Raw genomic sequence first — 65,851 nt, 5'->3', positions numbered from 1 at the left:
CAACCCTAAGCCCCAAAAAAGAGACCCCCTTAACCCCCACCCCTAAAGAGCCCCCCTCAGCCCCCTCCCCAAAAAAGGAGCCCCCATCTCCCAAAAAAGACCTCCTCTTGCCCCCCAAAAAGTCCCCCCTCACACACACCCCAAAGAGTCCCCCTCAACCCTAAGCCCCCAAAAACAGCCCTCCTCACCCCCCTCCCCAAAAATGAGCCCCCCAATGCTCCCCCCCAAAAAAATAGCCCCCCTCACCCCCCCCAAAAAAAACAAGAGCCCCCCTCCCAGCCCCCTAAAAAGAGGCCCCCTCAACCCCCTTCCCCAAAAAGAGGCCCCCACACCCCCCTTTTTCCCCCAAAGCCCCCCCAGGCCCACAGGGGGTCCCCTCCCGACCCCCCCCTCACCGCCGCCGCCTCCCCTCAGGCCGCGCAGCCGCCGTTGCTATGACGACGACGCGGGCGGAAGAAGGGGGCGGAGCCTAATCATCGCCCCGCCCCCTCCGCTGAAGGCGCATGCGCACTGTGCTGAAAGGGAGTTGGATCTTCGCTGGCCACGCCCCCTAACTGAAGCCACGCCCATTGCGTGCGCCGGGCGGGGCGTTGCGTCATCGCCCCGCCCCCCGAGGCAGTGGGCGGGGGCTGTGGGCCCCGCCCCCGTCGTGACGACAACAGCAGCCCCGCCTGGGCGCGGCTCTCCCTCAGTGCGCATGCGCTAGATGGCAGAGGGGCGGGTCCGCGGCCACACCCGTTGGTGGGGCTGAGGGGCGTGTCCGGAACTGCGCATGCGCATTAACGTCCCGGGTGGAGGGGGCGCTGGTGGGCGGTGTATGGTTGAGGTAAGGGCGGGTCCTCGTGCGCATGCGCAGTGCCCGCGCTCGCTGCTCTTTGCCCGCGCATGCGCACACACGGGGTGGGCGCCGGGAGACAGCGCGCATGCGCGGCGTGGCGCGGGGGGGGAGGAGTGGGGGGAGGATCCCAGTCTGGAGCCCTCCTGCACCAGTGGAGGGGGCACCTGTCCCAGTATGAGCCCTGCCCAGCCAGTATAGGGGCACCCGGCCCAGTATGGAGCCCCCTGCACCAGTATGGGGGCACTGAGCCCAGTACAGAGCCCCCTGCACCAGTATGGGGGTATCCATCCCAGTATGGAGCCCCTCTGCTCCAGTATGTGGGCACCCATCCCAGCATAGAGCCCCCCTGCACCAGTATGGGGGCATGCATCCCAGTACAAAGCTCTCCCTCCACCAGTATGGGGACACCTGTCCCAGTATGGAGCCCCTCTGCACCAGTATGGGGGCACACATCCCAGTACAAAGCTCTCCCTCCACCAGTATGGGGGCACCCATCCCAGTACGGAGCCCCTCTGCACCAGTATGGGGACACAAACCCCAGTGCAGAGTCCCCCTGCACCAGTATGGGGGGCACCCATCCTAGTATGACCCCTCCCCAGCAGCAAGTATAGGGGCACACATCCCAGTATGAGGGCACCAGTCCCAGTATGAACCCCTGTGCACCGATATGGGATCACCCATCCCAGTATGAACCCTCCTCCATCAATATGGGGACACCCATCCCAGTATGAGGGTCCCCACACCAGTACTGGGGAATCAATCTCAGTACGGAGCCTCCCTGCACCAGTATGGGTACACACCCCCCAGTATGAAACCATCAGCACCACTATGGGGGCACACCCCCCCAGTATGAGGCTGTGTGAAGCCACGTGTGCTTGTGCAAACCCCACGAGGCTGCGCATACTTGTGCAAGGCCCTGGGTGCTGCTGTGGGGCCATGTGAAGCCCTGGGTGCTGGTGTGGGGTCGTGCAAGGCCCTGGGTGCTGGTGTGGGGCCGTGTGAGGCCCTGGGTGCTTGTGCAAGGCCATATGAGACCCTGGGTGCTGGTGTAAGGCCGTGTGAGACCACGGGTGCTGGTGCCAGGCCCTGGGTGCTGGTGCAGGGCCATACGAGACCATGGGTGCTGGTGTGGGGCCATATGAGACCCTGGGTGCTGGTGTAGGGCAGTGTGAGACCATGGGTGCTGGTGCAAGGCCCTGGGTGCTGGTGCAAGGGTACAAGGCCGTGCAAGACCCTGGGTGCTGGTGCAAGGCCATATCAAGCCCTGGGTGCTGGTGTAGGGCCGTTTGAGACCATGGGTGCTGGTGCCAGGCCCTGGGTGCTGGTGCAGGACCATATGAAGCCCTGGGTGCTGGTATGAGGCCATATGAGACCATGGGTGCTGGTGTAAGGCCCTGGGTGCTGGTGTGAGGCCCTGGGTGCTGGTGTGAGGCCATATGAGACCATGGGTGCTGGTGTAGGGCCATGTAAGGCCCTGGGTGCTGGTACGGGGCTGTGCACGCCCGGCAGGCTCCATCCTTCACTGCAGCCTCACTAGATGTCGCCTCAGCCGGCGAGGAGCAGCAGCAGCAGCTCACCAGCACCCGGTGCACCCCGCTGCTAAACCCCAAATCCAGGCTTTTTTCCCCCACAGCGCTCAGAGGCGCCGGCTGCAAGCGTGGGGCTTCGCTGCGGGGACTCGCTGCCGCCGGGTTCGGCTGAGGAAAAGTGAACCTGGCTGTGCTGCTGCAGACAAATTACCCCAAAACGCGGTGTTTAAGGGGGAAATTGCCTCTCATTTGCAGTCGCTGGGTTCACAGGGTTTTTCCTGGCACCGGAGAAATTCGGCTTTTCCTTCTCCTTCATTTTCCCCAAGGATTTCCGTGCTGCTGGGGGTGCCGGTCCTTTTGCACCGATTTATCGGGGTTTTAGGGGCTCTGCACCCCAGATGCACAAAATAATAATAAAAAAAAAACATAGCAGAAAAAAACATCCTGCCCCAGTTCCCAAGTTCCAAAAAAAAACATTTTTTAATGGGGAAAAAAAAAAAATCAAACCAGCTAATTCTTCTCATCCCCTCCAGCCCCGATAGCTCTGGGACAGAAGCAGGTAAAAAATGATCCTTTTGGGTCAGTGGATGCTCATAAACTTGCAGAGCCTCCTATGCAATCACTTTTTTTTTTTTTTTTTTTTTTTTTTTTTTTTCCTGCCACAATAAACGTGAGAGCTCAGTGGAAAAACAAATTCCTTCCCCTCATAATCGCCCAAACCATAAAAATTAAGTTTACGGCAAGAAAATATTTCCATCGACCTGTGCTGCCGATGGAAACTTAATGGATCATTTGTTCTCTTCTTCCCGGGAGTGAAATGCCAGCAAGAGGGAGGCTCCCCGGCTCGCTGTCCACGCTAATTGCTCCCCTTAATTGGATGGGCTGCGCATCCCCCAGTGCCCCCCAGATGAGCTGGGGACCCGCTTGCTGCATGCCCTGGGTGCAGACGTGCACCACGCAGACAGACACCCACACGGACAGGCTGCAAACAGCATTTTGGGAGGGGTGTGGAGAGGGAGGCTTTCACCAAGCTCCCTGAAGGGCGAGCTCAACCCTATAGTAGAAAACAGAGAATCCCGGGGGGGGGGGGGGGGGGCAGAAGCTGCGCCAAAGCCATGAGTGCTGTGCTGTCCTGTCCTGGGGATGCTGCAAAGACATTTTAGGGGATGTGTGTCCTGGGTCAATACCCCCCCTTTTTTTTTTCTTTTTCCCCAGTTTTAAACTAATTTTCCCTCCTAAGCCAGCCCAGACAGGCAGAAAGTGGGGACGGGGCTCCCCCAGCCCCACACACCCACATTGTGCGGGGTGTTGTGGTTGCTTCCTGAGAGCCCTGCGCTCACCAGGGGATGGAGCAAGTGTGGAAGTCACCCTGGGAGAGCCATCCCTGTCCCCGTCCCCATCCCCATCCCTGTCCCTATCCCCATCCTCATCCTCATTCTCATCCTTATCCCCATTCCCATCCCATCTCCATCCCCATTCCCATCCCACCCTCATCCCTGTCCCCATCCCCATCTCCATCCTCATTCTCATCTTTATCCCATTTCCATCTCCATCCTTATCCCCATTCCCATCCCATCCTTATCCCTATCCCCATCCCAGCCCCAACCCCATCCCATCCCACTTCTGCCTGCATCCAGCCCTGAAATTCCCTTTCCTGAGCTGCAACGGGGTGGGAAAGAGCATGCAAAAAGGGGTTCAGCTGGGAGCAGGATTTCTGGGGTCAAAAGGAACATCACGCCAGCCTGGTTCAGGCAAGGACAGGGAGAAGCATGCGGTGTCGAGCCTTAGGATGGATTTTAAGCAGGGAAATGGCTGAGGTTTAAACTCAGCAGCGGTGGGCTGGGGATGGGCACCCTTCTGCACAAAATCCCCCACCCTTCATCTCCCTGTTCCCTGAGAAAGTTCTGCGTGACCAAATTGTCTCTAATGAACTCCCGTTTCTTCCCAGACTTTTTTTTATTTTTTTCTCTCTCTCTCTGATTGGCCTCATTAAACCAATTTGAAAACATTTAGCAAAGCACTTTCCCCACGTGAATTAAAGCTGTTGAACTCAGTGATCACGGCTGCGGGGTGCTGATTGCCGTCTGCCATGACGGCGGCGCGGCCACCCGCGCTCATCGGCACGGCGGCTCATTTTCTCCGAGGATTTTGGGTTTAGGGACCCTTAGTAAACCCTGGAAGATCACAAAGGGGCTTTCTCGAAGCATTCCGTGCTGCTTTATAAAACATTGCTGATGTCTGCACCCTGGACAGGTTTTGGAGGATGGAAAGGGAGGAATTGCTAAATATCCTGAGTTTTTCAGCCTGGGGGTGTAACGTGCCCTGAAGATTGAGTGGCTTTGGGCTGGAGCTGCAGCACCAGCTGAAACAGCTCAGCTTGAATCCGCATCCTCCAGGTTTCCTTCCATCCCCAGCGAGGGGATTTTGGGTGGCTGAGCTCAGCACTTGGACCTGGCCGGTTGCACGGTCCCAAACACCCCCAGGACCTGCAGGAGCAGCCAAACTCCGGAGTCCTGCAGGCCCCTGCTCCCGAGACGTGCCAAGGGCTTCGCACGGGGTCCGTTTATGCAGGACGTGAAGTCCCGGCCACACCGAGGTGAGCGAGGGGCCGGAGCAGCTTGGAGGCTGCAAACATTGCAGGAACCTGCCCCCCCCCTTGGTTTTACTTGTCTCTAGTGCTTGGAGCTGTGCCTGGGCCCTTGCAGATGCTGCTATCTCTAGTCTAGAGGCCAGGGATGAATCAGCTCTCCTTCTGCCCTTAATCTGATCTAAGCATCAGAAAAATCCACGAGCTCTCCAAGAGCTGTAACCAGAGAGGGGATTTGCAGTCTGCGGTGGCAGGTCTCTTGGGTGGCATCCCAAAAATGGGAGAGGAAGGAGACGAGCCCGGCAGATGCTGCAGCTGCAGAGACGAGACGGAGTCCGCTTGCCAGGTGATAAATGCGGCGAGTGCTCCTGGTACAGGGTGGCTCGTTGCTTAGAAATCCGGAAGGGAAGGAGACTCTGACCCACGGCCAGCCCCGTGGACGCCTGAACTTCCAGAAGGCACCAGAGCAAAGGTGAGACACTGCAAGGACACCTAAACATGATCAGGACCCGGTGCTGCCAGGAAAATGTTTGCCCCGGGCTGCTGGGGGGACACCGTTGTACTGGTGGTCTTTGCCCTGTCCCAGTAAAGGGCTGACCAAGAGCCAGGTGGAAAGGAGGACGCAGAACTGCATGCCCATGCACGCAGAGCCCGCTGAACTTTCTGGAATGGCTGTGAAGCCATTCAAGCAGCAGCAATCCCAAAGCCCCCAAGCAGCAGCAGCACCCCAAAAGCCACAAACAGCAGCAGCAGCACCCCAGAAAGCCCAAGAAGCGGCACCCCAACTCCCCCAAGCAGCCCCGCTCCAAAAGCCCCAAGCAGAGCACCCCAAAGCCCCCAAGCAGAAACATGTCAAAGTCCCAAGCAGCAGCACCCTAATTGCAGCAGCAGCACCCCAAAGCCCCACAAAGCAGCACCCCAAAGCTGCACAAAACAGCAGCACCCTGAACTCCCCAAGCACCAGCTCCCCAAAGCCCCGAGCAGCAGCAGCAGCAGCCCAATTGCAGCACCAGCACCCCAAAGCCCCAAGATGCAGCAGTACCCCAAAAGCCCCAAGCCGAGCACCCCAAAGCCCCCAAGCAGAAACACCCCAAAGCCCCAAGCAGCAGCACCCCAAAGCCCTAAGTAGAGCACCTCAAAACCCCATGCAGCATCACCCCAAAGCCCCAAGCAGCAGCAGCACCCCAACTGCAGCACCAGCACCCCAAAACCCCCACCAGGTGAATCTCAACCCCCCCATGCAGCAGCACCCCAATTGCAGCAGCACCCCAAAGCCCCCAAGCAGCAGCAGCAGCACCCCAAAGCACTGAATTGTGTCAGCAGCACCCCAAAACCCCAAACAGCTGCACCCCAATTGCAGCAGCAGCACCCAAAGCACCGGGGGGGGCCTGAGCACCCCCCCCGCCGGGCTCCCCAGGCCGGGCCGCCACGTGCAATCTCCCGCCAGCCCACACCACGCCCCCAGAGGGCGTGGCCTCACCCGTTCATTACCTTATACGGGCATGGGAGGCGGGGTCAGGGCGGGCCCGCCCGCGAGGGGGCGGTGCCGAGGCGGTGCCGCGCTGGCATTGGCGGGGGCAGGACGGGGCGGGGGCGGGGAGAGGGGCGTGTCCTCGCGCGAAGGGGGCGTGTCCGTAGGGAAAGTGGGCGTGGTTTAGCGGAGGGGGGCGTGTCCCCGGGGAGGGGCGGGGCGCGCGGCCGGCGGGTTCCCGTCAAAAGGCGGCTCCGGGGCGGGGGGGGAAGGGAGGGGGAGGCAGCGCCGGGAGCGCAGGTACCGGGGGGGGTACCGGGGGTAGGGAGGGGGCACGGGGGGGGATGGTGGCATTTTGGGGACCCCCCCACTCGGTGCCCGCCGCTGTGGTTGCTGTGGGGTGAGGGGTGCGTGGTGATGGGGGTATCGGGGTCCCCCCCCAGTGGTTTAGAGGGTGCTGGGGGGGTCACCGGGACCCCCCCCCCATAGGCTCTGGGGGGTGCTGGGGGGGTGACCTCCCGGTTTGGGGGTCCTGCATGGGCTCGGGGCTCCCCGGTGCTCAGCGTGTCCCGGTACTCGTTTGGGGTGTTGGGGGTGTGTGGGTCCCCGGGTGCTTTGTGCCCCCCCCCAAAATTTGGGGTCTCCCCCGCGTGACCCCATACTGGGAGTCCCCAGCCCAAAAGGGATGCTAACGGATTCCACCCCAAAAATGGGCTCTCTTAGGAACAGGAGGGGTGAAATGGGGGGAGCAGGGGGACTACCTTAGGGTGGGGGGGTCCCTGACCCTCCCGACCCCCCTGTGGGGGTGACTCCTGGTTTGGGGATGGGGATGGGGGGTCAGGGTCCACATCCAGACCCCCCCCCCATTGCTGGGTTTGGGGTTTGAGGGTTTGGCCGGAACCAGGGGGTGCTGGGGGGGCTGTGTTGGGCCCCCCATGTGTGCCCCATGCTGCCCTGAAGCCCCTTCCCCAGCTCCGTGCCCCCCCCATGTCCCCCAGCTCCCCGGGGTGGGACGTCGCCTGTCCCCCTGCCCCAGCCACGTGCGCCCCTTTCCGGGCACCTCTCTGGTGTTTTGGGGTTTCCATCCCATTTTGAGTTAATGAATCAGGTGAGCGCCTCATTAACGACCAGCTTTAAGCAGTGTCCTTAATTGGATTACCCCATTAGTGCTTTTGGGGGGCTGGGGGAGCTGTCAGCCCCCCCCCCGGCACCCACCGCGCTCGCTGTAATCCCCCCATGGGTTTGGGCTGCCCGTGAGCGATCCCACAGCAGCCGGGACCTCTCAGCCACCAGCTCCCAGCACGAGGAGAATTGGGGGTACTGGGAATCTACTGGGGACCTTCCCGCGTCCCCCACCCGAGGAAGGGGCGCTCCTTTCCCTGGACCTAGCCGAGCACCCAAGGGTGCTGCAGGAGGCTGCCGTAGGGTGTCAGAGGCGCCGTTCCCCGGTTTGCTGAGCCTTCCTCTTCCTCCTCCTCCTCTGGCTGACCGAGGCTGGAGCCTTCAGCGCTGAAAGTTTCTTCGGAAACGGCTTTTCTCAAGAAGCCGGCCCCGGCGTTCTGCGGCGCTCTCCTCCCACGCGAGCTGGGCACTGACTCATCTTCCTCCCAGGGCTCGGCGAAGGGAGCGCCGGCAGCGGGGCCGCGTGCGTCCCCTCCCGAAGGGGGGACATCCCCCCACGGACCCCCTCGGTTCCTCCTCCGTGCCGGCCACGCTGCCCCCGTGGTGCCTCCGTGCGCTCAGCCCGCTGGGGGAGGACGTTGGGGCTGTAATTACTCATTTAGCTAAAACCTCTTCTTCCTCCTCTGAAGTCTTCCTCCTCCGAAGCAGCCGCTTTGCTGGGGCGAATCGGATCGAGTTTGTAGCTTTCGGATGGGGTCTCGGGATGGTGTACCCAACCGGGTGAAAATAGTGGGGTGGGCTGAGATTTTGGGGGATTTGCGTAGCCGAGGAGCTGGGAAAACCCAAAGCTGTCAGGTGCAGGGGGCGGCGCGGATGTCTGCCCGAGATCCCGTCTGCGAACGCATCAGGTGCAAGATCTCGCAGCAGCACTTCAAGTAACAAAGGCACAAAAAGGTTTTTCATGAGTCAAGAATTCGCCTCGGGTGAGTTAGCTTTTCACTAGGTGTTTTCTTCCCCAATCCCGGTGTACTTAATCCGAAATAATCCAAGCTCTTTTTTCTCTTAATGACTAACTTCGGAGGAGCGGCTCTCCTTCCCGAGTGCACCTCTAGCCAGAGAGAATAATTTTTAACCTGCTGTCACTGAGCCGGAGCGCAGTCAGTCTGGCCCAAACTTCCTGTGGCTTTTCAGAGGGGAAATACAGAAATGTCAAGTCACTGGGAGATAAATAATCCTCCTCGAGTGGCTGGAGGTGGGTCTGTGTCTGCCATGCAGCGTCTGAGCGTAGGGTTCCGCGAGTGTTTATGGTCATAGACACTTCATATGTTTTTTTTTTAATATATATTTATATATATAAATAAAAACAAGGTGAGGACAGGGACTGGGTTCTGCTGAAAGGGGCTTTCCCAGGACTGCGTGGCGTTTTGGAGCTCAAACCCCACTTCTGTGGAAGCTGGTGCTGAGCACGGGGTGTCGTGATTTGGAACCACGTTGCAGTTGCCTGTTTTTGCGTGCCGCCCGTCAGTATCTGAGCGTGACGCGGCAGTAGATGCAAACAGCCTCTAAATATTGACGTGGGGGCTGCCCACGTGCCGGGCAGGGTCCGTGCCCGTCCCTACGGGGCCGTCTGCGTCACGTTTCCTCCTTGCGGCCGGAGGTGCTGGGAACCCGCAATTTGGGCAAGCGCCTGCCCCGGCCTCTGTGGGCTGGCGAGCTTCTAACCACGGCTACGGGGGGCAGGTTGCCCCTTCGGGCAGCCTCCTGGCCATGTCCCTGGGGTAGGAAGTGGCAGCAGAGCATTTCGGCGCTGGGGATGGCGTAACTGATGCGAAACGGCTTGTGCTCACCATCCGGGCTGAAAGATCTGGGGCAAAGCAGCTGCCGCATCTCCGGGCGGCGGGGGAAAGCTGTGAGAGGTGGCTCCTCATCTTGCAGCCCAAGGAGGGCAGGACCTGGCTTTTCCTGGTGGTTTTCTCACATGAGCCTGCTCTCGAGTGGGTCTCGAGAGGTGGCAGCTTCTCCACGAGTTTCCCAGTCGCCCTCCGTGTTGCTTTTCCAGCCGTGATCTCCCTGGCATGGCAGCAAACGTGGTGCTCATCCTGACCTGTGGGCACCCACTGCTATCCAGCAGCACCCTGTGGGGGCATGGGGGGCAGTGGCATCAATTCTTTGCAAGGGTAGAGGTTAAAAGATAACCCCCAAATGAGAGAAAAGCAAGAATTGTGTCTTCAAATAGAGGCACTGAGACCTCTGAGGGAGACCTGCGGCTTGTAGCTGGGTGTTAATGCTGCCGTCGTGGAAGGCGTCCCTCTGATCGGGGCTGTTGGTGTTAAGTTTTGTCTCAGGTTGTAAGTGCTGGGGCAGAGGGGGACACCGAAGAACCAGGTGGAAATGAAAAGTAGTGTGTTTTTAATGTGAGAAACCACAGGTCTTGGTTAAAGGCAACCAAATAAGACACCCGAACGCTAGACAGACGTTGCAGCAGGTTAACAAGTCTGAGCGCAGAGTTGTGAATGCATGAAAGCCCTGAGCAGGCACCGTGGAAGAACCTGGTGCTGTCCTGCATCATTTTCCCCTCTTCCTGCTCAGCTCTCGAGAGTGTATTCTCTCCCGATATTGCTCATGAGAAGGGTGAAATGCCCTTGGTGAGTGTAAATGGAGCCTGGGGACTTGGGAACCCTGCTTTAACAACCCCCCTTTTTCCAGATTTGGGAGATTAGCGGGCTCTCAGTGCTGTAATCCCTTCCCTAGGGAAGGGAAGCCCAAACTGCAGGTGATAACACGGCAGCAGGATGGTGCCATGGGAAGTGAAGCCCACCGGGGAGCTTGAGGAGCACCGGGACAGGCGTGGAGCTGCCCGCAGAGCATCTGGCACCGGCACAGCCCGTGGGGCCGGGAGGGGGAAGAACGGTTAAACCAGGGCGTGAGGAATATAAATGACAAGGAGAGCAAAAGTCCAGGGAGATAAGGAAGGTCAATGACTCTGCAGGCTTTAAAACAGGGCTTCTCAGCAGTGACCTGAAGAAGCAGATGCTTTGTGGTGGGGGAACGGGTCTCCTGGGGCAGTCGGGAGACCTCGTCGTGACTTCTGAAGAACCGAGGCAGCTTGGTAACCTCTGGTGCTGCTCCTGCATGCGTCTGCCTTCCCTTCAGGTGCTTGCTGAATCAGCCACAATTCACAGGCAGTTTCCTTATCTGTGGCTTTTAGTGGTGGTTAAACCACCTCGCGCATGCAAGTGACTTTTGGCTACTAATAATTGGAAATGGGGTGTAAAAGCAATTAAAAACAATACCTGGAACGTTTATCTGTATATCTCAAAGCCCTTCCTTCATTGCCAGGAATTTGTGCTGCCTGCCCTGGTTGCTGGGACCTGCTGCCCTGACTTCTGACCTGCGATCCCAAACCGCCTGGCTCTGCTGCGTGCCTCCTGTCCTAACCCAAAGCCCCACTTGTGGCTTGGTTCCAGCCCCCCGAGGTTTTTGGTGAGCCTGCGTGTTGAACAAGGTGAGTTTGGTTGACAGAGGTGCTCTTAACCAGGCTGCCTTTGTATTCCTGACAAACCCACGGCTTTTTGTAGGGGTCTGCCCAGCAGGAGCCTGCTCTCCCCTTTGCTTTGGGCTATCCCATCCCGTCGGTGCAGGCTGGGTGTCCAGCTCCTATGGGTGCACTTTGGTTTCCCAACCTAGGGCTGCAATTCCATCAGCAGCTTTATCACTTCTCCCACCTCCTCCTGCCCTCTCAAGGCAATCGGTGGTGCCGAGGGGCACCCATTCCCTCACCCACTGGGTGGGCTCGTGCCCCATGCCCCCCGTCACTGCCAGGCGAGGGACGGGACCCTGGGGACTGCAATCACGTCCAGGCCCAGGAGGGTTTCTCCTCCCCTCCCCGCATGGGTAGCGCTGACACAGACGGTTCCTCATAAACATTTATCGCCTCGTCAATACGCCCGTTTAACAGCAAGCAGATAAGATACGAGCACCGGCTATATTTAGACTTGCTTAGCCCTGCGGAACAGTGTGGTGCCCTCGCTCAGGCCTGCGGGCGTTAGCGGGCTCCTTGGCCTCAGGGTGGGCCAAGCGCCGGCAGCACTCGCTCCCGAGCCCTGGAAAACACCTCTTGGGACAGGATGGCCTTCCCTCTGTCCCCATTGTCCCCTAATCCCTGTGTGCTTGTAGGGAAAAAGCTTGGCTTGGTCCCGTTTCCCCAACTTTAAGGGATTCTTAGTACGTGAGCAGCCATCCATTCTGTGCTTATCTACTCCCTAAAACTGGAATATTTGGGCCTTGCAGTTCCCCCAGCAAAAATGTTGACTTTCACTCTGTTTTGAGGATGATGAGAGAAAAACAGGAAGGATTCAGTAACGTAAGCAAGCTCATGTGCAGAGGAAGGTTGATGTGACCCCAGCTGTAATTTCTAGGAGGTGCTTAGGGACATGGTTTAGTGGGTGACACCGGTGGTAGGGGGATGCTTGGAGCAGATGACCGCAGAGGCCTTTTCCAGTCTTAACGAATCCATGATTTTTACTTCTGAAGTCACTATGATTTGATAGCTTCAGTTACCCTGAAGGGGGAGATGGCGCTGAGCTTAAATCTCTTCTTTGGGGGCTCTTTCATACAGAGGGGAACTTCTCAGCCTGGCAGTCCTGTGCCCTGCTTTCCTCTAGCCTTTTGCCCCAGGGTCTGGGTGCAGGAAGCTCCCATACGTGTCTGCGTAAAAGCAGCCTGATAACTGGAGTTTCAAGTTGTGCTCTGGCTGGCACGCTTGAAGGAGAGGCAATTGTTTTCCGAGCATCTCGGCTTCGTGCTCAGACACTCGAGTAATCCTGTGGTCTGCTCAGTGCTGGACAGAGGAGAAACCTGTTTTTCTGTGCCGGGCTGCTGCCCTGCTCCTGGTGGTGCCTCCCACGCTGTCCTTGTTGACACTGACTTCAAATTACTGTTAGAGGGTGCAAAAACTGGCGTGGTTGGGCTGCCTGCTCTTCAAATATAAATTATTGCTCACTATAGCAGGGTAGGAGACCCTGTATTTGTACCAGAGCTGCTGGATGTGCACTGCGAGAGGCCCTTCCTTCAGTTTTTTTTTAACTTTGCATGCATGACAGAATTTCAAACCAGTGAAGCGTGTTGTGACAAAACCTGTCTGTGGCCCTGGTTGGGATCTCTGCTGTGAAAACTTAGCAGGGACGATAAGGATGAGGCTGGACCTGAGGTGGTGCCGAAATCCGTGGGTAACCTGGGCCTGCTGGTGGGAGCAGCGGTGTTTAATTCCTGGCAGGTCGGAGCAGTGTTTAACCACGGTGGTTAAAAGCACAGAGACTTTGTGCAGCCCAGACCTACCTGGTCAGAGCACTCGGCTCGGGGCAAGCTGAACCGAAACCGGCTGCTGTGGGGTAACGGGATTCCTACAGCTCATCTCTGGGAAGAAGAAATCTGCGGGTAATTCTGCTTTTCTGAGTAGAGGGGAACAATTTTAACCCTGCTCACCCACTCACTTCCTTAAGTAGCAGTAAAATTGCTGGAGAAGGAACTGCCTGTCGAGGGCAGGGCATGACTCTGCCTCGACGTCACGTGCTGCAGCTGTGCTGAGCCCTGAATTTGCCCATCGGCTCGTCCAGACAGGCACGAGAAGCAGCGACCTAGGAGCCAGCTCCTTGTAGCCTTGCTCCCTGGGCACCTATTGCAGGTAAAAAAATAAAAATAAATAAAAAAAAAACATCCTGGAGGACCAAGGGCTCCACTGAGCTCATGGGTCTGCTGCCTTCTTTAGGGTCCCTGATCTGCTGTGATTTTGAGAAACTTTTTCAAGAAAAATTGCAGTTAATTTTAAGGTTTCACAGTCCCTTTGTTTTATCTTCTCTCCTCGGTGAGATGGCCTCTTTGTTCCGTGTCTCTTGTTTTGCTTCTTGCTCTGATGTCCCCGTCCTCCCCCTTCTGGCTTGGTGCTGTTGTCTGTTTGCTTTAACCTGTGGCTGCTGCATTTCTGGTTGTCCTTTACGCAGCCGATAGAGATCTGCTGAGGAATCGCTGCTCTGCTCGTGGCTCGCAAGGAAATTAAGGTTTGTTGGGAATGCTTGGGCTCCAAAGGTGCAAGCAAGCAGGCTGGGCTTCAGCGTGGATGAAAAGTGGGATGACCCGAAGGTAGAGAATTAATGCAAGTCGTGAGTCAATGAGGAGACAGCACGACAGCAAGCCGAGCCTCGGGAGCCTGTGTGCAAGGCAGGGCTCTCCCCTGAGGGACTGGAGCTGGAGAGTTTGGTCCCAGAGGTGCTCCCTTGCAGCTCCTGTCCCCTGGCATTTGCATGCATGCAAATGTTGCTGACTGTGGGGTGGCCTCGGAGGTGGCGTGCTCCGGTCTGTTGCTCCCACAAACTGGAAATAGCCCCCAGGGATGCACCAGCCCAGGTCGAGGGATGCGCTGATGCCAGGTCCCATCATACCTAAAAGCTGGCAGCTGCCGTGGCTGTGCTGTAACTTCCTGCCTGATTGCACAGGTGAGGCTTTTGGTCCTGTTATGCTGTGTTTTGGAAGCTGTTTTTTTTTTTTTTCCTCTTTTCAGCAGTAAGACTCATGGTGGCACTTGCTCTCTGCCGTAATGCCAAATTCCTGGGAAATGTGCTTGGTGGTGAAGCTGGAGCTCTTTTAAATCAGTGGGGAAGCCTGCGGGGTTTACCTGCCTCTTGTAACGAGGGCTGGTCAAGGCTTGTGTTTCTATGGTGTTGGTTTAAGGTGACTAATCCATCACAAATCAGCTCCTGTCACTTGCTGCTTCTCCAAATGTGGCTTCCTCCACGTCAGTGTCTTTCCCCACCCTAATGAATGTCTGAAAGCAGCGTAGGAAATAACGCAGCAGGGTAGAAAGTCTGCCATCAGAGCAGCTTGACGCATCTAGGTTGATGCAAAAGGCTTACATTTTGCTGTTTTTTCACAAGGTGTTATTTTTTTTGGTCACAAGGTAGGTCTGTGAGTGTGGCTGGGTGTTCTCGGCACCTCGCGGTGAGCGCCTACCATCTGCTCCCAGCACGAATCGACCAGAGCTGCCGGCTCTCCGCTTCTGGGAGCGACTTCAGATGTTGCTCTCTATCTACTGGAATCTTAGTCAATTAGTTTATTATTTCAAAGGCCACTGGAGCAGATCGGCAGCCTCAGAAGGGCCCTATCTTTTCTGCATATGATATGATTTTGTGAATCCCAAGACCTTGAATTCTGGACTCGTTCTGCAGAGCTCCAGGTTGGCACCTTGCAAAGAGGAGCTGTTTTCCCGGAGCTTTGATATCCGAGTGCTTGCCTGTTTTTAACCCCCTTGTTTTTAGCGGTGCAGGAGCCTGAGGAATGTCTGTTGTAACACCTGACCTGGTTTTGTCAGGTCTGGCTGTGGCTGCAGCCGCTGGCACCGAGCTCGGGTGGCTCTCCAGCCCTCCCACCCTCTCCTGGTGGTCTGGAGCAAGCTGTGAGTTGTTTCTGCTGGGGGGTGGCCGGGCACCTCCTGGCACTTGCTCTGTGTCAGGGGGCAAAGGCTCCAATTCCCCAGGTCACGTCTTCAGGTCGTTACCTCTAGGCTGAGCGAGCTGCAGAATACTATTGCTTGTCCTCCATCTCCAGCAGAAAACAAAAAAAAAAAACAGCATAGACTTGATCTGAGAAGAGATTTTCAATATCAAACTTCCTGGGGGGTTGTATATTCTTGGTGTGATCTGTTTTGTTTTTTTTTTCCTTCTGGAGAAGGATAGAGCAGTTTGCATTCTTCACGAGAACCTGTTTGCATACGTTTCGAAATAGGGGAGAAGCCCTTAAGCAGTGTGGTATTTGCCACATGCAGGGACAGCTCCTTTCCGTTGGTCCTTCCTGAATTTTTGGTGTATGAGAGCGAGGATTCTTCGGCTGCTCTCACCGAGGTATTAGTGCTTGGGAAACGAAGGCACAGCCAAGGCATGCAAGCAATTTGGGGCAACAGAAACGGGTGACTGAAACCCAGGGAGGCTTCAGGGGACACAAAGTGTCACGGGGAAGGATCTGTGGAAATAATTGCTCTTGTGATTTTGTTAGGACCAAGCATTCCCTTTGCCCTGTCCTTGCCGTGCCCTGCAATTAGCTGGGTGCAGATGTGCTGCTGTTACTCCGAGGCACAACGGCGCGGGCAGAACAACAGAGATATCAGCGTGGAAATCATGTTGACTAAGCTGAAGGCAGAGTTTCCATTGGAAACATTGGCTTGGAGAAATAACTCCTCCAGATAAGAAGTGGAAATGTGGAAGAAGGAAATGGCTGTTGCACGCTGCTCCTGTCTGCAGTTAAAACGACGAGCCAAAAGGTTAGGAAAGGCAGACATCTGCTGCTGATAATTTGTGAATGGGCTAGGGTTACAGCACCTTAATGCCAAGCGCTACGCGGTGCAGCTGGTGGAGATTTAATTTCGGAGCCCTCCCCGCTGTTGTGAGGACTTTGTGCTCAGCCAGCTCTGCAAACCTGCCGGATTCCCACCTGGGAGCTCGGGGGGAGCGAATGCCTGGCTCCTGCGTCCCCTGATGGTGGTAAATTTTGGTGAAGCCGTAGCGGGTGACATAAGTACCAGCTGCGGTGCTGTTTGGAGAGAGGCCGTGCCAGTAAACATGTATTTGTTCACTGTGTCCATCTGAAAAGCAAACACGGCTCAGCAGCGACAGCCTGCAGCGCTCCCAGCCTCAGTGCATCCCCAGGCGCCTTCGGGAGCTCTGATCTTGACTGTTTATTCTGATTTTTTGTGAGTTGCTTCCTCTAGCTGGCTTTATTCTGTAGCCCTTGACCACCTTAGGACAGCCAAGCAGGACTTTGTGCAGCTGGGATCAGGCTGAGATGGCTTCTTCCTCAGCTTCCACAGCCTGCAGTAAGTCATAGACATATGGGGGGGGTGTGAAATATAGCAGGAATGACTTTTTTTTGGTACTTTGTCCCTCTTTTTCCCCGTGAACCAATGAATATTTGAGGCAGGGACGGTGCTGGCTGTTAAACAGCTGTCTTGCCTTAAGCAGCTTCCCCCAGAGGCAAGTGAGCAGCAATCCCACTGCTGCACCTTCACAGGGACCAGCGCTCGGAGCACCTCGTGCGGGGGCCAGCTCAATGTGATTGAGGCACGGCCAGGATCAGGCCCTTCCACCAAACCTAGAGCAGCTTGCAGGCTGTTTTGGTGAGCCACGAGGGGCCAAATCCTTCCTGCAAACTGGTGCTCGTGCACCTGCCTTCCTGCTGACCTCGGGGCTGAAGGTGTCGTGTGGCACCTCCAGCCCCAAGCTCAGGAGGGATGAGGTTGGGCTCCCACGCTGCTGTCACGCTGCCTGCGGTGTTTTTAGCCCTGGTTTGCAGTGGGAAGGGATCCTGGCAGCAGCTTGGCCAACGTGCAGGCATGAACATGCCACGTGTGTTTGCTCTGGACTGGTTTTGACAGACCAGGATTCCCGTTTAGAGACTAAAGTGCACAGAACAAACCCCTCGGATGTGGCTGAAGGGCTGCACCGGTGGTGACCATCTCCATGCCCTGCAGGTTTTGGGGTGGCAAGGGCACAAGTGCTCTGTAAAGAGCAGCATCAGTGACCAGAACTGCCCCTGGAGCAGCGTGTCACCCTGGCTGCTGCTCCCCAGGGTGCTCAGCACCAGCAGAGCTGCTCCTGGATGCAGGAAGGGCCGGGAAGATTTTGGTCTAAACCAGCTCGTTCTGTGCTGGAGCCAAAAAGTGCTTTTCTGTCAGACTTACCTGAGCCCAGCTGAGGAAGCACCGTGGGTTTTGGCTGCTGAGCTGGGTGTGGAAGGGCTGGGTGCCCTGTCAGAGCAGTGTGGGGCTGGTGGTGAGCGTGGAAATGCAGTGTTCTGTGTTTCCTCCCAGCAGATTGGGAGGAATAAATGGTTTTCTGGATGCTGTGTAGCTGGGTTTGGGCATAACCAAGGCACCGTGTTTTCGGCAGAGCAGGCTGGCAGCTGTGCCTGAATTTTAAATCACTTTGCTGTGAGTGCAGCACATAAACCATTTTGGAGATAATCCAGTTTAACATCCACCAGCTGCCTTTCTCCTGAAACAAATCACAAACACATGCAACAGCTTCTGGGCCAAGGGAAACCAACACAACTTTCATTGCATGGATCTGATGGTTTTTTTTTTTTTTTTTTTTTTTTTGGTCATCTTACCACTTCTCATTCATGACTAACATCCTCCTGTGGCTCTGCGCAGGAAGCGAGGCAGCCTGCAGCTCGCCCTGCTGCCGTGGGCGCTCTCCCCTCGGTGCTGTGCTGTTTGCTAAGTTGTCCCTTGACCCTCAGGCTGCGTGGCCAGGTTTTTTTTTTTGCTCTCTGCAAGCCTTGGTCCTTGCAAGGCTGTGAAATAAACTCGGTGTCTGCGGGTGATGCTCATGGGGAGGGCAGGCATCCCTCCCAAAGCACCCGTGTGCCCTCCTGAAATGTGCAGAGGCAGTGGTTGGTGGCATTGCTTCTCCTTCATGGTGCAGGGAACGTCCGTGGCCGTGCTTTATTAACGTGCACCAGTTGTGGATGTGCACCATCATGTGCTGCTGCACCTTAAATGCGGCCACTTTGGAGGGGGAGCTTTGAGGAGGGATGGAGCAAACGGGGAGTATCGCTCGTGAGGTGGGGTAATGGGGTCGAGTGCTGGGGGCTGACGTCTTGGCACCAGGGCTCAAAGCCACTGCCTCGTTCCTGGGGTGAGCTGCCCCAGCACGGGTGTGTTTGATCTGCCTTGCGTGCATGTTATCAGTTGGCAAACCTTCACCCTTCCCTCTCCTCTCCTTTTTTTTTTTTTTTTTTTCCTGGTTTTTGTATGGGTGGTGGCTGGAGCTGGTGCCAGCTGCATCTCCCCCCACGCTTGGGGCATTCTTCCTGCTAAAACCCCGCGTTTCTGCTCTGGGGCTCTCAGCCCGTGGGGTTTGGTGCCAGACAAGGAAAAAGGACTCAGACAGGGCTGGGAGAGGCGTCTCCTGCCTTCCTGTTCCCCTTTAAAGCACGTGGTGGTCGTCTCCTGTCACCTCCCGTGAGGGGAAATGGGAATTGTTCACCCCATTGCTGGAAACCAGTCTCTGTTTGGCAGGGCACTGGTGGGGGCTGAGCTGGTTGCTTCACCCTCAAACCCGTGTGGGGTCCCAGTGCTGCTGGACCCTGCTTTTGGGGATGCCCCAGGCTGGGGCTGCTCAAGACTGCAAAGAGAAGAGCAATTTTGGTGGTTACCCACTCAGACTGAAGGCACTGGGGTTGGGACTGGCTTCTACTGTAGGAATATTTTGGGTCTGCACAGGACAAAGGGCCAAAATTACCCAGGACACTGAAGCTCATAAAGAGGCAGTGATGTCTATGTGGACTCGAGGTGTGTGAGACTTTTTTGCACGGTGTCGGTGCTGAATCATTGCTCGACGTCTTCTGTGAAATCAGAGTCTATGAGAACAAGGCTTTGCCGAAACGTTGCTCCCATCTGAAAGCTTTTATGACTGCTCTTGCTCTAGAAATGTTTTGGGGCTCTGAATCTCTAAATGAATCACGGATACGTGATGCTAAAACGCAACAGCTCCTTCACCCCAGGGTGGTGCTCTGAGCGATTTTGGGCATCGCTTCTGGGTGAGGGTCCCCAAGACAGACCCTCCCCATGCTGGTGGGCATCAGGAGCTGGTCAGAGGTAGGAAAGGGGCTTGGCAAGCTCCAAAGCCTGGGGGGAGCCCAGAGCAGCCCCCGTGTGGCTCAGTGCTCGCCGTGAGCTCTGCCACTGTGGTGGCTCCTCCAGGCGGAGACGGGGGCTCCGTGGGCGCTCCGGCGATGCCGTAACCGAGCGCTCGTCTCTGTTAATTGCCTTTATTAATTACCCTTATCGGCAGCCGATGGGCAGGTGGGGTGTGCCGCGCTTGCTCATCCCAGTTGGCAGCCGGTCCTGAGAGCTGGCTCTGTCTGCAAGCTCTTACATCAAGAGAGAGTGCGTGGCTTGGAGAGGGTCGTGGCTGGGAACACGGGCAGAGCCTGGGCTGGGTGGGCTCAAACGAGACCTCCTCCATCCCCCCTTGTACCTACAACCAACCGAGGTGATACCAACAGGTACTGGCTTGTGCCACGAAGCCACAATACAAGCTAAAAATGAGGAAAAAAAAAAAAAAAAAAAAAAGGACAATCCACCAGCTATTGCAGTTGCGGCCACGTGAAGCTGCTTTGTTGAAGGTGAGGTTGAGGAAGGACCCGCTGCTCACAAAAATCCCATATTAGTGATATTATTTCTGCTAATCTGGTGCTGGGGGTGTCCTCGGCTCGCGGATCCAGCGGGGTTTCTGCACTGTGGGCTCTGGCTACCTCTTCGTGGCCTCAATGACAAAGCGCCGTGCCAGCGAGGAGTCAGGTTGGAGGTATTTTTGATGCTGTGCCCGAGCGGTAATCTGGAAATCTGTTTACTTCATTCCTCCCCGTCAGGGGAATGGCGCTCAGAAATATTTTCTGCTTTTACCTGCACATGTAAGGATTTGTTGCCTAATTGCGATGTGAGATCCCATAAAGATACTTGGCTGATGTGGTAAAAGAGCTTGTGTATGGCCAGATGTTTTTCTCCTGTCTGTCCAAGCTAGGAAAGCTGTTGAGGGCTTGCATCACGATGCTCGTCTGGCCACGGTGTCCCCTGCTCCTTCTCCTGCCTCTTGGTGCCGTTTGTGCCCGGACTCCAGCCCCAGATTCCAGCCTGCAGTGGGGCAAGAGGAAACACATCCCCGGCCCTTGGACCTGCCCCGTGCATGTGCTTGCTTGAGGCTGTGTCGCTGCACCAAGGGGTGAGGGACAGATTTTGGAGGGTTGCACGCTTCTGTGTGCCTGTGAGGTCTCCTGGAGCTGTTCTGTGGGGTTTGGGTTTCTCTTATGCCCTCAGAAAGCTGTCACCCTCAACCAAGGAGCCAGGAAGGGCGGTATCAGCACGATGGCCATGGAAACCCAAAGAAACCCACACATCCCCTCTTCCCCCCTCCTGCTTCCCCATTCACCCCATCAGAGTTGTGGACACAGCAGCAAGGACACCCCATCCTGCGGGGTCCCCACCAGCCCCAGTGGGTGGGAAGGGCCCCGCAGGGCTGAGAACGGACCCAATCCCCCTCCATCAACGCTGATTTATTTGCGTTTTGCCACCAAGGCACCGCTGTCTGCTCCCAGCTGCGTCACCAGGATGCGTTGGGGTGCCTGTGATCGAGTTTCCCGTGTCCCTGGGCTTGCTCTGTCCAACACCACGAAGCGTTTGGATGGCCCCGATTAGCAGGATTAGCATCCTTCGAGCGGGGTTTTCGGGTCCCTTTGCCCTCTTCGGGGCTGATGGCGTTGGCTCCTCCAGCTGCCCCGCAGCTGTCTGACTGCAGCGACACGCTGCTTGCAGACGGGGAGTGTCTGGCCTCTGCGGGGTAGGAATTGTCATGCTTACGTGTTCCTGGCACGGAGGCGCCTCCAGCCCCGGTCTGGGGGCGTTGGTAGCGCTCCAGGAGGGTTTTAACATCTGATCAGGTTAATGGGGCAAGGGGTGGCAGGAGCTGGCTTGCAGCAGGTGAGGAAGAGCTGCCGGTCTCCCGACTCTGCCACCCTCAACAGCCTCCTTGCCCAGCTCCCCAGATGTTGCAGCCACTCTGGGTGTTGCAAAAAAGAAATGACAGCGTGCTTCTAACCTAGAAACAGAGGGGAACGTGGTGCAGGGGGCTTCACCTGCTCCATCCATCCAACCACCGTCCCCGCACGGAGCGGTGCTGGGCTCCAGATGCGCCCGTGGAAGCAGCGCTTCGTCCTCCCGGGAGGCTGTCAGTCAGCTCCCTAATAAATCTCACGGAGAGCAGCAGCAGGGCTCCCTGGAGCTACGGAGGGAAATGATTTAATTGCCTTTTTAATAGAGAAAGGGGTTGCCTGCGTGCCGTGACTGGATGCTTTGAATAGGCTGATTTGTACTGGAATATCTTCAAGATGCAAGTGCGTTGCCAGCGGCTCTGGGGATGCTCCACGGAGCAGCATCGCTTTGTTTTGGCGTGTCAGCAGTGGTGTGAATTGAGTGTGAGAGCCAGGGAAATAGTAAAAAACCTCTGTGTGAACGAATGGGCCTCTCCAAAACGAAGCAGAGTCCTCAGCAGCAAGTCGAAGCGGCGCTGGGGTGAGGATTTGTCAGGAGCCAGCCTGCTCTTTTCAGCCTGTGTGGGTAAAGCTTTTGTTTTGCTTGGCAAAGAAGCGAACCCAAAAATGCGTTTCGATGGGGGAACAAAGATATTGAGAACTTGACAAATATTTTCCTGCTATTGTAACGGTATTTTCGGCGTCCTGAGAAGGTTTCAGGTTGTCAGTCTCCAAAACACTGAAGGCTTCACAGCCTCTTCAAGGAGGTGCCACCCGCGCTGTCCGGGGAAGGCTCAGCTGTTCCTTAAAAGGCTCGCTTTCTCCCCAAAACTTTAGCATGATGGTGAAGCCGGAGCCTCCTGGGCACGGGAGGCTGGATACAGGCTCCTCGTATTTGCACCCTCAGCCAGACAAAGCCTTGGTCTTGATTCCAGCTGTAAACTTGCCTGTTGTTTTCAGCAAGCTGGGTTTTCCTTGCGCACACAGCCCCAAACAGACTCTTTAAAGGCTTTTCCTATCCCGGGAGCTGATGTCAAAATCAAAATGCATTCCTGGGAAAGTGGGGGGCACCTGAAGCCGAGCCTGGCGAGCTGGGGTTTGTGCAGCAGCTGTCCTGGCTGGATTCGTGCTAGCATTTGCTCCGGTCGCTGCTGATGCCAGCAGGGGAATGTGCTGTCAGAGGGCAGCGTTTCAGCGCCCTGGTGCTGGGGAGGAAGCAGACGCTGGGAGCGGGTGAGTAAGGCTTCCAGCAGGAGCCGTCATCCTCCGGAGCCTTCTCCCTCCTGCCAAGCCTTGAAGAGCCGCGAGCGCGGGGTTTTGCAACTGCAAGCTGGCAGGAGAAAAAGGAAAGTGATAAAGCATGAGAAAACGCTGCAGAAAAATGCTTCCTACCGGGGGGGACTCGGACATAAATACGGGCTTAAAAGCAGAGAATGCTGCCTCCCTTGGGCTCAGCAGCAGGTACAAGCAGGTAACTTCCCACACTCAGTTCTTGCTCAAATTTTCCCTCGTACCTCTGCCTGCTGTCCCAGCATATGGCCAGCAGGTTGTGGGTTTGGTGGCTGTTATGGCTCAAAGGGTATTATGCCCATCTTCAGGATGATTTTACCCCAATTTGAAGGAAAATGGGCACACCTGGGGAATGTCAGCCCCCTCCCCAGGATGTTTCCAGACATTCTGCTCCTACCAGGTTTGTTCCCCAGCTCTCCCCGAGCACGGCTGCTGACCTCCTGCCCTGTGCCTGCGCTCTCAGCATCCCCCCATCTGTCTCAGCCCGGGTACGTGGGATCTGTCGCAGCCCTGGCCGAAATAGCAGCTGCTGGCAGCGCTTTGCATGGAGCTGGCTGGCCGAGCTGTGCTCTTCTCCCCCCTCGACGTGTCTCCAGCAGGTGAGCGGTTCCCAGGGGCTTAAACCTTGGGCACGGCAGCTCCTGTGCTGCTCCTTTCCCCGAATGTCATCTGGCAGCATCCCAGCAGGGTGCTGTGACTGAGTGTGAGCACACAGCCTTCCTTTCTGGCGTTTTGGGGCTGTTGGAGCTGCTACAGCTCTGTACAAACCAGGGGAAATAAAATAAAATTTAAAAAAGGGTCACTGGAAATCACGTCTCCTGACCTGTTTGTGGAGCCTTGGGTTTGAGGTGGTGCAAAACCTTAAATTTAACTAATCACAGCTGCTCTGCAAGCCAGCTCGCTGAAACTTTGCTATGACTGCTGCAAAACTAGTTTAACCTTTTGGGTGCCCGGTGGGGAGAGCTCAGCACTTTTAAAACAAATTATTTTGCTTTTTTTTTTTTTTTTTTTTTTTTCCCCCCAAGAGGTGAAGGCTAAATGTCACGTTTGATGAATGAACGACCTTTCGTGGGGGTGGAGGGGAAACTCCTGCGTGCGCTCCACCCCGCGTGCCGACGTCACGGCCGTGATGGGGCTGAGTAAGGTTTTCCAAGAAGTCTGCGATGGCAGCTCGACGCCGCGCCACCATCCCTGCGGGAATTGTGGCCGGCGCAGGCTTGCTGCTCCCTAACGAGCGGCGGTGACCAAATCACCTCCTGCTAAATCACCTCCTGCTGCTTAACCGAGAGCTGGCAGAGAGCAAGAGGCGTGATGAGGGTGCTCGGAGAGCTCCCCTAGGCTGCCACCAGCGCCTGCTTTCCTCATCCTGGGGGTGTTGGTGCCCATCTGCTTGGTGCTGGGAAGGGGGGCAGAGCAGGAGCAGTATGAGGTGCTGGAGGAGCACGGGTGTCATGGTGTCTGTGGATGCTTTAGGTGTCTGCGCACCCGGGAGTGAGATTTGGGGTCCCCGCAGGGGTCTCTTCTGGCACCGTCATCGCTTCAGGCTGTGAGGTTGTGTTGGGAGCAGTGTGGTGACCCCCAAGGATAAACCACCCAGCTCCCTGCTCCCCGAGATAGGGAACCTTAAGGAAGGCGAAGCACCTTAAATCCTCTTCCCTATCTCCAAAAACCTTTTTCCTGTCCCTATTTTAAGACCGCGTTAGCCCAGCGCCGGTGAGGTGCTTCCGTCTGCAAGCTGAAAGAGCCAAGTGACGTGAGGAGGGAGCAAAACCCCCAAAAGCTCCCCGTCCTCAGCTCTGAGCGCCGCAGTGATCCCATTGACTTTGAAGACGCGTGCTCTGCTGCGCGAGGAGCCGCGTTTATAGCAGCCATCCAGCTCCGCTTCGTGCCATCCCCCGCGAGCTGGCGGGTCGCACGCCGCTGAGCGCCTGACAGGCTGAATTGTGAAATTTAAATTTATAGGGAAATATTACCGAGGTGAAGGGAACGAGCCGTGCGGCTCTCGCTGCCTTTTCCTTCCCGTGCCCTTGCTCTTTCTCTCTTTCTCTCTCTCGCTGCGTTCCCCGGGCTCCCCCAGCAACGTGCCGGAGCGTTGCGACATCTCCTCCCGGATCCGCGGTGGGAACCCAACAAGTGGTGCCCGGTGGGGCTGGCTGCCTCCAGGTCACCCCACGCTGCTCGGGGTGCGAGCTGTAGTCCGTCTGCCCCGGCTCATCGACCTCGGAGCTGTCTCAGACTGTCCCATCCGTGTCGTTGCAGGTGGCTCCATGTCCCAGCTCCAGAGCTCCTGGGAGACGCACCGGCAGGACATGGCTTATCTCCCAGACCCAGGTAAACGCTGGCCCTCCTCAGGCTCCTGTCCCTTTCCGTGCAGGACCCCTAGCTAGAGGAGCCTTGGTCATGCTAAATTTCAAGTGAGAAACACAAAAAAACAAGAACCAAGAGCTGCTGCAGCTGCTTTGGGACCCAGGGGTCCCCAGGTGCTCTGGGGACATCTCCCTCGTGCGCTGCCAGCTGCAGGGTTTGGGGCTTCGTGGCCAAGCTCTGCAGGGCTCTGTCCCCAGCAGCAGGTCGAGAGGAGTCCAGGTTTCTCTGGCATCAAGCACCAGCTGTCTGGTAGATGTACAGTGGGGTTTAAATTGCTCTGGAGGGTTGGGCTCTTGTTGTTCTGTTTGTTTTTTTCTGCACTCACTTTTGTTCCAGACTCATTGTCTGCAGTCACCCGGTGACTGACGATGTTTTGTGGAGGACAATGCATCAGCTGAGAGCAGACTAGACCTAGACAGCAGCTATCTGCAGCAACCTCTTGAGAATATACATAAATAAAACTAAAAAAAGAAAAAAAAAAAAAAAAGAAAAAAAAAAACAGGAAAAAAGCTCTCTTGAAGCTCTTGAATCAACTTAAAAATCTCTCATCCTGAGATGCACAAATGGGATAACGCATCCTGTGCGTGGGGACACAGGGGCACAGGAGCTGAGCAGTGGGGTGGTGCCACCTGGAGACACAACTGTGGGGTCTTTACCAAGACCTGGCCCCGTGGAAGCTCCTAACCTTTATTTTCTTGTTGGTTTTTAGATATTTTGTCGTTGTAACAGCAGATAGACTTGTACTGGTGGATATCACAAGCCAGGGAAAGCCTACTGAAAGCTCCCTTCTAATATTTATTTCAGCTACGCTGCACATGCTCTGCACTAGGAGCACTGTTTCCTTCCTCCCTTGTTTACGTCCCTGCTGAGGATTTTTTTTTTAAACAACGTTCAGTTGACTTGCGTTTGGGATTTTTTGCACTTACGGGAGCTGGCATGAGTGTGCTGGTGTCGCTTCCTGTCTGTGCACAAGGGAAATTCTGCTCTAGCTGGCAAGCGGTGTGACCTCTTTCCCTGTGGTTTTGCAGCTCTGGTTTGGGTGAATTTGGGTCCTTTCAAGGCTTTTTCTTGAAAACAAACACAAAGGAGCGTGGGGGGAAAAATAGATCAGGGTTTGGGGTGGGCTGTAGGACCCTTCCCATCTAAGAACAGCAGGTAAATGCGAGCACAATCTGCGGTGTGTTCAAGGCTGGGAGCATGGGCAGGGGGGATTGGAAGCTTTTCTCATCAGATCACGTTGAATGCAAGGAGGCTTCCTTTGCTTGCACCTAATTAGCTTTTTGTGACGCTGTTGACAGCTGCAAATAAATACCTGCCTTCCTCTGCTCCCCCAGACATGGAGACCGTGGCTGCCAGCACGTCGCTTCCCGACCCAGCCGGCGAGTTCGACAGGAACGTGCCCCGAATCTGTGGCGTCTGTGGGGACAGGGCCACGGGCTTCCACTTCAACGCCATGACCTGCGAAGGCTGCAAGGGCTTCTTCAGGTGAGCGAATCTCTGGGGAGAAGGAGTCTTACCCTGCCGTCCTCGAGCTTTGAGGAGAAGGTGACCTGGTCCTGAGGTGCTGCCTGGCTGCGGCTCACTACCTGGGCTGCGGGCAGCTCTGCCAGCCCCGTGCCCGCACTGCAACCAGCTGATACGCCTGCAGATCTCAACAAGAGAGGCCCCAAAGCACTTCCCTTTTTGTGGCTTGGCGTGGCAATCCACTTCCGCAGAATAATTTTCCCCATAACCATCTTGCTGGGAGCCTTGCAGACCTCCGCGTGCTGATGCGCTGCGTAGCAGGAGCATAAAAGCCCCTAGCACACTATGGGGTTGGGAAAAACACACCTGAAATGAGCAGTTTTTGAGAACTAAGCTCGTTTGCTGGGCACAAGCTTGTCTTTAAAGCAGCCTGTCTGCTCAGAAGCTCTGCACACTTCTGTGGTGGGGGATGCACGGGGAAACCTGCTCGCTGCTGGAGGTGGCACCGAGCTCCCTCCCCAGCTCGAGCAGCCTTTCTGTCCCTGCTCCTGGAGCCCAAAGCAGCTGTAGGCTGAACGTGCAGCTCCTCTGAGGCTTTTTTCCACTGCCAGGTGGGAGTCTTGAGCAGTCCCTGGCTTGTCCCAGAGCAAAAACATCTCAGGGCTGTGGGGGCCGCAGGTTTGTGGATGTTTGTTAGCGGCCCGTGTGTCTGCACCGAGGGTGCTGAGCCATTCACGTGGGAGTTCAGGTCGCTTGCACCAAGTGAGAGAATGACTAAGTGCTGGTGAGACCAAGTAAGATAATGACTGGCGTGGGACTGGCTGGGAAAAGCCTTGCTCAAGTATTTTGCACTGTAATGAGATGGCAGCAGCAGGTGGCTGGGGGATTGCAAAGAGCAGAGCTGGAGGCTTTGCACGCCGAGCAGGGCTCTTACAGCAAGCAGAGCCCGGGCTTTCACAGCAAAATCGTGACTCCTCCTCGTGCAGGAATTTCGGGGCTAGATGGGGGTTTTCACATACCACAGGCTTGCAGCCTGCCTGAACCCTGGCCAACCTGAGCAACAACATTTTCCTCAATCGCTGCTGCTAAACGAGGAGCTCTCCTCTCAGGTGCCCTCCTCCGTGCTCTGGTTTGGGGTCCCCAACCTTCCCCGTCCCCCCTGTGCCTGCGGAGGCCACTGAAGTGGCTCTCGACCCCTGCAATGACTGGTGGTGCTGCTTGACAAACCCTTGACAGGGCTCCAGTGCTGCTGCATTTCCCCTTTCTCTATTATCTCACCGGTGTAGCCATGTACGACGTGTGATTGTGACAGTATTTCTGAGCAGACGTTTTAATGAGGTGAGAAGCTCTCATCTTCAGCTAGCCCTTCATGCCCCATATAAGGCCTTTATTTTCAATTTGAGGCTCGTTCCATGTTTTTTAATCAAGCTTCCCAGACACGCTGTCCCCGCTCTAGGTCTTGGTGTGTTCCCTCTTGCTGAAACGAGCTTGTTTACAAGCCATTTTCAACCGTTGAGTTAATTAATGCTTGCTGCTGCCATGAGATCCGAGTGCTTTCTGCCTGAGAACACTGCAGCGGGGGAGCCTGGACCCCTACAACACCCCCAGGAAAAGCTAAGGATCCCTTTGCAAGCACCTTGTGCTTTATACCAGCTTGTGCTTACGTGCATTAAAAAAAATAGAAATCTGCTTGTTTTCCCCGAGCAGGTTTTTGGAGAATGGCTGCACAGGTGCCAGTTCCTGGTGGCTGTTCCCCGGGGGTCAGCCTTGCACTGGAAGGAGCTAAAAGAGGGCGAGCAGCTGGGAATATCGAGCTGCAGCAGCAAAGCTGAGGGTGAAGGACCTCTGGGTCGCTCTCATCTGCCTCGGGGCCGTAGCCGTCTATGATTTCCCAGCATTAATCCAGCGTGAAATCACCCAGGAGGGTCCCGGGTTTAATGGCCCTATAAAAGGCGTTAGGAATTTACGGGCACCTCTGGGTGCTCCGACGTGCACGTAACCCGCAGCACAAACAGGCAGGAGCCAACCTTTGGCCGCTTGCTTCAAAGTCCACTGTTTATTAATGATGCCAACGGCAACGGTGGCCTTTTATTGAGCTCTGCTGTTTGCTCAGGGGCTCTCACAATGCGGCCAAACCCCGCTGATTTGTTCTGCTGGGACTTGGCTGAAGCATCCGCGGTTCCTCGGGTTTCTTCAGTAGTCCCGGGCTCCCCCAGCGCCCTGACCCCGGGTGTTAATAGCAGAGCTGCTTGGAAAGGCTCTGGGTGTTTCAAAACCGACCAGCTCCCCACCCATCCTGTCTGCATCACTGCATCTCCCACTCCTATAATCCTCCCCAATTGTTCTTTGCGCTGCTCTACATGAAGCTGTTTTGCTGGCTTTCTTTTTTTTTTTTTTTTGCATTTTAAAATAAATCCATCTCTCCTTTTGTGTCTTCCCCGGGGTCATGAGGTGTTTAGCTTAAAACACTCCGTCCCCTTGTGTTGGCTTCCTGCAGCCACGTGGCTGTTGCTGGAGGGGAGGAGGCAGCCTGAGAGCCCTGTCTGTGATTTTTTAAGTATGTGGGGAGGAAAGGATGCGAAGATCCAGGTAACACAGAAGCCAGGAGTGATCCCAGACCCTGGGGAAGGGGGCTGAGCACCCAGCAGGAGGCGTGCACCAGCCCAAGGTGATGCCCAGGCTGCCTAGGGAAGGGATGGAAAGCAAGCAGAAGAAACCAAGCATTGATTTTGCTCCTTGGCTTACTTCAAAGGGCTGCTCCTGATATATTTCCCTAGCAAGAATGTGCCAGGGGCTCTCTAAAGACATTTTTGGGGGCAAGGGGCAGTTGTCTGACCAGCTCCCAGGAGCGGAGGATGGAGCAGGTGAAATCTGGGGGAGAAAATATGAGTAGTGCCCTAGAGCCACCACTCTGCTCTAAGCCTTGGCTTGGCTGCTGGTGGTGGGCTTCACAGGGGGCTGTGAAGGAGCACAGGGAAGGAATAGGGAATTATCAGATCCCAAGCAGTTTGGCCATGCCCTGCTTCTCAGGGAATGGTGCTTCTGCCACAGTCTTGGTGCCCAAAAGACCCCCAGTGTGCCAGCCGTGTGGTCCCCAGCCAGCTCCTGGGGGTGGTGAGAAGGACACGGTGACCAGAAGGTGGCTGCAGGGTTTGGTTATGCGTAGGGAGAGCTGCGTGCATCAAAATCTCATCTTGCCAACAAAAATTCAGAGGCTCCCTTTGACGATCAGTCCCCTTGGGTGCAGCAGAAGCAGGAGGGCTCCGTGTCCCTGCAGGGTGGGCGTCCTGCGAGCGATGGGTGTCCCCCCGTGCCTTGCAGTGCTTGGTGCTCCTCGTTCACAGGCAGCGAGTGGTTGTGTTGGAGGACACCCGTGGAAACGCTGTCCCTTTCCCCACAGATGCTTACAGACCTCGGAGCTCCTTGCTGGGCAGAGCCCAGCTCCCTCGCCGCTGGCTGTGTTTGCTCCCGCCCGCAGGCTGCGTTTGCGCAGGGAGGGATCTCGTTATTTTTAACCTTCGGCAGCCTGCCTGGGACGTGGATCTAAATGAGCCTTGAAATGGCCAGTTCTGGGGCTTTACAAAAATACACCGGAGCAGGACACTGTGTGCTCCACGCCGCTGATGCAAGGCCGGGCGCTTCGGAGCCGCGAGCCGCCGACCCCTAGGGCAGAGAAGCGGCTGCTCAGAAACCCTCTATTGTGCCCAGCCGCCCTGGGTTTGGATAAGCTGCAATTTTCATACCAAAACCATAATGTTGGTTTGCACGCAGGACATCTTTCCCTGCCCCAGGGCCTCGTCTTTCTCTTGTTTGTGCCCTCCGCAGCCTTGCCCTGGGCTGTAGGGGAGAAGGTGCTGCTCCAGATACTCAAAATATCCGAGTTGTTCACCGAAACTGGGAGACTCCAGCGTGTCCTGTTCCAAATCCTGCTTTGCCCCTGGGTTGGGAAGCGTTTGTCCTTGTTCCTGGGAAAGCAAAGGCGCCGCTGGCCTTGGTGGAAGGGGAAAACCCAGAGAAACATGATTAAAACTGAGAGCTGGCTGCTGGGGGAAACACAAATTTCAAGCCGAGCACCGCTGCGTGAGGCAGGTTGTGGAGGCTCTGCCATCAGCCTTGCCTGTGTTCGTTTTCCTAAATGCATTTATTCATCCGTTAGGTGAAGGGAGAGCAAAACCTTGTTGTTTACATCTCTCTTTTTAAAGCAGCCTCTAATTGCACGCTGGAACAGCCCAGGAACGTATATTTATACCCTATACGTGCAGCCTTGGCGCTGGTCCTGGGCTGGAGCTCCGTCTGCCCTTGCCTCTCTGCCTTCTCCCAGGGTCATTTGCACGGGGAGCTCGGGGTCCTGCACCCCCCGTTTGATACCACGAGGGGATTTTATCACTGCTCCTCCTCACAGAGGATGTTTCCTCCAGGCTCTGAAATGCAGCACCAGCTCAGAGGTGGCTGGGTTTGGCTTCTTGATGTTGTACCCAAGCTGCATCTCAGCTCTGCGCTCTCCCAAAGGCTTTTCCACTGCGTTTGCCCCTCTGAGCATCCTCGCTTCAACTTTCCAGCCTGGAGGTGCCCCGGGCTTGGTTCCCTCCACCTTCACTTAACGTGAGCAGCGTGCGTGGAGATGCTTGCAGACCAAGAGCAGCTTTGCTCACTGATGGGAGGTCGTTGAGTAACTTTCTCCAAAGCCCAGATGTGGCATCTCCGATTCCGCCCTGAATGGAGGAGCTCAGCTATGCCTGCAATGTGTCATTAGTGGATGTCGCGCTGGATGGCTGTGCAGGAAGGCGAGTTTTTTTTCGCTGGGAGCTGTGGCTTTGACCCTTTGTACTTGGAAGATTTACAGGCCTGATTGTAGCAGCGGATTAACGTGGCACGGTGTGGTTTTGGTGGAGAAGAGGTTATTATGTTAAGTGTTGTTTCTCTTGTATCCTGCAGTGAGATTTTTTCTCGTGCACACGCAAACATGCACTCCAGCCAGTTATTCTAGCAAAGCCGGGCTTTAAAGGCTGGTAAATGTTTAATGACACCACTTTGGTACGTGCTGGCCTGCCCTCTGCTTTCCTTTCGTTGCTGGTGGCTCGGGTGGGGGGTTCCCTGCAATCCTTCCACCTCCTTTCCAGCTTCAAAGTAAGTTTGAGACCAGAAAGCTGGCAAGTGGTGGTCGAACCCCTGGGCTGTGTCCTTTTAAGAAGGAATCCTTCCCGTGCTGTGCAGCAACAACTGGACCTCAGGGATCAAACCACAGATGTATTCAACCAGGTGCAGCCTTACGAGCTTGGTCCTTGCTGGAGACCAGCTGAGCTGCATGGCGTCAGGTCAGAGCCCTTTCTTTGGGGTTTTTTCTCCAGCTATTTGGGGGATATGGGTTTGTGATGCATCTCCCCCAATGTCCAGAGCTGCCTTTTTGTGCACTGAAAACTGAGTTGGGTGACCCGGGGTGTTTTCTCTGCTCCTCTCCAGGCGAAGCATGAAGAGGAAGGCGATGTTCACGTGTCCGTTCAACGGCGACTGCAAAATCACCAAGGACAACCGGCGGCACTGCCAGGCCTGCCGGCTGAAGCGCTGCGTGGACATCGGCATGATGAAGGAGTGTGAGTATGCAGCCGGGCGTCCCGTGGGGAAGGGCCCTGCCTTGCTCTCCGACGTCCTTTTCCTTCTCAATCAACGCACGGCACGGAAGGAAAGCGCGCGAGCGTAAAGCTGTAAAAGCTCCGTAAGGCGAGGATGCAAAGGGCAGGGGACGTGGTGGGTAATGATTGAGAGGAGCTCATTTAATGATTGAGGCCTTTCCCGTGGCCGTTAGCTGCCCGTGCCAGAGCCAGGCTGTCTCTGTGGGCTGCTTGAGGGCAGCCCCTTGGGGAGCGCATCCGGAGCTGTCGCTGATTAACTCGCAGCCTTGCCCTTGCAAAGCCATCGGCCTGGCACAGCACAAGCTCCTCACCCTGTCCCGGAGGCAGGGAGAACCAAACGGGCTTCCCCATATCACTGGTTTGCCATTTGGTGGCGATTCAGCGTGGAATCAGCTGACTTTTTGCTCTGCAAAACCTTTTGGGCCCTTTTTTTGGGCCTTTGTTCTTGCAACGTGAGCCTGGCCACCTGGCCACGTGCACGGCGGAGACTTGAGCAAATAGCAGAGGGAGGCAAAGTAGTTTTTAACCCAATCCAAACAGACTAATGTTGTCCAAATATTTATTTTCTTCAACGATATTTTTAGATAAGCAGCTTTTAAAAATAAAAGCTGTTTGACACGCTTCCTCCTACGCGCTTTCCGCGTCTTAAGTCTTCAGGAGAAGGCAGGCGTTCGCGTAGCGTTCAGACCAAAATAACAGCCCTCTGCTAGGAGACTCTGCAAACAGGACATTGTGTCCCGTGATTGATGGACCTGAAGATTTGGAACCAGCTTGGAAAATCGGAGTGCTGCTGGTGTCCTTACGCGACAAGCAGAGAGCAAACAGCGCCTGACGTCACGGTGCGCCGCCGAAACGCAGGTCTGGCTCCTCCAGCAAAGCAAAACTTGCATGTGTTTGCAGGAAAAAAATGCCCAAATTTCCAGGTGTCACAAAGATCAAGCAAATCCCCAGGAGTAGAAGGTCCCTGGGTCTCCTTTTAAGCTGGTAGCAATGCCCTGGGGAGAGGTGGAGAGGTGAAGAGCAGGTAGCGCACCACGGGAACCCTTCTCGTGTGTGAGTACAGAGGTGGGTGAGCCCACGGTAGCTCAGACCACATCCTGTGTTTTGTCCCACAGAAACAATGCTCAGATTAACGTTTGAACAGGAGCAAAGAGCCAGCCCCTGTCTCTGTAGCTGACCAAGCAACCTAAAAAATGCTCTGTGCAAAGCGCGGTCTTGGCGTTTTGCTGCTTTGGCACCTATTGCTGCAGCTTTTCTTGGTTGGGGCAGCACCAGCAGGCACCTTCTGCACCAAAAACCATCTCGGAGGCCTCTTGGGATGTTCCCAGGGTGGTCAGAGACCCGGCTCCTCTGATGGTGCTTCTTGTACCGATGTTATCTCGTAATCACGACGCGCGGAGAGAAGGCGCCGCGTTGTTGGAAAGGAGAGCGCTGCCATGCCCCAGTGCACAAAGCTGCCTGCTGGAAGCTCTCGGCTCCGGTTGCTGCGGCTCATTTGGTGCAGCCGTTGCTAACGAGGGAAACGTGTTGACTTGGACCAGCTAATTACCTGGGAAGGGCTGGAAAATTCAGCGGCGGCAGCGCACCCCGGCCGGGGCCCAGGACCCGCCTGCTCTGGGCAGGAGTTAACTTGTAAGCGACCCCCTTAGCAAATTGTTACTGAATTAATGAAACCTGACCAAGGAGCCTAAAAATAACCTTCCTGCGGACTTTGCTGCTGGTGAAATGAGTGGGGACAAGGTGTGCTGCTGTTATTTATAGGTCGCATCGGGGATCTTTAAACTCTGGACGGGAGCTGGTGTCTTCCCCCAGCTGTCATTGGTGGCGATGAGGACAGCCACGGGCAAGGACGGGCTGGATTTGCTCCGCTGCCGATGGGTCCGAAGCAGAAATAAGAGCGAGATGGGGGTAAAGAGGAGGAGGAGGAGGAAGAGGGGAGATGTTGAAAAGCCTCGTGCTTGCATTAATTTGAGGCCTGGCGCAGGCAGCCCCATCTCCTTCCCGAGTCCTGGGGTGCTCGGACCTAAAAGCCAGGCTGGTTTTTGACGTCGTCCTCAGCCACGTTTGCAGGGACGTCGCCAGCGGGCTCGATGCTGCGGTGACGGGCTGGAGAAGGGCGACGAGGCGAAGGGAATCAGGCAAAAAAACTCCCCAGGGAGGGGATGAGGTGGAGGCTGGAGGGCAGCAGGAATGCTCTGAGCCCGGCGAGCGCATGGGAGCAGCGAGGGTCAGGGCCGGGCTGGGGGCAGCAGCAGCCGTCGGGACGATCCCCGGCCCCGCCGCAACGCCTGCGGTTCAACCCCGAGCTCTCTGCAGCCAGCGTTAGCAAATATTTGTGGTTTTCCACCCATCTTATCTGCGTGGGGTAAAGCACAGGGCAAGCTGACAGCGGCTGGGGATCAGCGGAGGCAAAGCCCCCCTCGCAGCCCAGGCGAGAAGCCACGGTGGTGGGAGACGTGCTCAGGAGCTGCTTCTCTTTGGATGGGGTAAATGAGGACAGGTTTCCACCCCGGGGTTACCACTGCCTGCCCTGCCTGCTAGCCACTGATTCCTCCTAGGATAAAGCAGCACCAAGGGTCCTATTGCCTGGGTGGCGAGAAAATGCTTAAGTTATCCCTTTTGCCCTCAAAAATTGCCTTTTGCCAGCTGCCTGGCACTCGGGAAGGGACATCCATCCCTCCAGGGACCTGGGTGTCGCAGCCACCCCTAACCCACAGGCGATTCACCTCTCTTGGTGTCTCTGCCCTGTTTTCCCCTGGCTTTTATCAGCTCTCCGATATTTACAGCGTGTGCACGCGGGGACAGGGGACAGGCTTCCCCTCGGCTGCCCCGTGCCTGCATGGTCTAAAGGTGTTGCTGCAAAGCAGGGAGATAAATAACGTGTTGCTGCAGCAGCCTCGTGGCGCTGTGCTTGTCCTCTCCCCACTGTGTTACTGCCGGGGAATTTTTTGTGCTTGTCTCAGTGCCCGTCAGCTTGGATCAGGGAGTCTCCTTGGAAGGCTCCCAGCTGCACTCTGCGTCCTGGGGCCGTTTGTCTGTCTGCAGGTCCTCAGACATCGGTGATCCCCGTCCCCGATGTCACAGCAAGGTCTGGTTTCCCTGGGGTCTGCGCCCCACGGGGCTGCTCCTTCACTTTCCCCTTTCCCAAGGAGAAGGCTTGCGGTTGCAGTCACGAGCAGGTGATGCTCAGCTTTCTCACCACCAGGCCCAATTCGTGATCTCAGCGCTGAAAATCCCCTAAAGGGAGGAGAATAAAAAGTCATCCTCTGGGAGCCGGGGAGAGAGGAGGAGAAGCTGGAAGGAGAAAAGGGAATTTCCCGACTCCGTGGGACCACGGGCGAGGGCCGTGGGGGCGCCAGGAGGGAGCTGGTGCCTGCAGCCCTCCTCCGCTTCCCCGAACAGACGGCGGGACTCGAAACCGAGCAGCGTCCCCAGGGCCCCAAAGGTGGAATTTTTCTTATTCCCTTACTCCCCACCCCGACAGCCCTTGTGCAACGCCGGGCCCCGTGCTGACGCCAGAGGCTGGCCGAGAGGCAAAGAGGGAGCACGAGAGGGAAGGAGGAGCAGCAGCCGGCCGGGAAAACGGCACCCGGCGGCCTCTGGGCTTTGGGGGCTGGCTGGGGGGCATCTGCTCCCCGGGGGCTCGAAGCGCCCGCTGGAAGCAGCCGGTGTCCCCCGTAATTAGGGCAGGCTGGAAAGGCAGCGGGGGCTGGAGCAGCTGGGGAGCCCTCTCCAAAATCTGTGCGCGCATCGCTTTGGTGAGCCGTGGGGGGCAGCCGGGGGCCCTGCAGCCGCTGGGGCTGCTCCGCTTGGCTCCGAGACCCACGATTTAAAGCCCCGCTGCTTGCTTATTGCTTTGTTTCCTGCTCCAAGCCTTCCTCCCCTCCAGTTCTACGTGCCATAGACGTGTGCTGCCCGGCCAACCCCCCCCTGCTGCAGTTTGTGCTCCCATCGCACAGTTTTGGCCGTGTCACCCCTCGTCCTGTCCCGTCCCCGCTGGCTGATAACACCCAGAGGGTGTTATCTCAAACCACCCCGTGTCCCACTGATGAAGGTGCTCAGGGCTCAGCAGTGGGAGCTGGGATTTGGGGGACATGGGGAGGGCACCGGTTTGGGAGAGGCAGCGGGGATGAATTTGGCTTTGCTCCTGCAGCTGCAAAGGTGAACTCAGAGCGATCCTGGGTACCCGTGGCAGCTGAGCAGGGTCTCAGCACCCTGAGGAGCTGCTCAGGGAGGATTTCTGCCCTCAGTGCGTGCATCTCATCCCCGTGGTGTTAAACACAGATGCGCTGCTGCTTCTGCTGCTCAGCCCTCGTCTAGCTGCAGCTCACTGCTGCTGCAAGGGGCATTTCTGCTTCTTGCTGTCCTGCCGAGATCCCAAATTTCACCCCGCTATGAGAGCCGTGCCAGGCAGGCTGTCACAGGGTGAGGGACAAGCCACGGGGCTTGAAATGCTTGAATGACATCCAGCCAGCGCGCTTCGTGCCTGATGTTCGCCAAATTTCATTTTTGGCTGCTGTTCAGCTGCCCCTTTCCTCACCCGACGGGCCGAGTCCCTCCTTTTGGCATCACCCTGCTCTCGGTAAGCCCAGCACAACCCCTGGGGTCGGCTGTGGCTTCCCCTGCTGTCCTTGTGGTGTCTGCAGAGAGCTCCCGCGTCTGTCCAGCAGCGATGGGCAGATTTTATCTCAGCCTCCGCGTGGGCTTGGGGTCAGGGCAGCCCACAAGCGCTCTGCCCGTGCCAGGAGCCTGGGGCTGGATGCTTTCAGCTCGGCTTTGGGGAAAGGAGCGGAGCTGGGGCGATCTCGAGGGGAAGGAGCAGGCAGGCAGGGGCATGCGGGGCCGCATCCGTCCTCCTGAGCACACAAATGAGATGCTAATCCTTTTTTCCCAGGAACCGCGCTGGCATCCTCACCCGTGCGCCGCTGTAACGCTTCTCCCTCCCCAGACCAAGCTGTGCTCGGGGTTTGCTGCTCCCCGCCGGCACCTGGAACGATTTCCCCAGCCATGCTGGGCCGTTTCCCAATCCCCCGGTGCTGGGCTCTGTCGCAGCTTGCACCAGCAGCGCCGTGTCAGTGCGCGGCTGGAAGGGACTCGCAGCCCCGCTTTATCTGATTTTTCAACTTGCCTGCAGGGCTTCCTTTGGGTTTTAGTCTCCTGTGGGCTCCGGCAAGTCCTATCAGAGCATTAAACACCCAAACGGGGACCTGCTGCCAGCTTTGGCCACGGCCCCTCTCCGTCGGCGTCGCTGGTGGATTTGCAGTGGGTTCAGAGCCCCCAGCGTGGTCGGCCAAGCCAAAACCCTGGGACAGGCAGGAATTGGTGCAGACCCTGTACAGGGATATCTGTGTGCCTTAGGGGACAGGACCAGGGGGCACGAACCTCGCCGGTGTTTATTCCCCTGTGGAGGCGATGCTCTGGGAGATGCTCTTGCTTTTCAGAAGCTCCCACCAGAGCGAGAATTGCTGCTGCCTCAGTGTTTCTCCTGGCAGGCACTAGAAACAAATCCATTCTGCCAGCCCTTTAAAAGCAAAGCTTTCCTACGCCGAGCCTTTAAATAGGGCTGATTGCAGCAGGGTCACACCGAAGCCCCAGTTAACCTGTAATTGCTCCCGAAGGAGGCGGCGTGGGCTCCTGCTCCAACGGGCCAGGCAGCCGGGTTTCACTGCCCCATCCTCATCCTCCCCTCCCAATTCCTCCTCCTCTGTTTTGGGTGCTGGGGTGAGCGTGGGAGACCCGGACAAGACCCAATTTCAGCTCTGTCCTCACCCCCAGCCCCACAAGGAGCTGTTCCCTGCCCTCCCCTTCCTCTGCCAAGGATTTTCCCTCGTTGCACGCAGCACCCGGATGGATCCGATTTTTCCCCAATTCCAGCAGGGACGGGAGGTGGCGAGCTCCCAGTTCGGCTCCCTGCAGCCCTGACCGCACTGCGCCGGTCACGGGAGCGACCTCTTGGCCCGAGCCTCCCAGATCTTTAAATCCCCTCGGAGGTTGGGCGAGTTCGAAAATGTATTGGAAAAACGCTGTCGGCTAAACGCGGCCGAAGGAAGGGGCCGGGAACTGCAAACGGCTCCTTGCAGCCTCCAGCCCCGACCCCTCCTTGTGAATTCCACCCCAGCTCGCCCCACGCCACGTCTCCGCAGAGGGCAGAAAGCCTCCCGTCATCAGATAAGGTGCTTGTTTTTTTTTTTTGCTAATGACCGGTTGTAGGGTTAATAGCGTCTCCAGCAAGGGGCACTGCTATTTTTAGGACCCGCGGGTTGGGAGCATGAAATCCCCAGTGGGACTCGGTGTGAGGACGAGTGGTTGCGACCCCCACGGGCTGATTGTGGCTCTCTGGTGTCTCCCTGACCCTCTGGGGGGCATTCAGTTCCGTAAGCTCCTTGGAAAGGTAACTTCGGAGCCCAAATTTCCTGCGGGGGTGCTCCCATCCCTAAATAAACGGGAGAAGCTTGGCGTAGCGCCTTCGGTTCCCTTGGCTGCTGATGACCTCTGCCCCCCCGTAATATAAGCAATATACGGGTGTATTTATACATCCCTTTAGCTTAAAAATACCCGAGGTATTGCAGAAGTGCTGCCGGACACCCAGACTGCCTGCCGCAGCGTGGTGGCCCGCTGGATGCCGCGCGGTGCCGCCGCATCGGGCTCCCTCTGTTGTCAGCAGCCCAAAGCGGCGCCGGAGCCGGCTGAACCCTCTGGCCCGCCTCTTGCAGGAGCAAGATTTCTTCCAGCCGAGAGCCCAGAGCAAACAGGAGGGTTGCACTCGAGCAAGCACGACCTCGCTGCACCCTGTCCTCGCCTAAAAGCACCCGAGCGGGCTGGAAACGGCACCGGTCTCGTAGCGGGGAGCCGTGACCCGGCAGGCGAGGGCACGGAGCAGGACGGGGTGGCACGGGTTCAGCGGAGGGATCGGCGACGTGGCAGGGATGCTGCTGGCCGCAGGGGTCCTGGGCTGCTTCCTTCTCGTTTTCCCAGCGCCTGTTTGTAAATCTCCTCTTTCCTCCCGGCCCTGCAGTCATCCTGACGGACGAGGAGGTCCAGAGGAAGCGCGAGATGATCCTGAAGCGCAAGGAGGAGGAGGCGCTGAAGGAGAGCCTGAAGCCCAAGCTCTCGGAGGAGCAGCAGAAAGTCATCGACATCCTCCTGGAGGCCCACCACAAGACCTACGACCCCACGTACTCCGACTTCACCAAGTTTCGGGTAGGTGAGGGGAGCGCCAGCCCCAATTCCTGTGCATGGCACCAGCAACCCCAAGCGGTTCCAGCAACCCCAAGTGGTTCCCAACAACTGCACCCGACCAGTTTCATCCCATGATCTCTCCTTGGCCATTAAAAATCCCGGTGCAAAAGTCCTGATGCTGCAGGCGAGCCCCGTTCCTCACGTCCCACTCTCTCTCTCTTGCAGCCCCCGGTGAGAAGCAGGTCCAGCAGCAGGGTGGCGGCGCGGTCGTCCTCCATGCTCACCCAGGACTTCTCCTCCGAGGACTCCACCGACGCCTTCGGCTCCGATGCCTTCAGCACGTTCCCCGGTACTGCTCTCACCTCCCCGTGGGGGCTCGGGGTGTGCGTGTGCTACTGGGGGTGGAAGGGGAATGGATATTTTGAAGTCTGGCCAAGGGTAAAATGCTTCTTTTATTTCTCCTGGGAAATGTATTTAATTCAAAGAGCCTCCCGGGGGTGTTTAGAGGGCTTTTTGTGAGCTGAAGGCATTAAGTGCTCGGCTGGAGCGTGGCCCTCTGAGCATCTCATCCCTCCGGGGTAAGGGGAGCTGGGCTGTGTGTGCCCTCCCAGCCCCATTCCTAACGCCCAACACAGGGAGCCCCTGGCAGGACGGACACCGCTCCTGCTTCGGGCTGGCACCGCTCCCTGTCCCCATGTCCCCGTGACACCTCCGTCCTCTGACCCCCCCCCAGAGTCCGTGGAGCCCCCGATGTTCTCCAACCTGGTCCTGTCCGAGGAGAACGACGAGAGCTCCTCCATGAACATCGAGTTCTCCCACCTCTCCATGCTGCCCCACTTGGCCGACCTGGTCAGCTACAGCATCCAGAAGGTGATCGGCTTTGCCAAAATGATCCCGGGATTCAGGTGAGGATTTTGTTCCCAGACCCAGTGTCTGTGGTGGTTTTCTGCCCTCAGGGACTCCATCCCACTCGTTTTTCCTCTGTCTCACCTCCAGGGCTCTGTCTCCTTCCCAGCTCTGTTCCTATCTTCGTGTTTTCTCTCTCTCCTCCTTCCCGGGGCTGATCCTTTTCTATCCTCAGCTCTCAGCCATGTGAGCAAAATGCTTCAGCTCCTGAGAAGGATGCTCAGGGCTGTGTGAGCAGTGCCCCTCCTGGTTTGGGGGGCACCTCAGATCCCCTTTAACTCCAGCCCAGTGAGAATCAGGCTGGTGCCTGTGGCACTGGGTGCAGCCCCTCATTAAATACAGCTGCAGAATCACCCAGAAATTTGGGGTGATGGGGAAGAGATGGGGTCACCGCCGGGACCCGGTGCGTGCCGCTGGTGGTGGCCAGCTCTCAGCTCGCCCTCTCGCTGCCCTGCAGGGATCTGACCGCAGAGGACCAGATCGCCCTGCTGAAATCCAGCGCCATCGAGGTGATCATGCTGCGCTCGAACCAGTCCTTCACCCTCGAGGACATGTCGTGGACCTGCGGCAGCACTGACTTCAAGTACAAAGTCAGCGATGTCACCCAAGGTGAGGGCACTGCCGGGCCTTCTGCTTGCTGCAGGCCAGGAGACGTCCCCTGGGGGCCAGAGGGGGGGATAAGATTTGCAGATATTGTGGATTTTAAATCTCTGCCTGCGCTTGGAAGAGATTTAGGGTAACCCAAGGATGCCGGGATCCTTGGTGCAAGGGCGGAGAGCCCAAAGCAAGGTCCCGAGGAAGCCAGGCAGAGCGCTGGGAGCAGGCACGGGGCCACCGAGGGCAGGAGTGAGAGCTGCTGGCAGGGTGCTTGGGGCGCCTGGGGGGGTTTGTGATGTTCCTGCAGGATGGGGGGCACCCGGGGGTGATAAGGGGGCAACACGCCTGTGGGCTGATCGGCCTTGTGGCCTGCAAAATAACCTGCTCCCTGATGTCCTGCTAAGGAGAAAAGTGTCATCAGGAAGAAAATGAAGTAAAGTAAAGTAAAATAAAATAAAGTAAAATAAAGTAAAATTTATTTACTAAGTAAATAAATTATTTACTTATTTATTTATTTAATAATAAATCATTTATTTACTAAGTAAAATAAAGTAAAATAAAATAAAGTAAAATAAAGTAAAGTAAAATGAAATAAAGTAAAATAAAGTAAAGTAAAGTAAAATTTATTTACTAAGTAAAAACAATATTTATTTATCTATTTAATAATAAATAATTTATTTACTGAGTAAAATAAAATAAAGTAAAATAAAGTAAAGTAAGATAAAGTAAAGTAAAATTTATTTACTAAGTAAATAATTAATTTTTTTTTTTTAATAGTAAATAATTTATTTACTAAGTAAAATAAAGTAAAGTAAAATAAAGTAAAATAAACAGCCATGTTTGAAGCTGTGTCAGAAGTCCCCTTCCACCCCCCTGCTCCCTTTGCTGTGCTGAAGGAGGAGCTGCCGAGCCCCCCGCTCGCCCCCCAGCCCCAGGGGAGCCGGGCTGTGGTCCCGGGGCTCCGTGCTGACGGCTCCTCTCTCCCCAGCCGGCCACAGCATGGACCTGCTGGAGCCGCTGGTGAAATTCCAGGTGGGCCTGAAGAAGCTGAACCTTCACGAGGAAGAGCACGTGCTGCTCATGGCCATCTGCATCCTGTCCCCGGGTAGGCTCCAGCTCCCCATCCCACCAGATAACCCCCCAAAAACCCACCACCCCCCGTCCCTTCCTCACCATTTTCACCTCCCCCAGACCGCCCCGGCGTGCAGGACACCTCGCTGGTGGAGGCCATCCAGGATCGCCTCTCGGACACCCTGCAGACCTACATCCGCTGCCGCCACCCTCCTCCCGGCAGCCGCCTGCTCTACGCCAAGATGATCCAGAAGCTGGCCGACCTGCGCAGCCTCAACGAGGAGCACTCCAAGCAGTACCGCTGCCTCTCCTTCCAGCCCGAGCACAGCATGCAGCTCACCCCCCTGGTGCTCGAGGTTTTCGGCAACGAGATCTCCTGACTCCCGCCGCCGCCCTGAGCCGGGGGGCGTCCCCCGAATTCAGCTCGGCCTCCCCCCGGGGAGCCCGGGTGCCAGCTCGGACACGGAGGGGTTGGTTTCACACTACTGCAGCTCCTGCTTTGGCTCGTCCACGGCTGCAGAGCGGGCACGGACCAAAACCTGCACGTTTTGTCCCCAAAACCTCCGCCAGCGGTTTTCCCACCCGCCGGAGCTGATTTATCCCTTTCTGGATGTTTTTGAGGCTAGGCTGCCTCGAATCGGTTTTTTCTGACCTGAGAACTCGGGCTTTTTGGCAGAAACCGGGGGTTTTGCACATCCGTGGCGCCGGGGAGCTGCTGGCACCGGCTCCTGCTCCCCTCCGGGACCCCAGGGACCCCCGCGCTCGCCCCCCTTCCCGAAGGACGATGCCAACGGGGCGGCACACCCCAAATCCCCACGGGGAAACGCCGTGGTCATGCTAAAAGCACTCCTCCAAGGCAAAACGGGGAGAAAAAACGAGAAAAAAAAAAGCATCTGGGAGCAGCCGAGCTGCGTTCCTAACACTACTGCCTGCTGGGGGGAGCGGAGCTGGTGGAGGGGTCTCCTGCAGCCCCCTCCCGAGCCCTCATTGTGGGGCTGGGGTCTGCGACCACCCGTGGGCTAACGAGGCATCGCCTTAACGATGGAGGTGGGGGCTCGGGGGGGCACGCTGAGGTTTCCTTTGCACCCATACCGGGACTTCTGAGGCTGCCGGGGGTGCCCCCTCCCCTGCTGTCCCCCCCCCTCCAGAGGTGGCCTTCGGGGAGGGCAGCTTGGGGACCCCGGAGGCCCCAAAACCCTCCCCCCACGGCCGCCCCCCTCCACGGGACACCAGGTCCTGGCTCCGGGGACAGTGGTGACACCGGGGTGGCCGTGCACTTTATAGGGGGGGGGACACGGACACGACACCGGGTCGGTCGCTGCAGCCACCGCTGCCACGTGCTGCTCTGTGCAAATAAATATCGCTTGGGAACGGCGCCCGGGCTGGTTTTTGGGGACTGTCTGTCTGTCTGTCCCCATGTCCTTCCATGTCCCCGTGTCCCCATAGCTCTCCTCCCATGTCCCCCATGCTCCGTCCAGCCGTGCCCGTGTCCCTGTCCCCATGTCCCCCCCTTGTCCCCCCCATGTCCCCATGACTGTTCTCCCCTTGTCCCCGTGCCCATGTCCCTGTGCCCCATGCTCCTCGTGTCCCCATGTCCCAGTGTCCGTGTCCCCTGGTGTCCCCCCATGTCCATTCTCCCCATGTCCCAGTGTCAGTGTCCCCCATGTCCCCCCCATGTTCTCCATGTCCCTCCATGTCCCCATGTTCATTCTCCCCATGTCCACAGCCCCCATGCTCACGTCCCCCCCATGTCCGTTCTCCCCATGTCTGTGTCCTGTGCCCCCCCATGTCCCCTGGTGTCCCTCCATGTCATACCCATGCCCCCCCCCGTGTCCCCCAATGTTCCCCCAATATACTCTGGTGTCCCCCCAATGTCCCCATGTCCCCCCCATGTCCCTATGTCCCCCCATATCCCTCCACATCCCCCTATGTGTCCCCCCATGTCCCCTTGTGTCCTCCAATGCCCCCCCACATCCCAATGTCCCCCCCATGTCACCCCCATATCCTCCCATGTCCCACTATGTGGCCCCCCCATGTCCTCTTGTATCCCCCAATGCCTCCCCCCACATCCCAATGTCCCCCCCATAGCCCCCATATCCCCTTGTGTCCCCCCACGTCCCCCCCATGTCCCCCCTTCATCCCCCGCCCCCCCGCAGCTCCGCGCACGCGCAGTAGCAGGCGCCGCGATTCCCCCCCCCCCATTTGACGCATGCGCAGGGCGGCAGGGCGGGGGCACTTGGGGCGCGGCTCAGCGCATGCGCAGAGCAGCAGGGCGCTGCTGGGGGGGGCGTACCCGCGGGGCGAGGCCGGCGCATGCGCGGTTCAAAAGGGCGTGGGCGGGGCGTGGGAGGGCGTGGGCGGGGCTCACGCGGGCGGGGCGAGGGCGCGTGCGCAGTCAGCGAGGCAGCGTCACACGTGCGCAGTCAAAGCGGCGAAGCGCCGCGCATGCGCAGTGATGCGCCGCGCCGCGCGGGCCCTCCCCGTCATGGCCGCCGCCGGTACCGGGAGCGGGGCCGGGCCCAAGCGGCCTCGCCCCGGCCCCGCGCCCCGCATCGGCACCCACGACGGCACCTTCCACTGCGACGAGGTGCTGGCGTGCTGCCTGCTGCGCCTGCTGCCCCGATACCGGGTACGGCCCGGACCGGCCCCCCCTGAAGGAGCCGAGGCCGCCGTTAGGGCCCCGGTGTCGCCGTTTGGGCCCCGGTCCCTGTTGGGGCCGCGCTGGGGTCTCCCTAGGGGCCCCTCAGGGGTCGTGGGTACACCTGGAGGCCACCCTCGGGGTCTGTGGGGCCGCCCTGGGGGCCCCCAGCCCCCCCCTTGGTGTCCTGGGGGCCTCCCCGGGGTCCCCTCGGGGTCCTTGGGGCCTCCCCGTGGCTCCCGGTGTCCCCTCAGTGCCTTTGGTCCCACTGGGAGGCCGCCCTGGGGTCCCCCGCCCCCTCTCAGTGTCCTTGGGACCACCCGGGGGCCACCCTGTGGTCCCTTGTCCCCCCCCTCGGTGTCTTTGGGACCACTCTGGGGCCCCCCAGCTCCCTCCTTGGTGTCCTGGGGGCCTCCTTGGGGTCCCCTGTTGCCCCTTGGTGTCTTTGGTTCTACCTGGGGGAAGCCTTGGGGTCTTTTGTCCCCACTCGGCTTCATTGGGGCACCCTGGGGTCCCCCATCCCACCTCATTGTCCACGGTCCCACCTGGGGGCCACCCTGGGTCCCCAGTCTTCCCTTAGGGTCTCTGGGTTCACCAGGGGCTACGTTCAGGGTCTCTGATCTCACCTGGCAGCCCCCTTGGGGTCCCCATTCCCCATTCAGTGTCCTTAGTCCCACCCTGGGGTCCCCCCTCCACATCCTTGGGACCACCCTGGGGTCCCCACTCCTCCCTTAGGGTCCCCAGATCCACCCGGGGGCTGCAGTCGGGGTCTCCGATCTCACCTGGCGGCCACCCTGAGGTCCCCACCCCCCCAAAATTCCCCCCTGAGCCCCCTCCCAGCCTCACCCCGTGCCCCCGCAGGACGCGGAGGTGGTGCGCACCCGCGACCCCGAGCGCCTGGCCGAGTGCGACGTGGTGGTGGACGTGGGGGGCGAATACGACCCCGAGCGGCACCGCTACGACCACCACCAGAGGTGAGACCCCCCCCCTGCAACCCCAGGCTCCCCGCTTAGGGGCTGGGGGGGCTCTTTGGGGCTGACCCCGTTTCCCTGGCAGGTCCTTCGCCCTATCCATGCACAGCCTCCAGCCCAGCAAGCCCTGGACCACGAAGCTGAGCAGTGCCGGGCTGGTTTACCACCATTTCGGCGCCCAAATCCTCGCCAACCTCCTGGGGCAGCCGGAGGACGGCCCCGTGGTGACAGCACTCTACGATAAAGTACGGGATGGGGAGCTCCCCCCACCAGCTTTTTATGGGGTGACCCCATAAACATTGGGGTCGCTTCCTCCCAGCGCCCGCTGCTCGCTCCAGACGGGGCTGACCCCCCTCCCCGTGCCCCCTCCCATTGTTTTTTGTTTTTTGTTTTTGTTTTTTGGCCCCAGCTCTACGAGAACTTCGTGGAGGAGATCGACGCCGTGGACAACGGCGTGGCGCAGACGGACGGCGAGCCCCGCTACGCCCTCACCACCCACCTCAGCGCCCGCGTGGGCCGCCTCAACCCCCGCTGGAACGACCCCGAGCAGGACACCGAGGTGGGGACGGGGAGGGGGGGGACACGAGGGGGTGGGGGCCACGGGGATGAATTCCTCGGGGTTGACCCCCAAATCTCTGCGTCCCCAGGAAGGGTTCAAGCGGGCGCTGGAGCTGGTGGGGGGCGAGTTCCTGGACAGGCTGGATTATTACCACCGGGCCTGGCTGCCCGCGCGGGTGCTTGTGGAGGAGGCCATCCGGCGGCGCTTTGAGGTGATCCCGGGGCTGGTTTTGGGGTTTGGGGGGGGGACAGAACAGTGGGGTTGAGCCCCGGGGCTGTGAGGGGCCCCCTGCTCTCGCTCTGAGCCTCCCCGCGCAGCCCCGTAGCCGTGGGGCATGGCCTTGCAGCCCAAATCCCTGCACCCCATATCCCTGTGCCCCCTATCCCTGCACCCCACCTCCCTGCACCCCATATCCCTGTGCCCCACATCCTTGCACCCCGTGCACCCCATATCCCTGCACCCCCTATCCCTGTGCCCCCTGCACCCCATTTCCACCCACATCACCCCCTGCACCCCAAAACCTGCTCTCACCCACCCCATACACCCCCCTATCCCCAACCACACCCCTTCCCGTGCCCCCCACTCCCCCCCTCTATGCTTTTACCCCCCCACAACAGCACCGGGACCCATCGGGGGGCAGGGGGGGGCTCTTCCCTCTAGCTTTTAGGCAGAGAATCCGAACCCGCAGCAGCACCGTGGCCGCGTGGGCACCCCCCCTGATGCCAGGGCACCGTCACACCGTGTCCCCCCTGCAGGTGGACGCCAGTGGGGCGGTGCTGGAGCTCCCGCAGGGGGGCTGCCCGTGGAAGGAGCACCTTTTCAGCCTGGAGAAGGAGCTGGAGCTGCCCACCCCCCTGCAGCTGGTGCTGTTCCCTGACCGCAGCGGGCAGTGGCGGGTGCAGAGCGTCCCGGTGGGGCCAAACACCTTCCAGAGCCGGTGAGCCCCGCGCCCTAAACACCCCCCACCAAGCTGGGATGGGATTTCACCTTCTTATTCCCCTTTTTTTCATGTTTTTTTGGTTTTTTTTTGCAGCCTTCCCCTCCCGGAGCCGTGGCGGGGGTTCCGTGAGGAGGAGCTGTCGCAGCTCGCCGCCATCCCCGGCTGCGTCTTCGTCCACGCCAGCGGCTTCATCGGCGGCAACCGCACGCGGGACGGGGCCCTGCAGATGGCCCGCAGGACGCTGGCACTGAGGCACGAGGCTGGAGAGCAAAGCAAATGAGGTCCCCGGACTGGGGGCACCCCCAAAAATCCCCCCCGGGACAGAGCGGTCGCAGCCGGACACTGAGGCAGCGGCACTGGGGTTTTACTGGTCCCAGTTACGGCGTGGGACTGGTGCCAGCGCAGAGGACTGGCTGAGAGGGGTTTAGGATCCAATGCTCGGAAGCTTGCCCCTGTTCCTGCGATGTACCTGCAGCTTCCCAGCCCTGACACCAGTAAAAACCAGTATGGTCCCAGCACGGTTCCCACCCTGGCAGCTGGGGGTCGTCCGTGGGCACCCCAGGGAGCAGGGGGGGTGCAGCGGGGCCGGGAATCGGGGCAGAGAAGTTGGTTGAGGGCATCAACCCCCCCCTCGTGTCCCCCCTGTCCCATCTGGAGCTGGGAGAGGAGCCCGGGCGTCAGCAGCCAGCTGTCCTGGGGGGGGACACGGAGCCCCCCCCCCTCGCTCCCAGCACGGCTCGGGGACGATGCGGGCGGCCTGGCTGCTCCTGCTGGCCCTGGGGCTGCCCTGCTGCCCCCGCTGCCCCATGGGGGGGCCCCGGGGGTTGCCCCCCTCCGACGGCCACAACGAGACGGCCACGGGGAGCCGGCGGCCGCGGGCCCCGGACGTGGGGGTGTTGGTGGCCGTGGGGGGGTGGCTCGGTGCCCTCCTCGCCTGCCTGGGCCGCTACGTGCGCAGGAGCCGCGCCGAGACCCGGCTGCACCTCCAGTACCTGCGGGCGCTGCCCTGCCAGCGGCCAAACCCCGAGGAAGAGGAGGATGAAGAGGAAGAGGAGACGCTCAGCACCGTCCTCTGACGTGCCAGGAGGAGGAGGAGGCAGCTGAAAATTAGGGAGCCCCCCCCGAGGGGTGAAATCCCCCCCCAGAGCTGTCCCAGCGGCCGGAGCGGGTTCGTACCCCGTTTTTTTTTTTTACCCCTGGCTGGGAGCTGGCTGCTGCCCTCCTGCCCCCAGGGGGAGGGGATTTTTTTTTGGGGGGGGGAAGGGTCCTTGCCCCATTTTGGGGGTCCTGGGGGGGTGTTGTAGAGCTGGGGGGGGAGCCAAAGCCCTCCCCATCACCTCTCCCCCCACCCCAGGCTTTAGCAGGGTGATCACAGCGTAATCCTGGGGATTAACCGTGTGTAATCCCGGGCTTTAACCCCGCTGCCCCTCACGGCTAATCCCTGCTCGGGGCCCATCTGCTCCCCAAAAAAAGCCTCAGCGGTGGCTGGGCTCACGTGGGCCAGCACGAGCCTCCCCCCTCGCAGCCCCCAGGAGGACCCAGGAGCCAAAATTTGGGGTTTCACACCCTCGAGGTTATTCCTACACCCTCCAGCTGAAGCCCAAAAGCTGCATTTTTGGCCAAGGACACCCCAGCCCTCACAGCAGCCCTTGTTCGACCCCAAAACAGCACCCAGACCCCCCCCCCGAAGGCTTACCCCTACCCCTGCAGCACTGAGAGCACCCAAACCCTGCAGCAGGTGCCTCCAACCTGCTTTAATTATTAATTAAGGCACCGCCGTGGCTGGCCTGGCTCAGCCTCACCCCTGGCACCACGGAGCACCGCCGGAGCCCCAAAACCAGCCCCAGCCCCGCACAGCTTTGGGAACTTGCTCCCCGCAGCACTTCCAAGGCCAACCCAGGGCTGCTTTTGTGCGAGGAACAAACAAAGTGCAGAAAAGGCAAAAGGGAGGAAAAATCACCTTTAATCCGAGCAGCACCGACCCCCAGCTGCCCGCCCCAGCACCTGGGGGGCAGGAACCCGCAGCAGATGCCACCAAAAGTCCCTCGGATGCCACCAAAAACCCCTCGAGCCCCGTTGCTGTGTCCCAGGAGGAAGAGGAACCCGCAGCCGAGCCCGGGGAGGTGACGGAGGGAGCGCCCCAGCCCCGTTTTTTTGGGGCAGGGGAGCCGCTGGGGGGGGGGGCTCAGAGCTCTGAGAAGAGGGGCTGCTCCCGCACGCTGCCGCTGGGCATGGCCACCACGGGGCTGCGGCCGGGGCTGGCGCAGGGCACGTGGGCGCTGACGAAGAAGAAGGGGACGTGGCTGATCTTCCCCGTGGACCAGCACTGGAGGAGACACGAGCAGAGGTCAGCACCACCCTCCCAAACCCCCCCCTGGAGGAGCAGGATGAGTCCCAGAGCTCCCCAAAACCCAGACAAAGGCGCTTTCCTCGCCCTCTGCCCACCCAGGGACACTTTGGGGACGCTTTGGGGACGTTTTTAACCCCGTGCTGCAGCCCCTGCGTTATTCACAGAGCTGCAGGAGCTGCTGGCAACGCGGAGCCCCACTCACCACGGTCAGGAGGGCGCCCTGCTGGAAGCAGGGGTGGAAGGCGATGAGCTGGGGCTGCGCGTCCTGCTCGCCCCGCAGGAATCCGCTGCCAGGGGAGGGAAAGACGAGGTCAGCACCCCCATGGGGCCCCAGATAAAGGGTTTGGAGGGTCATATGGCCAAAATGGGGGCAATATGACCGATTCTGGGGGAAAACAACGCTGCCTGGAGGAGCGGTGAAGGGTGGCAGCGTCTTCTCCCTCCTCCCCACCACGTCCCACGGGTGGGCAGCCCCCAGGCAGCCCCCGGCACGCTACGCACCAGGGCAGGAGCTCGAACACGGGGCTGTTGCGGGTACGAAACACGGCCACCACCGTCTGGCTGCCGGGGGAGTCGGGATTCCCTGCGGGAGGAGAGAGAAGCGGCCGTCAGGATGCCCCCGGTGGTCCCAGGGGCGCGCTGGGGGCAGCAAAATCGGCCCTCAGGCAGGTAAAGTTGGGGGAGAAGGGGTTGGGCAGCAGCTGAGGCAGCTCCTTTAGGAACACCCCAACCTTCAGGGCATGATGTGAGGGCCCCGTGCCCCGAACCCAGTGATTATTTTCTCTTTTTCTACCCCTACGGGCGCAGAGGACGGTGAGGAGCCAGCTGCAGAAGTCCTGGGACCCTCCAAGGTTTCCCTCTTGTGTTTTTCTCCCCACCCAGCTTGAAGCAGGGCAAAATAAAAGCGGCTGAGCTCAGACCCAGTGGTTCTGATGCAACCCAGGCCCTGTCCCCACCGGCAGCTCGCAGGGAGGCCGAGGCGAGCGGCAGCGTCCCCAGCGCCGCGTTTTCGGTGCTCCCTCAAAGGGCTGCTTTGTGTCGGGGCACTGCTCGTCCCGGCTGCAGCCAGGAGGGCCTGAATGGCTCGATTATCCCCAGGGCTGCTCCTCTGGCACAGTCAAGAGGCTGGAGGAGCAGTGCGGGCACTGCGGGAACACCGAGAGCTCAGGCAGGGCTGGCACAGGGCACGGAGCTCCCTCGCCAAGGGACTCAGGGCAGCAAAGTCCCGGTGGGGAAGGAAGGAGAGGGAGCGGGTGCCTCCTTGCTGGCCCCTCACCCCTCTGGGGTTCGCTCCCAGCCCACTGGATTGAGGATTTTGGGGTGAAATCAGCAAGGAACAGCCCATGTGGGGGCAGCACCTCGCCCTTACCTCTGATGATCACCGCCAGCCGCTCGCCGGTGGGGTCCCACACCATGGAGTGCACCTCGCCCCCGATCCTGGAACCCACAGGAGCACGGTGAGCCCCCAGCCAACGCCCCCCACACCGGGGGCTGCTGGAAAGAGGGGCACAAACCCCCTCCGCCCCCCCCCCCCACAAGCATTGTGCAGGGGCAGACCCACCTCTCCTCCCCGTAGAGCGTCTCGAAGGTGGTCTCCGACAGGTCTGCCACGATGGAAGCTGTTTTGGAGCCCCCCACTTGCCCCTGCATCTCCCCTGAAAGAGAAACTCGTTGCCTTCAATCACATCTGCTTCCAGCATGACGCCCGATTTCTGTTTCCTGCAGCAGCTGTGGAGGAACCTCCCGCTGTCCCGGCAGCATCTGCCTGTGTTTGGGGTGGAGGACAGGGAAGGATTTCCCTCGACAAGCGCGAGGAGCAGCTGCCTTCGTGGAAAAAAGCTGGGTGGTGGCAGTGTAAAAGCTTCCCTGCAAACTGTGAGTGACTGTACGGCCGTAACTCAAAGCAAGGAGCAACAAAAAGGGGGAAAAATTGGCACCGAGCTGCGTTTTGGGAGCCCCCAGGAACCTGTGGAAGAATCCCCACCCTTCCCTGCGTGTCCTGGCTGTGCCCCCAGCAGGTTGGAGCCTCACCAAAATGCTTTTGTGGCCAACCCCAGCCAGGGCTGACAGCAAGGCAGCGCCTTGGGGACCTCGGGGACTCACCTCTGTACTCGGAGAAGGACAAGGAGTAGATGACGGACTCGCCCAGCACCGTGAAGAGCAGCCGGCTGCCGTCGGGACTCCAGCACCCCGTCTGCAGGGCACAGAGGGACGTCAGCGCCCGCCACCACGGCTGGGGAGCTGGTGGCTCGTTGGGGGGGATGAAACGCCCGCTGGTGGCACCGTCCTACCTGGCAGCGCCCTTTGATCGTGGGCCACCTCTCGCACGTCCACATCTGAGCCTCCCAGACTCTGGAGGAGAAGCAGGCCGACGTGAGCAGGATAAATTTTGGGGATCTGCCCCGCTTTTGCCTCTCCAAGAGGAGCCCGAGAGGCCAGACCCAGCTAACCCCCAATTTACCCCCCTCGGCATGGGTCACAGGGGGAAGGGGGGCGGCTAGGAGACAAACAGAGCCCTTTATTTAGGGGAAATGAGGATGTTAAAGAGGGCTGAGAGAAAACAGCTCGGGGGGGGGGCAGCAGCAGGACCAGGAGCTCACCTGAACACCGCCGAGGGGGTGGCCGCCAGCACCTTGCTGCCATCCGGCGACCAAGCCAAGAAGGTGACCCCGCCGCCCCCAAACCACTGCAGCTGGACGCAGTTCTCCGTGGACACGTCCCACACCTGGAGAGGGGCACAACGGGGCTGGGAGGGTAACGGGACACTGCACAGCCCCACAGCCACGGGGACGGCTCCTGACATTGGCCAAATGGGCCGAAATGGGACACTGGAAGGTTGGGGAATGGATCGGGGAGCGAGGTGTGAGGCTTTCAGGGCTGAGCGCCCCAAATTCAGGACCTAAACCTCCCCCTGAGGAAACCTGAGTTCAAATTCAGGACCTAAACCACTCTCTGAGGAAATCCCATCCGTCCCCAGTGGACGTAGAGCCTCCAAGGTGGCCCAGCAGTGGGCTGACAGCTCCAGCACCCCACAAAATGAAGCCCCCCTGGCCAAACGAAGCCTCCCCCTCCCCAAACAAAGCTCCCCTGACCAAAAGAAGCCCCCCCAGCTCACCAGCATGGCCGTGTCCACCGGCGAGGCCGAGAGCAGCAGCTCCCCGCTGGGAGCCCAGGCCAGGCTGGTGACGGGGCTGTGCCCGGGGTAGGAGAGCACCTGGGCGCAGCCGGACGAGGGCCTGGAGGGAAGGAGAGGAAAATAAAACCAGCTGCTGGCACCCCAAAACCTGGCATCCCGGCGCCGTGTTCTCCCCGGGTTTAACCCCGAGCCAACCAAAAAGGGGTCGGCAGCAGCCCCCCGGGGGGGGGCTGGCACCTGGTGGAGAGGGAGGTGGGGTCCAGGTGCCAGACCAGGACGCAGCTCTGGCAGGCGACGGCCAGGATGGAGGCGCACAGCGGCTTCCAGGCCACGGCGGCCACGTTCCTCTGCAGGCGGTGCTTCAGCGAGGGGATGGTGGCGCTGAGGAAGAGGAGGAGAGCGTGATGAAGGGCAGAAAGAGGGAGTGGAGCGCTCACCCCACCCGGGGGGCAGCTCCCAGGGTCCTTCTCTCCAGCTCTGACCGCAGCGGGGTGCCTAAAAAAAGCCTAGGGTGAGGGTGCCCCGCTGTGACCTGCTTCTTTTTGGGGTGGGATAGGGGGGGACAGAGGGGACCCCAGCCAGGTGACACCGGCGCGGCGAGCCGGAGCACACCTCAGGTGGTTCAGCACCGAGCCCCGTGCTCCCCACAGCCCAGTCCCGGGGGGAGCTCTGGCACTTGCGGGTTTGAAATCCCAGCTGGGGGAGAGCGGCTCAGCGGGGAGGCGCTGGGGGGGCCGCAGGACGAGGCGGCGGAGTCGTCTCGTCAGGAGGGCTTTACACGCCTGCCGAGACGCGCCGGGGGAGCGGGGAGACCTGGAGGAGAAAGGAGACTGCAGGGCACCCGGGAGGAAAAAAGAAACAGAGTTTGAGGCTGGAGACCCTGGGAGGTGCCCTAGGGGGGCTCCTGCGAGCTCTCAGGATGGGTGGCACCAATGGGAGCGGAGCCTGAGCGCACGGGGAAGGGGATGGGGACGCTGGAGGAGTCCTGGGAGCGTGCTGGAGGCGTTTTTGGGTGGGTGGGCTAAGGGCAGGCAGCAGCCTCCTCACCTGCTGGAGTTGTACACCCGGACGGAGTCATCCAGAAGCGCCACCGCGAACTTGCTGGTGTGCGGGTGCCAGGCGAAGGCGCGCACGGTGCAGCCGGCCCTGCGGGGACGGACGGGGAGCGGTGACACCCCGGGGCCACCAAAGGCACCTCCCAAAAGGTCCCCGCTGAAATACACCTAACCCTGCCCTCCTGCCGCTCGGCGGGGTCGTTTTCTCTGCTAAATTCCCTGCAAATTTTTTCCTCTGCTAAATTCGCGCAGCTCAGCACTCACCAGTCGACAGCCTGGGAGAAGGCAGCGATCATGTCTTCGCTGGTCAGCTTCAGGAAGGGGCAGACGGGGAGAAAAGTTAGCCCGGAGCTGGCAGCAAATCCCTTCCCTCTCCCCCCCAACTCCACGTCGCTCCCCCCGGAGCTGGGGTTTGCTGCCCCAACGCCCCTTTGGCACCCGTTGTTCTCCCTTTATGGGAGGAAATGTGTGGTGTTTTTAGGTGGCCACCAGCACTTTGAACATTTTGCTGTGTTTTCAGCCAGCAAGCCCCCACCTGCAGCCCCTAGAGCAGGCACATGGCACTGTTTCCCCCCCCCAAAAAAAAAAAAACTCACGGAGAGGTGGGGGAAGAGGGAGCCGTGCAGGGAGGACAGCCAGCGGCACACGGCCAGAGCGGAGCTCGAGCCCGTCTTCAGCCACTGCAGACCTGCGGGGGGCACGGGCACGATGGGACGGCCACCGGGGGAGCAAAGGGGGGCCTGGAGAGCCCCCGGAGATGCCCCAGCCCCGCCAGCTGCCCCCCACTCACCCTCCTCTTCCTCGGCGCTGGCGATCTCCTTGAGCAGCCCGCACAGCCCCGCGTCCCGCCTGCGGGGGAAAGCCGCGTGAGCCTCCCCCGGACACGGCTGTGGGGACGCGTCCCCATCCCAAACCCGCTCCCGGGTCACCTCCCCGTGCCCACTGCGAGGCCCTGAGCCCCCCCAGAACCCACCCCAGCTGCTCCGAGCTCCCTTTTACACCACAAAACCCCAATTTAGCGAGCTGGGCATTCACCCCCCGGCACGGAAAAGCCCCAAAGCAGGGCACATCTCCAGGAACGGAGCCTCCAGGTCGCGTTTAACGGGGCTGGGGGCAGCCACCGGGCGAAACAGCAGCACGGGGCCGTACCCCCCGGGGGTCGTAACCCCCCCCCCGGTGGTGCTGGGGCTCACCAGGCGTTGATGCAGCGCTTCCACAGAGCCTCTCGGTGGTGGATGAAGGCCGGCCGGGTGCCGTGCTCCAGCCGGCCCGGTGCTTTCAGGCCGTCCTTGGGCAGGCTGAGGGCTGGCAGCCCCGCCAGCTGCGGGCACAAACCGGGCACCGTGAGCGGGGCACGGGGCACGGGGAGGGGGGGCCACCGGTAGCCCACCCCGGGGGGGTCTCACCTGGCTCTGGAAGGCGAGCGGCAGCGGCTCGCACAGGCGGCCGCACACCAGGACGTTGTTGAGCTCGTACAGGGTGGCCGAGCCCGGGGGAGGCGGAGGGGGGAAGAGCCCCAGGGAGCACATCCTGAGCCGGGGCCTGCGGGGAGAGGAGACACCGGTCCCGGTCATGGTCCTGGTCCTGGTACCGGGTCCCCGGTGCCGGTCCCAGTCCTGATCCCGGTCCCGGTCATGGTCCCGGTCCAGTACCAGTTCCCCAGCCCTGCCCCGGTGCCGGTCCTGTCCCTGTCCCAGCCCCTTCTCCTGTCCCGGTCCCGGTCCCCAGCCCTTCCCCTGCCCCGTCCTCAGTCTCCGCTCCCCGGTCCCGGTTCCCGGCCCCATTCCCGGTCCCTTCCGCGGTGCCGGTGTCCCGACCCCGGACCCGGTCCTGCCCCTGCCCCAGCCCCGTCCTCAGTCTCTGGTCCCCGTTCCCGGTCCCACTCCCGCCCCTGTCGCGGTGCCGGTGTCCCGACCCCTACCCCAGCCCCTGTCCCAGCCCTTGCCCGGTCCCGGTCCCGGTCCCAGGCCCGGTCCCCGGTCCCTTCCCCTTCCCCTTCCCCACTCCTGGTCCCTGTCCCCAGTCCCCGGCCCTGCCTCGGTTCCAAGCTCGACCCCCGGGGCCCGGTGCCGGTCCCGGTCCCGGTCCCGGTCCCTTCCCCGTTCCCGCTCCCGTTCCCGTTCCCGCCGCCGGTTCCCCGCGAGTCCCAAACGGCTCCGCGCGCGCTCCCCGGTGGGGGTGGGGGGGGCCTTAAAGCGGCCGCGGCCCCTTGAGAGTTCCCGGAGCACGGCGGGGCCGGCGCCCCACTCCCACCGGGCTCCTCTCCCGGTTGTTTTCTTCCCCCAGCCGAGCTCTGTACGGGACGCTCGGGGCACCCCGCGCTGCAACGGGAGATGAGAAATATTTGGGGGGTCCACCACGGATGGCGTTGCCCCTTTAAGGGAGGCGGCGCGCCGCCGCGGGGGCGGGAAAGCGGCACGTGGGGGCCGGCGGCGCGCCCCCTGCACGTGGGGGACTGCGCGGGACCCCCCCCCGTCCGGGGGTCTCCTGGGGGACCGGGTCCCATGGGTGCCTGTAGGGGAACAGCCCCGTTTTGGGGTCCCCTGGGTGCCCAGGTCCCATGGGTGCCCTTATGGGAACACCCCCCCACTGCGGTCCGAGGGGTGTCCGTATGGGAACACCCCCCTATTGGGGTCCCAGGGGTGCCTCTATGGGAATATCCCCTGTTGGGGTCCCATAGGTGCCCACGTGCTGTGGGTGCTGTATGGGAACACCCCCCACTGGGGTCCCAGGAGTGCCCAGGTCCCATGGGTGTCCGTATGGAAACGCTCCCCTATTGGGGTGCCCAGCTCCCATGGGTGCCCCTATGGGAATTAGCCCTATTGGGGTCCCAGAGGTGCCCATGTCCGGTGGGTTCCCATGTGGGAACATCCCCTATTGGGGTCTCAGAGGTTCCCATATGGGAACACCCTCTATTGGGGTTCCTATATGGGAACATCCCCTACTGGGGTCCCAGGGGTGCCCAGGTCCCGTCAGTTCCCATATGGGAACACCCCCTATTGAGGTCCCAGGGGTTCCTATATGGGAACACCCCCTACTGGGGTCCCAGGGGTGCCGTGCCCGCCCCGCTCCCCCCAGCCCAGCCCCTCGGGCTTGGAGCTCTCCCAGCTCCTCTTCATGGGCTCTCATTTTCCTTCCCTCCCGTTTTCGGCTCGCTTTTATTACATTTATCTCTGTGTTTGCCTTAGCGGCCGCAGAAGTTATTTTAATTTTTTCAGGATATTAAATAAACGCTCTGGCGGAGGGGGCTGCGGCGGGAGGCCCTGCATTCCTCACCCGTTACGGAGCGAGCGGGGTTTGATAGGAGACAACGATTTGGACGGCGCCGATCGCTGGAAGACATCAGAGCCACCGCAGGGCTGGCGTGGCCTCGCGGCTTCCCTTCGCTGGGACGCGGCGGTTGGAGCCGAACCCCCCCCCAAAAAAAAAAAATTAAAAAAAATCCCCCCCCCAACACACCCCGGGGGTTTGGGAAACCTCGCGCCGCCGTGGGGGGCTCTGAGGGGCCGTCAGAGCGGGGCGAGGGTGGGTTTGGGCTCCCCGTGGTTTGGGGAGGCTCCGGTCGGGGTTTGGCTCGGGGACGCGGCCGGATGCGCTCGGCGCCCGTTGGCACCGGCCCACCCACAGCGAGCAGCGTTTTGGGGGGAAAAACCCCTAAAAAAGCCAACTTGTGTCAAGCAGGGGAGCGGCGGTGGGGGGTCCTCGTGCAAGCTGGCACCCACCACCCCGAATTCAAGGCCCGAGGAGGTGGCAGAGCCAGCCTGGGGACGGCGTTGTCACCCGCCGTGGCACCGCGTCACCATGGCTGGGGACGTCCCCGTGCCTCAGTTTCCCCCCAGCACCCCTGGGTCCCTGCCAGGCGCGGTGACTCAGCGCGCGGTGGCACACGTGGCCAGGGGTGGTGGCACCCGGGGCCCCGCCACGCTGGCACGGGGACCCGCCGCCGGCCCCGTGGGCGCTGGGATGGGAGGCGGCCGAGCACGAGGCCGCTTCCGCCTTCCTCTGCCTTTTTCCGTGGCTTTTTTGGGTTTTGTAGAAAAAATAAAAATACACAAAAAAAGCCCCAAAATGGGGCTCGGTGCTTCAAAGCCCTGGCAGGAACCCAAGGCGCTGGGGTTGCTCAGTGAAGAGGGGGGGGGGCGTGGGGGTGCTGCCAGCCCGCGGTGCCCAAAATCCGGGGGTCCTCGGCCCCACACCGTCACTGCGTGTCCCCCACCGGCCGTGGGGAAACTGAGGCACGGGGCGCCTCACACGCGTGGGGTCGCGTGTTCCCATGCATGGATGTCCCCGGGGCTGTTGGACACGGGGCTGGGGGGGCACACATGTGTGGGATGTGCCCGCGTGGTCACTGCAGGTGGGGGACCCCGATGGGACCCCAAAAGGGGCTTGGGTGGTCCCTGAGCCTGGGGACATGGGGATGAAGGAACATGGGGACACGGGGCTATGGGGACACGGGGCTATGGGGATGCAGGGACACGGGGACAGGGGGACGTAGGGTTATGGGGATGAAGGGACACGGGGCAATAGGGACACGGGGTCACAGGGCTATGGGGACGTGGGATCGCAGGGTGCTGGGAATGGGGAGACGCAAGGAACGGGGACATGGGGACACTGGGACCCGGGGCCACGGGGCGATGGGGACACAGAGGGACGAGGGCACAGCGACACGGGGCCACCAGGACGCGGGGACGGGGGACAAGGGGACACAACGGGATCGTCCCCAGCACTGCTCACGCTGCGGTGACCCTGAGCAGGGACATCCCCTGGGGGCTGGGGACACTTTGTGGGGCCGGGTCCCCAATGCAGCCACGTCCCCGCGTGCCTCAGTTTCCCCCCAGGGAAGGGACGGGGGCACCACGCTGCCGTTGCTCCTGGTTGATCCCTTTATTGCTTTTATTTATTTTTTTTTTTTTTTGGGGGGGGGGGGTAGCCAGCTAATGAGGGGGGGGGGTACATCAGCGCCTAACGACCTGGGCGTGCTAACGAGGCGGAGGAGAAGGGGCAAACCCTGTCCCTGAGCTCTGTGCGGGGCCAAGACAGCCGGCGAGACGAGAAAAGTGTGGGGGGGGGAGAGAAAAAGGGGGCGCTCACCCCAAAAATCCCCCCCCGGCGCTCGGCGAGCCCCCGCCCCGCGCCCCTCGCCATAATTTAAGACATAAATTATAATTTATAACGGGGAGCGGCTGCCGGCCCCGGGGGGGGGGGGACCCCGAAATAAATATCCCCGGCGAGGAGGAAGAGGAAGGAGGAGGAGGAAGAGGGGAAAAAAGAGGAGGAGGAGGAGGAGGAGGAGGAGGAGGAGGAGGAGGAAGAGGAGGAGGAGGAGGAGGAAGGCTCGGGGCTCAGATCTCCAGCAAGCTGCCGGCCTCGGGGCTGCCGGCGTCCTTGTCCGGCGAGGCGGCGGCGGGGCGGCGAGGGGAAGCGGGGGGCTGCTGCTGCTGCTGCTGCTGCTGCTGCTGCTCGGCGGCCCCCCCGGCCGTTTTGGGCGGCCCGGGTTCGGCGTGGGTCTTCTGGTGCTTGCTGAGGTGGTCGGAGCGGGTGAAGCGCTTGCTGCAGAGCAGGCAGGTGAACTTCTTCTCCCGCGTGTGGGTGCGCACGTGGCGCTCCAGCTCGTCGGAGCGGGTGAAGCGCTTGCCGCAGAAGAGCCAGTTGCAGACGAAGGGCCGCTCGCCCGTGTGCCAGCGCAGGTGGGCCTTGAGGTGCGAGGCCTTGCCGTACACCTTGCCGCAGCCCGGGATGTGGCAGCTGTGCACCGGTTTCTTCCTCAGCCCCCCCGCGCCACCGCCGACACCGCCGACACCGCCGCTGCCCCCCAGCCTCTCCAGCTCCTGGCAGTTGGGGCAGTCGCAAGCCGCTCGCCCCCCGGTCCCCGGCGAGCCCCCGCCTCGAGGCCCTTTGCCCCCCGCGTCCCCCAAGCCGCTTTTGGGGAGCGGGGTGGCGCCGGGACCCCCGGCGTAAGGCGGGGGGTTGAGAGCCCCGAAATCGGAGCCGTAAGCAGGCAGGGGGGGGCTGAGGGCCGGCTGGCCCTGCAGGGAACCCTGCAGCCCCTCGGCGCCCGCTGGCCCCCCCAGCCAGCCGCCGTTGGGGTGCACGTCCCACCAAGCCGGGGCCGCCGGCCCAGAGCCCCCCGGTAGCCCCCCGCCGATGCCGCCCTTGTACCAGGAGCCGTAGGGGTGCGGCATCTCCAGGGAGGGGTAGACGCCCGGCAAGCAGTCGCCCGATGGGTGCCCCTTGGTGGCCACCACCACCGGGGCACCCAACACCTCCTGGGTGCCGGCGGGCGCGGGGAAGGGGTGCCCGAAGGGGCCGTAATCGGGGCCGTAAGGACCGGGCGATGCCTGGGGGCTGGCGGAGGGCGAGAGCAGCCCCGGGCCGCTGGGGAAGGCGGCGGTGTAGGAGTCGCCCATGGCGGGGGCACCCAAGGGTGCTGGCGGAGGGGGCGGCCGTCAGCGAGGGCACGGGGCCATGGTGGTCTGCGGGAAGAGGGGAAAAGAAAAGGGGGGGTTAGAAGAGAGGGGAAGGGGGTGCTGGGGGGGTGTGTGGTGCTGGGGGGCACCCAGTGTGATGGGGCACCCTGCTCCTGGGGGCACCCATTGCAGTGGGGCACCCAGCACCCTGGGGCACCCAGTATGATGGGGCACCCAGTGTGATGGGGCACCCAGTGCAGTGGGGCACCCAGCACCCCAGGGCACCCAGCACCCTTGGGGCACCCATTCCCATGGGCACTTTGCACTGTGGGCACCCAGCACCCACACCCCCGACACCCAGCACCCCAGGGACACCCACCACCCCCCTCCCCGCACCCCCGTGCCTCAGTTTCCCCCCACACCCCTCCTGCTGTGGGCACCCCCCCCCAGAGCAGGGGCTTCTCCGAGGGCTCGTAGCGAGGCTGTGCCGGCAGCGGGGACCCCGCAGCCCCCTCCCCGCCGCCTCCCCCCGCTCCCAATCTCGGCTCCTGCTGCCTTTATGGCCTTTTAATCGAATTACGCTGCGGCCTCCCCCCTCCTCGGCGACTTCCTCTGCTTTTATTCCCTCCCTGAGCTTTCAGCAGCCGCTGCAGCCCCGCGCCGCCGGGCTGAGACCGGGCGTCACGAGCTGCCCCCCGCCGCCGGCACCCCCAGCTTTTTTTTCCCTTTCATTTTTTTTTTTTCTTCCCCTCCTTTCACCCACTTTGTGGCTTTTTTTTTTTTTTTTTTTTTAATTTCATTTCTTGCTTTTTTTTTTTTTTTTTTTTAATTCCTCCCCCTTCCCTCTTTGCCGTGGTTATTGCTCCTATTTTTAAGCCGGCCCCGGCCGCGGCCGCAGCGCGCTCCCGGCCCTCCAAGGATAACAAGGGCCAGGCCTGTGCCCCGGGAACGCTGCCCTGCCGCGAGAGCCGAGGTAATTAAAACCAGGGCGAGCGTCTAACGGAGGCACGCTTAAAATAGTGTAAACCTCCCATAAATCAGCTCCGCTTGCGCCGGGAAATTAGGAGCAGGGCCGGCGCCCCGGGGAGCCGCGGGCTGAGAACGGCGCGAGCTCGCTGCACGAGTGGCTGCTGCCGGGGCCGGTGGCTGCGGTGGCTTCGTGCCCCCCGGGTCTGTGCCCTGTCCCCTGTCCCCTGCTGGGGACCCCCATCCCCTGCTATCCTCCCCCCCCAAATATCCAGGAGCAGACCCTGCCGTCGGGGTGGCCCCGGTTCCCCGTCCCTGGTCCCCAGGTTGTGGTTTTTGGTCCCCAATTCCAGTTCCCTGGAGTGTGGTCCCCAGTCCTCAGTCCCCCAAATCCGTCCCCTGGTCCCCAAGCCCAGGTCCCCAAACCCCATCCCTGGTCCCCAGCCCCTTGGTCCCAATCCCCAGGTCCCCAGAGCGCAGCCCCTGTCCCCTGCCCCCAGTCCCTCATCCCCCTTCCTCGACCCCAGGTCCCCAAATCCCACTCCTGGTCCCCGATTTGTGCTCCCTTGTCCCCAGTCCCATGTCCCCAAACCCCAATCCCATGTCCCCAAACCCCAACCCTGTGTCCCCAAACCTCATCCCATGTCCCCAAACCCCCATCCCTGCTCCCTCGTCCCCATTCCCTGGCTCCTCGTCCCCAACCCCATGTCCCCAGCCCCCAGTCCCTGTCCCCACGGTGACTTTCCCCCAGCCCCAACCTCAGCGGGTGGCCCAAGACCGGGACCCAAATCAGCCCCTGCCTCAGTTTCCCCATCCCCGCTGCTCCCAGCTCCTTCCAGCCTACGGCCACCAAACGTGGGGGTCCCTGGGGGGGGTCCCTGGGGACCACCCCTCACCCAGCCAGGCCCTGGCTCCCCCTGCTCGCACGGTGGAGCTGGAGGGGACAGCCGGTGGCAGAGGTGGCACTTGGCACTGTCCCCTCGCCTCCGCAGCCTTGTCCCCTCCCTGGGGACAGCAGGGACCCCGCTGGGCTGGGGGGGACACCGAGGTGGGCACAGGGACAGCAGGAGGGAGGATCAGGCCCTACAGGGAGGGGAAGGGGGACACCGGGTCCCCGTCCCAAGCCGCGTGGGTGTCCCCATGTCCTGGTCCCCACGGCTCCAAGGGACCGTGGTGGCTTCTGGTGCCAGCCCCGTGTCACCGCAGGGCCCCGGCTGTCCCAGGGTGGCCCCGTGCCAGGGGAAGACGTGGCCAGGGTGCCACAGCTTTGGGGACAGACGTGTCCCCAACGGCAGGTCCCGGAGCACCGCGTCCCAGCGCTCCGTGTCCCAGTGCCTCGGGACCCCGTTGTCCCCCTGGGTGCCGTACCCGGGGGTCCCGGTGGCAGCAGGGACGGGGACGGGGACACATCTGGAAACGACCCCAAATCCCAGGGCTGAAAAGCTCCTCGGAGCCACCAAGCCCCGATGCCACCCACCCCGGGGGGCTCTGTCCTGTGGGGTCCCGTATCCCATGGGGGGTTTTATATCCCATGGGGTTCCATATCCCATGGGTCCTGTACCCCAGGGGTCCTGTAACCCACAGGATCCTATATCCCAGGGGTCCTATATCCTGCAGGTCCTGTGTCTTGGGGATCCCTATCCTAAGGGTCCCATATCCCAAGGTCCTATATCCCAGGGGTCCCATATCCTGAGGGTCCCATATCCTGGGGATCCCTATCCCAAGGCTCCCATATCCCAAATGTCCCGTATCCCAGGGATCCTATCCCAAGGGTCCCATACCCCAGGAGTCCCGTATTTCAGGGAATCCCTATCCCAAGTCTCCCATACCCCAAAATCCCATATATCCAAGGTTCCCCATCCTGGGGGGTCCCTGTCCCCGAGGGTCCCCCTGCCCTGTCCTGAAGAGCTGCCTGGTGCGGGGCTGCCCCCATGTCCCCACGTCCTCATATCCCCACATCCCAATGTCCGCATGTCCCCAAGTCCCCATATCCCAATGTCCCCAAATCCCCAAGTCCCCAAGTCCCCATATCCCAATGTCCCCATATCCCAATGTCCCCATGTCCCGATGTCCCCAGTGTCCCCGTGTCCCCATATCGCAATGTCCCCGTGTCCCCATGTCCCCATGTCCCCATGTCCCCATGTCCCCATGTCCCCACGTCCTTACCGCTCTCCGGGTTTTCCGAGCTCGGGGTCACCGCTAAAACGAGGAGGGGGCGACCGGAGGGAGGGTCGGGGGGGGGGGGGGGCGGCACCGGGGGCGAGCCGGGACGGTGCCGGTACCGGGGATCCCGGGGATCCCGGGGATGCCCGGGGGTGCCCGGGGGTGCCCGGGGGTGCCGGGGATGCCGGGGTCGGGGGTGGCGACCCCGGGGGCTCGGGGGGCTCGGGGGGCTCCGGGGGGCTCCGGGGGGCTCCGGGGTCCGGTGCAGGAGGCAGCGCCGCCGCCGCCCGCCCCCGCTGTGCCGCGGCTGTGCCGGGACCGGGGCCGGGGCCGGGGCCGGGGCCGGGAGCCCTGCCCCGAACCGCCCCTCGGCCGGGGGGGGGCCAGGGGGCCGGGGGGGCCGGGGGCAGGGCGGGAGGGGAAGGAAATGGGAAGGGGAAATGGGAAGGGGAAAGGGGGAGAGGGGGGAGAGGGGAAACGGGGGGGAAGGGGAAGGGGGAGAGAGAAAAAAGGGAAGAGAAGGGAAGAGAAGAGAAGAGAAGAGAAGAGAAGAGAAGAGAAGAGAAGAGAAGAGAAGAGAAGAGAAGAGAAGAGAAGAGAAGAGAAGAGAGGAGAAGAGAGAAATAAATATATTAAATGAAGAAGAAAAGGAAATAAAAAGAAAAGGGAAAGGGAAAGGGAAAGGGAAGGGGGAAAAAGGAAAAGGAAAGGGAAAATGAAAATGAAAAGGGGAAAGGAAAAGGAAAAGGGGAAAGAAAGAGGAAAGGGGGAAGGGGAAGGAAAAGGGGAAGGGGAAGGGGAAGAGGAAGGGAAAGGGGAAGGAAAAGGAAAAGGAAAAGGAAAAGGAAAAGGAAAAGGAAAAGGAAAAGGAAAAGGAAAAGGAAAAGGAAAAGGAAAAGGAAAAGGAAAAGGAAAAGGAAAAGGAAAAGGAAAAGGGAGTGAAAGGGACGGGAAGAGAAAAGGCAAAAGGGGAAGAGCTGGGGAAGGGACAGGACAGGAGGGAGGGGACGGAGGGACAGGGGACAGGGGAAGCTGGGGCACCAGGGGCCTGGCCCCAATCACCCTGGGGGGACCCAAACCGGGGAGTGGGGATGGGACGGGACCCAGGCTGGGGGTGGGGGGACAGGGACAGGACAGGGATGGGGACAGGGATGGGGACAGAAGGGACCAGGGTCAGGGATGGGGACCAGGGGCCAGGTTTGGGGCTGGGACACGGATGGAGCAGGGACGGGGACAGGAGGGGATGGAGAGGGGATGGGGTGGGGAGGAACCGGGAATGGGGCTGGGGGAAGTGGGGATGGGGACAAAACGGGACAGGGATGGGGACAGGGATGGGGTTGGGGTTGCCAAGGATGGGGATGGGGACAGGATGGGGACAGGGGACAGGGATGGGGTCGGGGATGGGGACAGGGACAGGAATGGGGACAGGGGACAGGGACGGGGACAGGGATGGGGACAGGGATGGGACAGAAGAGGACCAGGGATGGGGCTGGGGACAGGGACAGGGCTGGGGACAGAGCAGGGAAACGAGTTTGGGGACAGGGCCACGAACATCCCAGGGGACAGGGCCGGGGGATCCCTGTGCGACCTCAGTTTCCCCCGAGCCGGGGTTTGTCCAAACCACTTTTTTTTTTTCTAAAAAAAAAAAAAAAAAAACTTTTTTTTTTTTTTTTTACTTTTTTTTTTCCCTTTCTTCCTTTTTTTTTTTTTTTTTTCCCCCAAATGTCCCGTTTCGGAGCCAGCGGGGCCCTTTCCCAGCCCTGACTCAGGGCTTTCCGCCGCCGAGCCGCTGACTAACAGCCCCCAGCCGCCGGCGCCGCCGATGGCCGCAACCGCTGCCCCCCCCCCCCCCCCCAAAACCCCCCCCCTTACCCGGACCCCCCCAAACCCCCCCCCTTACCCGGACCCCCCCCGCCGGGGCTTCCACTGGTCCCCGGCCACCCAAACTGGGACCAAACTGGGACCAAACTGGGCCCAGCGCCCCGGCACTGGGCAGGGTTTTGGGCACCGGGCGATGGGGTTTGGTCAAGGGGGTTATTTGGGGGGGGGCTGGGGGGGCTGGGGGGGGGATTTTGGTCCCCAAGGGTTTTGGGGAGCTCTTGGGGGGGATTTTTTTTTTTTTTTGGGGGGGGGGTGCTCGGCCCCACTGATTGTAGGGCGGCGCCGCTGCCCACCCTATAATTAGCGGGGGGGGGGCAGAGCTGGGCTGGGGGGGGCTCGGTGCCCGTCCTGCCTCCAGCCTGGGGGGGGGCGTCCCCAGCCCTCCCCCATCGCTTCCCCATCTCCCCCCCATGTCCCCCCCCTCCCCATTTCCCCCCCCATGTCCCCCCCATGTCCCCCCCCAGTCCCTCTCCCTCCCCTTTTTCCCCTTCCCCCCCCCTTTCTCGCCCCACAGCATCACTTTGGGGGGGCTCAGCCTTTGGGACATGAGTTTTTTTTTTTTGGGGGGGGGCTCTCAGACCCCACAACATCAGTTTGGGGGAGGGCTCAGACCCCATAACACCATTTTTTTTGGGGGGGGGGGGCTCTCAGACCCCCTGACATCCATTTGGGGGGGGCTCAGACCCCATAACATCTTTTTTTTTTGGGGGGGGGGCAGCTATCAGACCCCATAACATCAGTTTGGGGGGGGTCAGACCCCATCACATCGTTGTGGGGGGGTCTTTGACCCCATTTTTTTTGGGGGGGGGTCTCCACAGGACAGGGGTCGCAGCCCATTGTACCGGGTGGCGATGTCCCCATCCGTGTCCCCCCCCCGTCCTGGGGCCGGGGACACCCCCTGCTCTGCCCCCCCCCCCCTTTTATCCCCCCCCCGTCCTGCGGTGAGCGCAGGCAGCTGGGCCGGGGGCTCCGCGGCCCTTCAAAGGGAGCGCCAATGGCTTCCATGTGTGCTGGGAGGGGACTGGGGGCACTGGGAGGGGACTGGGGGCACTGGGGAGGGGGACTGGGGAGGGGGCATGCTGGGAACGAGGCACTGGGAGTACTGGGAATGGGGACTGGGAGTATGGGGAAGGGGACTGGGGGCACTGGGAAGGGTACT

At 60.1% G+C, this 65,851-nt stretch overlaps 5 protein-coding genes across 9 annotated transcripts in view; 2 read left to right on the top strand and 3 right to left on the bottom strand.

Moving 5' to 3' along the window:
* TMEM106C (transmembrane protein 106C) overlaps positions 1-449 on the bottom strand; it is a 4,628-nt gene extending 4,179 nt beyond the window's left edge. For both annotated transcript variants that reach the window (XM_082785687.1, XM_082785688.1), the window contains exon 1: positions 396-449. The gene's annotated coding sequence lies outside the window, so the exon portion shown is untranslated. The remainder of the gene's footprint in view (positions 1-395) is intronic.
* A 7,551-nt stretch (positions 450-8,000) lies between these two features.
* Positions 8,001-43,017, top strand: VDR (vitamin D receptor). Of its 3 annotated transcripts, XM_082785681.1 has the most exons (11): positions 8,002-8,530; positions 10,887-11,052; positions 24,672-24,743; positions 26,114-26,264; positions 31,704-31,834; positions 38,889-39,073; positions 39,278-39,401; positions 39,786-39,957; positions 40,416-40,567; positions 41,544-41,660; positions 41,747-43,017. In XM_082785681.1, exons 3-11 carry the CDS (start codon positions 24,680-24,682, stop codon positions 42,004-42,006), a joined length of 1,356 nt encoding a protein of 451 aa, XP_082641807.1. In that variant the 5' UTR covers positions 8,002-8,530; positions 10,887-11,052; positions 24,672-24,679; the 3' UTR covers positions 42,007-43,017. The 3 variants fall into 3 exon arrangements, with proteins under 3 accessions (XP_082641809.1, XP_082641807.1, XP_082641808.1); XM_082785683.1 differs by lacking the exon at positions 24,672-24,743 and having other exon boundaries at positions 8,001-8,530; XM_082785682.1 differs by lacking the exons at positions 8,002-8,530; positions 10,887-11,052 and adding an exon at positions 24,513-24,595.
* A 1,053-nt stretch (positions 43,018-44,070) lies between these two features.
* On the top strand, positions 44,071-47,227 carry MYG1 (MYG1 exonuclease). The gene is made up of 7 exons (XM_082785684.1): positions 44,071-44,255; positions 45,126-45,238; positions 45,321-45,480; positions 45,645-45,794; positions 45,883-46,005; positions 46,550-46,731; positions 46,828-47,227. Exons 1-7 carry the CDS (start codon positions 44,082-44,084, stop codon positions 47,012-47,014), a joined length of 1,089 nt encoding a protein of 362 aa, XP_082641810.1. The 5' UTR covers positions 44,071-44,081; the 3' UTR covers positions 47,015-47,227.
* A 1,569-nt stretch (positions 47,228-48,796) lies between these two features.
* Positions 48,797-55,378, bottom strand: AAAS (aladin WD repeat nucleoporin). Of its 2 annotated transcripts, XM_082785689.1 has the most exons (18): positions 55,312-55,378; positions 54,682-54,817; positions 54,469-54,596; positions 54,066-54,124; positions 53,872-53,963; positions 53,540-53,586; positions 53,268-53,366; positions 52,833-53,033; positions 52,458-52,601; positions 52,200-52,320; positions 51,685-51,809; positions 51,376-51,436; positions 51,188-51,278; positions 50,646-50,739; positions 50,454-50,521; positions 49,586-49,667; positions 49,287-49,371; positions 48,797-49,060 (listed from the first exon to the last, which is right to left on the bottom strand). In XM_082785689.1, exons 2-18 carry the CDS (start codon positions 54,802-54,804, stop codon positions 48,920-48,922), a joined length of 1,761 nt encoding a protein of 586 aa, XP_082641815.1. In that variant the 5' UTR covers positions 54,805-54,817; positions 55,312-55,378; the 3' UTR covers positions 48,797-48,919. The 2 variants fall into 2 exon arrangements, with proteins under 2 accessions (XP_082641815.1, XP_082641816.1); XM_082785690.1 differs by lacking the exon at positions 52,833-53,033.
* A 3,239-nt stretch (positions 55,379-58,617) lies between these two features.
* SP7 (Sp7 transcription factor) lies at positions 58,618-59,682 on the bottom strand (the record flags this gene model as incomplete). Its single annotated transcript, XM_082785685.1, has 1 exon — positions 58,618-59,682. One exon carries the CDS (start codon positions 59,680-59,682, stop codon positions 58,618-58,620), a length of 1,065 nt encoding a protein of 354 aa, XP_082641811.1.
* Between the last annotated feature and the right edge of the window lie 6,169 nt (positions 59,683-65,851).

The sequence above is a fragment of the Aythya marila genome (genome assembly GCF_965140915.1).
Source record: "Aythya marila genome assembly, contig: HAP1_HAP1_SCAFFOLD_412, whole genome shotgun sequence".
Lineage (NCBI taxonomy): Eukaryota > Metazoa > Chordata > Aves > Anseriformes > Anatidae > Aythya > Aythya marila.
Note: the sequence above shows the minus strand (reverse complement) of the source record. Positions and strands in the feature narration are given on the sequence as shown.

Excerpts from the sequence above, each read along its gene's own strand:
- VDR (XM_082785681.1), top strand. The coding sequence starts at position 24,680 with ATGTCCCAGCTCCAGAGCTCCTGGGAGACGCACCGGCAGGACATGGCT. Across the intron at positions 39,958-40,415 it reads AAAATGATCCCGGGATTCAG|GGATCTGACCGCAGAGGACC; the intron begins GTGAGGATTTTG and ends GCTGCCCTGCAG. Across the intron at positions 41,661-41,746 it reads CATCTGCATCCTGTCCCCGG|ACCGCCCCGGCGTGCAGGAC; the intron begins GTAGGCTCCAGC and ends CACCTCCCCCAG.
- MYG1 (XM_082785684.1), top strand. The coding sequence starts at position 44,082 with ATGCGCCGCGCCGCGCGGGCCCTCCCCGTCATGGCCGCCGCCGGTACC. Across the intron at positions 45,239-45,320 it reads CGCTACGACCACCACCAGAG|GTCCTTCGCCCTATCCATGC; the intron begins GTGAGACCCCCC and ends TTTCCCTGGCAG. Across the intron at positions 45,481-45,644 it reads TGACAGCACTCTACGATAAA|CTCTACGAGAACTTCGTGGA; the intron begins GTACGGGATGGG and ends TTTTGGCCCCAG.
- AAAS (XM_082785689.1), bottom strand. The coding sequence starts at position 54,804 with ATGTGCTCCCTGGGGCTCTTCCCCCCTCCGCCTCCCCCGGGCTCGGCC. Across the intron at positions 53,367-53,539 it reads TTCTCCCAGGCTGTCGACTG|GGCCGGCTGCACCGTGCGCG; the intron begins GTGAGTGCTGAG and ends CCGTCCCCGCAG. Across the intron at positions 51,810-52,199 it reads CGGTGGACACGGCCATGCTG|GTGTGGGACGTGTCCACGGA; the intron begins GTGAGCTGGGGG and ends GCCCCTCTCCAG.